This window comes from Pristiophorus japonicus, chromosome 13 (assembly GCF_044704955.1).
Source record: "Pristiophorus japonicus isolate sPriJap1 chromosome 13, sPriJap1.hap1, whole genome shotgun sequence".
Classification (NCBI taxonomy): Eukaryota; Metazoa; Chordata; class Chondrichthyes; family Pristiophoridae; genus Pristiophorus; species Pristiophorus japonicus.
In genome coordinates, this window is record NC_091989.1 from 120,378,054 (window position 1) to 120,450,142 (window position 72,089).

General features: G+C 45.2%; 1 long non-coding RNA gene across 1 annotated transcript; it reads right to left on the reverse strand.

The window, feature by feature from the left end:
* Positions 1-11,489: 11,489 nt before the first annotated feature.
* LOC139278270 (uncharacterized) lies at positions 11,490-57,277 on the reverse strand. Its single transcript, XR_011596227.1, has 2 exons — positions 57,077-57,277; positions 11,490-11,748 (listed from the first exon to the last, which is right to left on the reverse strand). It is a non-coding gene; the product is annotated as an uncharacterized lncRNA (long non-coding RNA).
* Positions 57,278-72,089: the final 14,812 nt, after the last annotated feature.

Sequence of the window (72,089 nt, forward strand, 5' to 3'; positions counted from 1 at the left end):
TACAGAGTTCACCTGTATGCTGATTAAGCAAAGGAACTCGAATAGTTTCTTTGTGTGCACTCTACCTAGTAACAATTTCAACTACCAATAGGCATTTGGAAATCTGAGCAACTGATTGGATTTTCAAATCAAAAACGGAGGCAGGTTAAATTGCTACTGGGATAGTTGAGGGGGTTGACTTATGAGGAAAGGTTGTGTAGGTTGGACCTCTACTCACTGGAATTCAGAAGAATGAGAGGTGATCTTATCGAAACATCTAAGATTGTGAAGGGGCTTGACCAGGTGGATGCAGTGAGGATGTTTTCACTGATAGGGGAGACTAGAACTAGAGGGCATCATCTTAGAATAAGGGGCCGCCCATTTAAAACAGAAATTTCTTCTGAGGGTTGTGGATCTGTGGAATTCGCTGCCTCTCAGAACTGTGGAAGCTGGGACATTGAATAAATTTAAGACAGAAATAGACAGTTTCTTAAACGATAAGGGAGTAAGGAGTTATGGAGAGCAGGCAGGGAAGTGGACCTGAGCCCATGATCGGATCAGCCATGATCGTATTAAATGGCGGAGCAGGCTCGAGGGGCTGTATGACGTACTCCTGCTCCTATTTCTTATGTTCGTATCCTTTTTTAAAGCGGTTCTGCCTACTGTGAGCCTTTTTTTTTAAGTCTTTGCAAATGATGGCGTTATCAAGATATCAAGTGCTGTCCATCCAGACACAGTAGTTTGTCATGTCAATAATATAAGACTGCTTCATCCGACTTTGTTTTTCTAGTACTTTTCTTCTTTTTGGAAACTGCCGCTGGAAACAGCAGCCCCACATTTGCTCAGGTCATGATCCCAGTGGTGTTGTCCAGCATTGACCCAGCCAAATTGGGACAGCAGCTCATTAGCTTGGAGCGTTAAGCCCCAGCATGTGTAACCATTCAGAAATACTGCCTTCCCATTTCAGTGTCTGAAATGCACTAGATTTCATTCAGCTGTGTTGCCGCTTTTATGTGGTATTTTTTTTATCATTAATTTGGTTTAGGTAGTATCGTAAACCTAAGTTTGACAATCTCTGTTGCATTTGCAGGCTTGAGCTGATAAGTGTCAAGTAATATTCGAGGCATGCAAATGCCAAGCAATGATCATCTCCAACAGAGAGTGCCTAACCACCTCCCCATGACCTTCAATGGTATTACCATTGTTGAATTCCCCCATCAATGACATTACCATTGTCAAATCCCCCACCACCAACATCCTGGGCAATAAATGCTGGCCTTGCCAGTGATGCCCACATCCCATGAATGAATAAATTTTTAAAAAATATGTAAAGATGGGAAGTATAGCACATCAACGGCAGCAAGTACTCCACCTAAACAATTTACAATACAGAGGCTGCAATTTCAGGGTCATTAAGATATATATGATATTTGTAATCCTTGAAGTTTGCTAATACCACTATAAAAGACCACTACTTGGCAAGAATCCAATTTATATTTATTAATTTATCTTTGCAGCAATGAACAATGGACATAAATATACATCAGTGATTATATGCTCTAAGGTTGACTAAAAATTTACTTTGGGCTTATGTCCATTGTTCATTGCTGCAAAGATAAATTAATATCTTTTGACAAATCGCACGCATCCCTGGGAGAAGGGCCTTTGAGGGCAGAGATTTGGGCTATTTGCCTAACTTTTGCCCAGTGAATATCCTTCAAATTCTTAAACCTGGTGAAAGCAGGCGTAAGACCTGCTTTTACCAGCGTAAGAGTTTTAATAGATAGAAGAAATAAATATTACTTATTTTTATCTTAAAAACCCTGTCTATGAAGGCAAGTTTATTTGTAACACTATTAAAACATTTAATAAAAATCTTAAAAAAATAAATTTTTCTCAAACATTTAATTTAATGCCGTTTCTATTATTTTTTTTGAAGTGTTTTATTTATTTTTGTTTGAGTTTTATTTCATTTTAAGGGTATTCTCAGGAGCTTGGAGCTCCCATTACTATGAATGAGAATACCACATTGTGATTAGTGGTCCAGGATGCCCATACGTTCCTGGAATACATGGGTCTCTGCGCTGGGCTGCGCATTTAGGCCTCGGAGCACAGGTGTTCGTTCCTCCGGGACCACCAGGTACTTTAGTTAATAAAAATTTCGACCAGAGGCATCCGCCAGCAGGAAGCCTCCGACTGCAATTCTTGGCCCATTATGTTTAAAGAGGTCTATCTCCCAATAAACTGCCACGCTCCTGCTTAGTTAATGAGATTGTGCCAACATTCCACAAATTTACAATGGGAATATTGTTATGAAAATATCTAATTTTGCTCTCATTATAAACCTGTAACATTATCTTTGGGAAAATGTTGAGCCATTGAGCTTGGGGGTGGTGTCCACTCGGAGTGATTCCCTTTTAGGGAATATATTTATTTGCTGTAATATAAAGTTGAATTCAGTTAAAGTTGAATACTGAATCTCAGTTTGAGATGATTTTGGATCAGAATTGGAACCAAGAAGGAAGAAAATGGGAGAAGTAATACTACAACTTTCACAAATCAAATGCAAATATTAAGCGTGCCTGCCATTTTAAATATATACTCCATTGTAGGTTTTTTCTAAATATTTAAAATTTTTTGCAAGGAAAGGATACTTGAAACTTGAACAATAATTGGACAATTGATACAGCCATTTATTGGGCTCAATTTTCCCCAAAGCTTTTTTTGGGTGTACTTGAAGAGTATCTTTGGCACCCAAGTACGCCAAAAAAAAAAGTTCTAAGTTTCCCCGTTTGATTTCTTTATTTTGGCGCAACCTAACCTGTCCTTTAGTTTTGGGGGTAGAGCCTTGATCTGCGCCAAAAAGATCGGATTGTCACAGTAACCAGGGACACAATGCAGGCTGAGGATGGAAAGTGACACTTACAGCTCAGTTCGCATAGCAACTTCACAAACACATTAAAGTACATTGCAGCAACTTACCTCCATTAAATTATTAAAGCCGCCCCCCCCCCCCCAGATGCCGGTGCCGATCCCCGCCACTATTCCATGCTCCATAGCAGCCCTGGTCGAGTGATATATCGGTCCGCTCCCCTGGCCGAGTGGCCTCGCCGCCCACTCTCCCGCCCCTGGCTGAGTGGCCTCCTGGTCCGCTCCCTAGCCCTGGCCGAGTGGCCTGCCGGTCCGTTTCCCTGGCCAAGTGGCCTCCCGGTCAGCTCTCCAGCCCCTGGCCGAGTGGCCTCCCGGTCCGCTCCCCTAGCCCTGGCCGAGTGACCTGCCGGTCGGCTCCCCCGCCCTTAGCCCAGGTCAAACGGCCTCCTGGTCTGCTCCCTAGCCCAGGCCAAAAGGTCTCCCTGTCCGCTCCCCTGCACCAAGCTCAGGCCGAATGGCCTCCTCCCTCCCGGTCCCCGCACCTAACTACACAAAATAATCACAAAAGACTCCCCACCCCACCCCCCCAACCTCTCTCTCCCCCCCTCTTACACCTCCTGCGGCTGCTGTCCGGGCATCTGCTGCACTTACCTAAACTGATTTCCTTAACTCTCCAGAAGGTTTTTCTAGAGACCACATAAGCTGGCCTAAGAAGAACTGGAGTACTCTCAGCTGGCCAAACTTGCCTAAATGGGCAGAATTAGCGCGGGTGGCAGGTTACGTCCCCTTTGGCTGGAAAAAAAAAAGTTCCTAAAAATAATCGTAACTAACTGAGTTACGCTGGTGCAAATTGATCGGGGAAACTGTGGTTTTTTGACTTAGGCCAAAAAAAAGCGGCCTGTGCCCAAAAAACAGCGCAAATCACTGGGGAAAATTGAGTCCAATATTGGAGCCGAAATTGGTCGACATACCGCCACACACCGCCCGCGGACTGCCGACGTACCACCCAAAATAGCGAAATTCATCGAAAAATACCAACATACTGCCCAGCGGAAAATTCATCAGCGACATACCGTCGGGCGGTATGCATACTGTCCGCCCCTGCACACCGCCGATAAACTACCCAAAATTGCTAAATTGATGACTTACTACCGACATACCACCGACTCTGCAGACCACCCTGATAAGGGTCTTCAGTCGGCGGTTGTTGTCTGTGCAATAGCTCAATAGGCTTAGTACCGTGAACTCAATCAGGTGCGACATGACTACTTTATTCGCTCACAAAGTTAAACATGGAGGCTTTCTTTATATACAAGGGCTGCATGTGAGTGTCTGTGGCCCAATGACCTCCGATGGTCGCTCTCCCTGGTGGCAGGTAAACCCAGGCATACATACATTACAGCGGTATGCATCTTCACCTGCAAAATTTTTTTTATCCATCACCCCCCCCCCCCCCACCACCAGTCTCTTCCCCCTCCCCCCTACAGCGATCTGTTCTCTCTCTTCTCCACCCTCCCCCCCCCCCCCCCACCATAGTGATCTCGCCCCAAGAAGCTATTCCCCCCCCAGCCAAGTAGTGATCTCCCCTAAGAAGCAATCTCCCCTCAAGCGACCCCCCTCCCCCCCCCACAACATACCTGCACATCGCTCTCAGGCCGGCAATCTCTGTCGATTCTGGTCTGTGTCTCTCGGGGGGCGAAGCTTTGCAGCAGTAGGCGCGAGTGCAGAACTCGGGACCCAAAGATACCCGAGTGAAAAGGACTCACCGCCCGCACACCGCCGGTTGCACTTCACTCGGCATACTGCCGACAAAAAAACTGATGAAAATCGTGCACACTCCGCCCCAGAGATACCCGGCAGTATGAAACGACATACTGCCGAGAAATGGGCGGACGACCAATTTCAGCCCCATTGTGTTTTAATTTAAATGGTTATTTTGTGACTGATCCCCAAAATGTACAGTCATGCTTGAATAGTTGTCACATTGAAGCCAAAATAAGTTTTACTTTTGTTTCCACAATTTATCAGTAAAGTAGTTTTATTCACACACAATGATCCAACCTGGATGAAGTATTGCTGCTAATGCACCATATGTGCACAGAGATTATAAAAGGCTTAACTTGTGCCCAAAACGATTTAATTTAGGGTAGAACCATCATCTATCCAAATATTTCTCTTTCAGATATAATTTGAAGAGTACCAATTTCACCAAATTGTACAGGAGGTAAGATCAAATAGATTTTCTCATAATTACAAGTAATTTTTCCACCCTTGTCCTGGTTCCAGGTCTTACCAATAACTGAATGCCCTTCCCAGATTTTGTTCCTGATTATACTAAAGCAGCCAAAACAAATATTTGAGCCACTGAATAAGCTGTGTAAATGGGTTGGACTTACACTGGAGTTCTCCCAATCAACAACCATAATTTTGGTGGAAGATCAGTGGAAACCCTGGAGGAATTACACTTTCTCTGGGGTTTCCATTGGATCTTTTGCTGAGGTTACAGCGGTCGATCAGGAAAACAGAAGCACTGTTTTCTTTGTGGGGTCCCTGTGCAACAGTTCGGTTTGGGGCCCCTACATTTTACCATACCATAAATACTAAATACTACACACTTCTGCACATGTATGATTGTAAAAAGGCATGTTTGCAATAGATATAAAATAAATCAATTTACCACAATCCTTAAACTTGTCACTTGATCTGCTTGAGGCCTCAGACTGACTCAGGACCCAATACAATGCCACCCCAGAGAGAACCCCCATAGAAATTCATGGTGAAAATGTTGTCAAGCAATTATCTGTTGTCCAACAGTGAAGAAGCTATCTTTTTTTTAGTTAAACTGTTTCAGCTGCCAGAACCAGTGGAACTCCATCTTATCCCAAATCTCTCAGTTGCTGAAATTATATGATTTATTTTCCCCCTTTGGAATTGATGTTGAGCATTGGATCGGTGAGTAATTCCACTATGAAATGCCAAGTGGCTGAGGAACTGAGATGATTAGAATTGACTCATTTGATGACAAACTGAAGGAAGGACTTCTGTCAGTTATATTTAGATGGGCCCATGAAATAGAAATGCATTAGTTAAGTAACCCAAAGTGAAAACTCCCCTCTGTTTTCCTCTTCATGAGGCAGTATCACCCCTTTAAAGGAGCACTTTTTTTTACAATTCATTTCATTGATGTCTATCTTTGAAACTGTTTTTATTAGATAAGGGTTATCAAAGAATATGGATCTAAGACAGGTAATTGGAATTGAGGCACAGATCAGCCATGAATGGCGGAACAGGGTCGAGGGGCTGAATGGTCTACTTCTGTTCCAATGAAACCACATCTTTTGCTTTGGCTTTGCTGAATAATATATCACTGTTAAAAATAATAAATAAATCTTGTGCAACAAGTCATATTCTGTTAACATGAACATGCACTTTCCTATACTTATCGCACTTTACTGATTGTGCTTTGAAGCTTTTATGCCGACATTTTCACAAATAAGTTTTTTTCGAGGAATGCATACCTCTCTAATCTTATGCCTGCTATTGCTGCCCAGGGTTTTAGTTTTTAAAATCCAGATCCATTGTATAATTAATTGCCAACGTGGTGTTACATACTGAAAGATAGTTTGAGATGACACTTGTAGCACTTTAATTTTTTTCTCAAATTAACATTTTGGCTGTGGAGATAGTGGAGGTACCAAAGGAGCTGCACAAATACTAAGCATCTTGTTTATATCCAGAGAGACTTGTGCTGACTTGTTAGGTTCAGATTTTTCTGGTGTACCTAAAGACAAACTTGGTGAAGTTCGCAAAAGGGAATCTTCCTTATTTTCATTACCTGTATATATAAAATGTAATATATTATTATACAAATTAATGTTTGTTATCCAATGAACTCTTATTCTTTGATGACTAATAGACTAGTTGTATGTATAAAAAAACAAATTGCACATACTTGTTCTGGTTGGTTTTACTGAATACATAGGTGTGAATGAGTGAAGTTACCCTGATTATACTGTGTTCTATTTAGTGAGGCAGTTCCACACTATAAATCACTTAAGTACTCAAACTCCTGATATTTGAATGCACAAAACTACACAACTCTAATATACAACACCAAAATAAGATGCATCAGAATGAATAAGGAATCTGGTAGTGCAGTTTTGAGCCTGATGTCAGGTTAAATTAGAAAGTGTCCAAACAGCTAAGAGCCATACTAATTTACATCATAGAACAGCAAATATACTTTAATAGTATTTCAATTAATTCAAGACAATATGCTGCTTAAAATTAGTTGTCAATTTTATTTCTTTTTAAAATTAACCACTATTTCCAAAGGCAAACCATCTACCAGGAATCAGCAGTTCCAGGATTCGAAAAAGCTTTGCACCTAACACTTGCAAATATTTCACATTTCTTTGCTCTTTCTCCCCAAAAAAGCAGAGACAACCCCAGTAAATTTTGTCTAGTTTGTCTCCTGTTTTTCATGCATGATCTTTACATGGTCTACAATGCTTAAAACCAAACACAGGACGGACGGGTTAGAGTGCTAACCCAATATTCTTTTATAATCTGAAAAAAATACTTGCTTCCAATTGTTATAAACACTGATGAGCAGCTCAGCCAATAAATAAAATTAAAATGTTAAGAGTTTACATGCATGCAGCATCATACTGGAAATCAGCCACCTACTTGGAGCTGGGACATCCTGAAGCAATCTAGGGGTGCAATCACCTTTTATAACTGTGGTGTCCGGCAAAGAGGGTTTCCAGCAAAGTTTAGCAAAACTACCTGAAGTCAGCCCAGGCCTTCATACCCGATTCAGACTTTGAAGTTTGGCATGTATAAAGCTGTTTTGGCTTTGCAACAATGCCATACCTGTGGCGTATGAATGCACCACGAGAATAATGAAACTATGTTTAGAAATTGATTGGATCAAGACTTTACAGGCTATGAAAAAGCCCAGTCCTCTGAGAAAGCTGAAGACATGCTGACTGCACATGATCAAGTGAAGCTCTGATAAGTAAATCATGGAAAAAGCTATTCATATGGACAGGAACATTGTGCCAATATGAAGTAAAATTGCGGAAATCTGTATTAGTAAGAGTTGACTTACTCTTGGAAGAAAATGTTCCATTGCTGGAAATCTGAAAATCCCCTCTGAGACTTGAGCGACTAACAGAAAGATTTAATGCAATGTGAAGGAACATGTCTGCGAGGTCTAAGCTGCCAGCCAAGACCCTAATACATTACCTAAAGTATTGAACTTATCTGTGGGCCCAGAATGAGTTGAAGGCCTTCTGTTCTGTTGGGGACCACAGGATAGCAGCAGAAAGTTTTTCTGACACCCCCCTCACCCCTGCCAAAGTGCTAATGGGCCAGCAATTTCAGGTGGTGCCAGAAATAAATTGCTACTATCAGAGGTGTGAATGAAACAACTTTCACCGATTGAAGGAAAGTGTTTTTTTTTAAGCAGCTTTGAAGAGTGGGTTCTTGGACAGAAGCATTGGGAGTATTCACCAACTGGAGCCAACACAGGCTGTCTAAATCGAAATGGCATAGAACAAGAGCAGCTAAGCTTTTTGGTTTTGTGAGCCATGTTGGTACATTCTATGGAGCCTCAGGAACCATATATAATGCTGTAGAAGTGTATAACATTTAAATCAATGTTCCTATTAATTAGTTTATATCTTGAGTTATTTATACTAACATCTTGGTGTTTTATTTTCAGATTTCTTACCAGTGAGAACATTAGCACTAAAATCAGCCCTTTCCTAATCTTCAGGCCAACAAAATTGCAACAGGACAAACTGAGAGAAATGAAATAAGTGCCAGGACTTGGGGACCATATATGGTCCATGGAAAAATCAACTGCATTGTGCGTCAGGATCCTCTAAGGTGAATATATAGAGTTACAGTTCAATGTTTCATCTGAAATATATTTATACTTATTGTTGTCTTGCCCCACTAATGTTGGCAAACTTCTTTTTACACTCCTACTCTCTCATCTCTGGTTCCTTCGATGACATCCACTCCCTCCCAGGGTGAAGCAGACCACCTGCTCCTGTGTGCCTGCTAATGTCACTCTCCATCTGACACAAATGACTTGCCAGCTGATTCTTCTCTTCATCCAAGACCTGGAACACTTGGCTTCTGCCAAGTACTCCCTCCCAGACCAAGCAGTTACATTATTGACATCTGTGCCTTTGTCTCTCAGTTCAACTACCCCATCCTCCCAACTGATTAGATAGCCTGGATGTGAATGGCAGAGAAAGCAAGGTTTTTTTTTTAAAGTGAGGAAACTTTTTAAATCATCAAATGAAGTGAACTATGCATTTGCAAGGTGTGGATTACCTGCTGTTTGAGCTGCTTGATGGCTCGGGACAGGTACTTTTGTTTTATTTTCACTAATATTTTCTTGTATAGTCTGTTCTTTCTTATCATTCTCAGCAGCAGTAAGTATGTTAAATTCTGGGTTATCAAAATTGATGTACTGGTACAACATTCTCCGTTGTTTCCCTGCAGACACTACAAAACAAAGAATAATGCACAAGAAGCAAACCAAAAAGCACAAAGTAGAGTTTGAAATGAGCAAAAGTTAAATATGATCTTAAGGGCTATCATCTTATATTAAGAATCTTGGAACCACTTGGGCTAATAGAAACTTTGTTGAATAACAGCAGATAATGTGTCGATAGCTAAACCTTTATCGTGCAAGCTCTGAAAGAAATGCTCTCAGATTAATCATTAGCAAAACCCACTTTCTGTAAAATTAAACCTCTGATCAGAATTATTTTGTTAATTCCACAGAGTTTGTAATGTTGAGATTATACAGGTACTGTATAAAGTCGTACTACATAAAGTACAAAAAAAGACTTGCATTTATATAGCACCTTTCACAACTTCAGGATGTCTCAAAGCACTTTACATCCAATAAAGAACTTTTGAAATGTAGTCATTGTTGTAATGTAGGAAACACAGCAGCCAATATGCGCACAGCAAGGTCCCACAAACAGCAACGAGATAATGACCAGATAATTTTTTTTGTGATGTTGGTTGAGGGGTAAATATTGGCCAGGACACCAGGGGGAAAGGATAATATGTAGATTTTTGTTTTAATAAGGAAGCATAAATATTTAGTACTGCTTATCTAACATCCAGGCTTGGATTAACTGCAATTTCCTCCAGTTAAATATCAGGTAGACTGAAGCTATCGTCTAGGGCCCTTGCTACAAGCTCCTTATCCTTGCCACCAATTCCATCTCCCTCTCCGGCCCTGATCTCTGGCTGAACTAAATTGTTCACAACCTTGGTATCCTTTCAACCCCAAGCTGAGCTTCTAACCCAATAACCACTCCATCCTCAAGACCGCCTACTTCCGCCAGCGTAACCATGCCCACCTCCACCTTACTTCAGTCATCTGCTGCTGAAACCCTCATCCATGCCTTTGTCAGTTCCAGACTCGACTATTCCAATGCTCTCTGGCCATCCTCCCATCTTCCATAAACTTCAACTCATCCAAAATTGTGTTGCACATATCCTAACAAACATCAAGTCCATGTTTGCCTATCACTCATGCTGCCCTCACTGACCTACATTGTCTCTTGGTTCCCTTCCGCCTCTAATTTACAATTCTCATCCTCATGTTTAAATCCATTCATGGTCTTTATCCCTATGTCTGTAACCTCCTCCAGCCCTATAAACCACCCACCCCCCCACCTCTCTAAATCTCTGCTCCCCCAACTCTGGCCTTTCGTGCATTCTTCCATCCGCCCCCAGCTCCCTCCCCTCCACTTCTTTGCTTTCCTCTCTTCTTGTGACCCTCCTTAAAACCTAACTCTCTCACCAATATTGGGTCACCTTTACTAATATCTCCTTCTTTGGCTCTGAACCATTTTTGTCTGATTACCACTCAGAAATGCCTGGGAACATGTTTCTGTGTTAAAGGTGCTATATAAATGTGTTGTTGTAAAGCCTGTCTCCCCTTCTTAATGGAAACATTTCTAGATTCACTAAATCTTGAGCAATATTTTGCAACTTGTGCAATTAAAAATAATAAATATTTATTTCAATCCTTCACACTGAGATTTCACATCTTTAATTTTTACTCTTCTGTAAAATTTAAATAATTCAAAAATGTTCTCTCTTCTGTCAGCCTATTATTGACACAACTAATCACGGTAAATCTGACAGTGACATCACACTTGGGGATCCCTAGGTCAGGTACAGTATGACCAGAGACACAATAAATATGCCACCAATGTACCATAAACCAACTTCTGAAGATGTGTCCACTTCTGACATCAGCTATCTTTATAGCCCTCAAGTGAAATTGCTAATTTATTGTTAATTTGTGCTGAACTGTGGAGAGTCTTGTGTTGTTGACTTGAGTTCAGTAAGGATTGGGAGCAGTTCCCAAGCTCATTTAACTTGGGATGCTTACACTGGCAGAAAAAAAAATGTTCATCCCATCATTCTGAATTGATTCTAACCAGAAATTAAGTGACAGTGTTAATTGCATTGCCCTGTCTCCCAAATACCTAGTTTGCTTATAGATCCATGTTGGTAAATTACTGCTGCTTTTGTAAATCAAAAAAAGCTTGTTTAGAGATTTTAAAAAGCTCAGTACAATAAGTCTGATATTCATGAATGCATAATGTTTGTTTATTTGTCTTACATATTTTGCTGTTGTTTTCTAGAGTTATGGTAGAGATTTTTGGAGAGACTGTTGTATTATTTAGCACTACCATCCCATCATTGCGTCGCTTTTTCTTAAGGGCTTTCTTCTGCTGTAAAGCAACTGCTGAAAGATCTGTTTTACTGCTATCACTCTCAATGTCTTTATATGAGTGTTCTTTTGTGAAGTCTGGATGTTGAAAAATATGCATTTCCACGCTGGCCCTAGAGATACAGAAAAAAAAGTTTATCAACCGAGTTATTATTAAATTGAAGATATCTGATGGCAAATCATTAAATACAGAATCCATGCCATGAATGAGGGTAACAAGTAACTCAACTGCTATGAGCAAGTGAGTTGTGCAAGTCCAACGTACACATGCAATAAGTTCCACATTCCATGAGTATTGTTTATAACAAACAAGTGGTATAAAATCAGAACATATTGTTACTATATTAATCTAGGTTGTTAATGCAGAATGGGTTATTACACCATTTTATGTCTAGTCCATTTAATCTCTTTCCAGAAATGTTATTACACATCTGGGAAATCCAATTGGGTGGAAATAAAGTAACAATTCATGCATCGTAACAACTCCAACAGTCGTACTTTAATAAACTCTTATGGAAGGTGTTCAAATTCACAGCTCTCTGATTTTTTTTTGGTGCTCCAAATATTATTCAAAATATTGAAAAATGTTAGTGATGGTGGCATACAAACTTATTGGTAACCATTGGGTCAGAATGCACACTGCACGATTATTTTGTGAGTTAAACATTTACAGTGAATCACAAAGTTAGAAACCTAGGCAAATTGTATAGTCTGGGATCTTGGGAAATTAGTCCTAAATCATGTACTGGAATACATAATGCAAATGAAGCTTCTGAATATCAAAAATACATTAAATGATCCATAGACCCACCTGATTGATAGAAAAAGGTTACTTCCCTTTCTCTTTTGGTGATGCATACCAAATCATCAGTAATAGTTGCAGTTGTGAGATTCAAATCTCATTAACATTTTTGATATTTGAGATGAAACAAATAATTTAGAGCTAAAACTGACCATCGGAAAATAAATGATTTTGGAAAAAGCATATAGCAGAAAAAGTAACAGTATAGTTACTAAATTACAGTATAAAGGTATGCAGAAATTATGTTCCTATAGCTATTGATAGCATAGCTGATGTGACTGCCTGTGAAATCTGTGGACTGCATATACCAGCAAAAGGTGGGATTTTGATCAATGTTAAATATCCTTAGTTACTAGGTAACTTAGGATTAATTTCAGCTAAGAAACCAGGATGGTTCAGGACCAATTCTTACAATTGGTAACAACTCTCCTCTCAGCAAGAGGCATGATTCTAGCGGTAGTATAAACCACCACCTAGTGGCCTGGCTGAGAATTTCATCACAACTGAGGCCTAGGCATTCACTGTATGGAGGGGAACCCAGATTACCACAGTGCTGCAATTCTCCAGTGTAAACAATTTATTTTCTTTTTTTCTTGAGGTTAGAAAATGCCCTTTGTTTCTATAAAAGCAAAATACTGCAGATGCTAGAAATCTGGAATAAAAACAGAAAATGCTGGAAACATTCAGCACGTCAGACATCATCGGTGGAAAGAGAAACGGGGCTAGAAATTGGCCAAATGGCGCTATTGCCGTTTTTTGGTGCTAATCGCGTATAGTGTCATTTTTTTAGTGCTCAAATAGTGTCAAAAAATAAACGTGCAAAATTGGCTAAACGTTTTTTGGCGACCGCTATAGTTTTTTTGTGCGCTGAAACTCAATTTCCCGGCAGTAAAAGAAACACCTGTTGTGCGCAAACCCCCGTTTTTTTTCTCCCGATCTTTCTGGCACATTCCAGGTCACGTGCAGGGTGCGCTCACGCATGCGCAGTACACCCAGGGCTGAATCAGCCATTTTTGAGAGGGGATTTAAAGATCTGCAAACTTCAGCACAGGTCAGAAACAGTTAATCAAAAATCCAAAATGCCGGGTGTTTCAGCAAGGAAGAGGGCCAGGAACTTCACTCAAGATGCAAATGAGGCCCTGATCACTGCCGTAGAAGGCAGATGGGGGGGAGATCTCGAGGAAGGGTCGTGGAAAACTAAACCCATCTGGAAAAGTGTGGCTGAGCAGGTTTCCTCAGTGAAAAACAGGAAGCGGTCCAGCAAAACTTGTTCCACTCGCCCACCTTGAAAGTCGCGTGGCAGGTCTAAAGGGTGCCTCGCAGAGATCGACTACCCATGGGGGTGCTGACCCCACGTTGGAGAGCGAGGGTAAGTCCTGCAAAATCCACGGTCTGGGTTGGCCCACGCAGACACTAACCACTTCAGTTGCAGCCACCAGTTCATCAGATGAAGACACCACATTCTGTAGTTATCCAGCATCCGAGGCCCCGGGTCCCAGTGAGTTGCAGCAAAGCCGGATGCCGCCTGGGAGGAGGCTGTGTCACCAAAGCCGCTCTGCCGAAAGGCAGGCAGACAAGCAACTGGATTTGGTGAGACTGCCTGGGGAGAGCATCCAGCTCAGCCAACAGCTCCTTGGGGTCATGGGTGCGATCTCCGCAAACATTGTATCACTATCTACGGACATAAGGGAGGGTTTTTCGCAGCTTGTAGTTGCAACAAGGCAGACCACCAAGGCTGTCAATGCCCAGCGGCAGTTGATGGTCTCGACTCATGGCACTCCAGTCCCCAGTGTCATGCCACCCAGACTGACAGCACCGGTGAGCAACAGCAACAGCCTCGCCTCTCAGAAGCTGGGCCTTCCACAGCCCCAGCTTCTCCAGGGGGTCCAATGGCGTCTCCTACATCTCTTCCCCCAACAACAGCAGCACCCTGTGCGTGTTGCTGCAAAACATCTTGGACCCAATGTGGGTAGGGGCAAGGGCAACAATTGAAGGGGGTGGGGGGGGGGGGGGTTAAAACGAGGGGGTACAGGTGGCTGCAGCTAAAGGATGTTGGGTGCAGGGTTAAAAACAGAAAATGCTGGAAATCTCAGGGTCAGGCAGCATCGGTGGAGAGAAAGCAGAGTTAATGTTTCGGGTCGATGATCCTTCGGCAGACTGGAGAGTGTTCGGAAAGAACGGATTCTTAACAAGCACTGAAAGGGGATGGGGAAGAAAGAACAAAAGGGAAGGTTTGTGATAGGTTGGAAATCAGGAGAGATTGGAGAGACAAAAAGGGATGATGGCCAAAGATTGGCAGTGGCTACACAATGAAATTGCTGAATTCAATATTGAGTCCAAAGGGCTGCAAGTGTCTAAACGAAAGATGAGATGCTGTTCCTCGAGCTTGCGTTGAGCTTCGTTGGAACAGTGTAGGAGACCGAAGACGGAGAGGTTAGAGTGGGAATGGAGTGGAGAATTAAAGCAACAGGCGACCGGAAGCTCAGGATCACACTTGCGGACTGAACGGAGGTGCTCTGCAAAGCGGTCACCCAATCTACGCTTGGTCTCCCCATTATTGAGGAGACCACATCGTGAGCAGCGAATACAGTATACTAAATTGAAAGAAGTACAAGTAAATCGGCTGTTTCACTTGGAAGGAGTATTTGGGGCCCTGGATAGTGGGAAGGGAGGAGGTAAAAGGGCAGGTGTTGCATCTCCTGTGCTTGCATGGAAAGGTGCCGTGGGAAGGGGAGGGGGTGATGGGGGTGACTGCGGAATGGACCAGGGTGTCGCGGAGGGAGTGGTCCCTTCGGAATGTTGAGAGGGGAGGGGAGGGGAAGGTGGGATCATGCTGGAGGTGGCAGAAATGGTGGAGGATGATCTGTTGAACGTTGAGTCTGGTGGGGTGAATGGTGAGGACAAGGGTAACCCTGTCATGGTTCTGAGAGGGAGGGGAAGGGGTGAGAGCAGAGGTGCGGAAAATAGAAGGGACACGGTCGAGGGCCATGTTAACCATGGCGGAGGGGAATCCTTTGTTGAAAAAGGAAAACATATCAGAGGTACTAGTGTAAAAGGTGGCATCGTCAGAGCAGATGCGACAGGGACTGAGAAATTGGGAGAATGGAATGGAGTCCTTACAGGATGCGGGGTGGGAGGAAGTGTAGTCCAGGTAGCTGTGGGAGTCAGTGGGCTTATAGTGGATTCTGGTCGAAAGCCTATCCCCAGAGATTGAGACAGAGAAGTCGAGGCAGGGAAGGGAAGGGAAGAATCGGAGATGAACCATGTGAAGATGAGTAAAGGGTGCTAATTGGATGCAAAGTTAATGAAATTTTCAAGTTCAGGGCGAGAGCAGGAAACGGCACTTATACAGTCATCAATGTACTGGAGAAAGAGGTGAGAGAGGGGACCTGGAACAAAGAATGTTCCACATAGCCCAGCAAAAGGCAGGCATAGCTAGGACCCATGTGGGTTCCCATAGCAACACCTTTAATTTGGAGGAAGTGAGTGGAGTTAAAAGGGGTTGAAGTTGTTCAATGTGAGAACAAGTTCAGCCAGGCAAAGGAGGGTGATGGTGGATGGGGACAGGTTGGGCCTCTGCTTGAGGAAGAAGCGGAGCCCCCTCAGGCCATCCTAGTGGAAGATGGAAGTGTAGGGGGATTGGATGTCCATAGTGAAAAGGAGATGGTTGGGGCCGGGAAACTGTTAGTGACGGAGGGTGTCAGAGGAGTCGTGGATGTAGGTGGGAAGAGAGGGGAGAAAAAATAGAGTCGAGATGGGAAGAAATACGTTCTGTGGGGCAAGAACAGGCTGAAACAATGGGTCCTGCTTGTGGATCTTGGGAAGGAGGTAGAAGCAGGCTGTGCGGGGTTGGGGAACTATGAGGTTGATGGCTGTAGAGGGAAGATCTCTAGAGGAGATGACATCAGTGACGGTCTGGGAAATTATGGCTTAAAGTTCAGTAGCGGGGTCATGGTCCAGGGGGAGGTGGGAGGAGATGTCAGTTGGCGATCAGCCTCTGCAAGGTAGAGTCGGTTCGCCAAACGACAACAGCACCACCCTTGTCAGCAGATTTGATGACAAGGTTAGGGTTGGATCTGAGTGAGTGGAGTGCTGCAAGTTCAAAGGGAGGTAGGTTTGAGTGAGTGAGGGGAGCAGAGAAATTGAGATGGCCGACGTTCCGTCGGCAGTTTGCAATGAGGAAGTCTTAAGAGGGTAAGAGGCCAGAGGGAGGGATCTAGGTAGAGCGAGAATTCAGCAAACGGGTCAGCTGTGCAGGGGGAAGACTCCTGGTTGAAGGTGGGCACGGAGACGAAGGCGGCAGAAAGAGAGCTCAGCATCATGCCGAGCTCGAAATTCATTGAGGTGGGGGCGTAAGGGGATGAAGCTCAGACCTTTGCTGAGGACTGATCGTTCAGGGTCAGAGAGGGAAAGGTCAGAGGGGATAGTGAAAACACGGCAGGGGGTGAGATTGGAAGAAGAGATGGGATCAGAGGGAAGTGTGAGGGAAGAAGGTTCCAGTGGGGCGTTGGTGTCCAAGAGTTGTTGAAGTTTACGATCCTTGACACCTGAAAGGAAGGAAACATTTTTTTGGTTAAAGCACCGGATGAGGCGAAGGATGAAATGGAACTGCAGACCAGGACAGCTTAGAGATAGTGAGTTGGTGCTGCTGAAGAGAGGTAGAGAGTATGGCGGCACATTCAACAATTTCAGGCCAATCTTTGGCTTCCCCCCCCCCCCCCCTCCCCCCCCACCGAGTCTGTTTCTTTTTCTCTCCTTATCTCTAATGGCAGCTGGTCATTATCCCACCATTCACACCCTATCTTGACTAACGTTTTTCTAACTCTTGGCATTATCATTTGAATTTGGTCCATCATCCCTTTTTGTCTCTCCAATCTCTCTTGATTTTCAACCTATCACAGACCTTCCCTTTTGTCCTTTCTTGCCCTCCCCCTTTCAGTGCTTGTTAAGAATCCGTTCTTTCCGAACACTTTCCAGTCTGACGAAGGATCATCGACCCGAAATGTTAACTCTGCTTTCATAGAAACATAGAAACATGGAAAATAGGTGCAGGAGTAGGCCATTCGGCCCTTCTAGCCTGCACCACCATTCAATGAGTTCATGGCTGAACATGCAACTTCAGTATCCCATTCCTGCTTTCTCACCATACCCCTTGATCCCCCTAGTAGTAAGGACTTCATCTAACTCCTTTTTGAATATATTTAGTGAATTGGCCTCAACAACTTTCTGTGGTAGAGAATTCCACAGGTTCACCACTCTCTGGGTGAAGAAGTTCCTCCTCATCTCGGTCCTAAATGGCTTACCCCTTATCCTTAGACTGTGTCCCCTGGTTCTGGACTTCCCCAACATTGGGAACATTCTTCCTGCATCTAACCTGTCTAACCCTGTCAGAATTTTAAACATTTCTATGAGGTCCCCTCTCATTCTTCTGAACTCCAGTGAATACAAGCCCAGTTGATCCAGTCTTTCTTGATAGGTCAGTCCCGCCATCCCGGGAATCAGTCTAGTGAACCTTCGCTGCACTCCCTCAATAGCAAGAATGTCCTTCCTCATGTTAGGAGACCAAAACTGCACAATACTCCATGTGTGGCCTCACCAAGGCCCTGTACAACTGTAGCAACACCTCCCTGCCCCTGTACTCAAATCCCCTCGCTATGAAGGCCAACATGCCATTTGCTTTCTTAACCGCCTGCTGTACCTGCATGCCAACCTTCAATGACTGATGTACCATGACACCCAGGTCTCTTTGCACCTCCCCTTTTCCTAATCTGTCACCATTCAGATAATAGTCTGTCTCTCTGTTTTTACCACCAAAGTGGATAACCTCACATTTATCCACATTATACTTCATCTGCCATGCATTTGCCCACTCACCTAACCTATCCAAGTCGCTCTGCAGCCTCATAGCATCCTCCTCGGAGCTCACACTGCCACCCAACTTAGTGTCATCCGCAAATTTGGAGATACTACATTTAATCCCCTCATCTAAATCATTAATGTACAGTGTAAACAGCTGGGGCCCCAGCACAGAACCTTGCGGTACCTCACTAGTCACTGCCTGCCATTCTGAAAAGTACCCATTTACTCCTACTCTTTGCTTCCTGTCTGACAACCAGTTCTCAATCCATGTCAGCACACTACCCCCAATCCCATGTGCTTTAACTTTGCACATTAATCTCTTATGTGGGACCTTGTCGAAAGTCTTCTGAAAGTCCAAATATATCACATCAACTGGTTCTCCCTTGTCCACTCTACTGGAAACATCCTCAAAAAATTCCAGAAGATTTATCAAGCATAATTTCCCTTTCACAAATCCATGTTGACTTGGACCTATCATATCACCTCTTTCCAAATGCACTGCTATGACATCCTTAATAATTGATTCCATCATTTTACCCACTACCGATGTCAGGCTGACCGGTCTATAATTCCCTGTTATCGCTCTCCCTCCTTTTTTAAAGAGTGGGGTTACATTGGCTACCCCCCACTTCATAGGAACTGATCCCGAGTCAATGGAATGTTTGAAAATGACTGTCAATGCATCCACTATTTCCAAGGCCACCTCCTTAAGTACTCTGGGATGCAGTCCATCAGGCCCTGGGGATTTATCGGCCTTCAATCCCATCAAATTCCCCAACACAATTTCCCGACTAATAAGGATTTCCCTCAGTTCCTCCTCCTTACTAGACCCTCCGACCCCTTTTATATCCGGAAGGTTGTTTGTGTCCTCCTTAGTGAATACCGAACCAAAGTACTTGTTCAATTGGTCCGCCATTTCTTTGTTCCCCGTTATGACTTCCCCTGATTCTGACTGCAGGGGACCTACGTTTGTCTTTACTAACCTTTTTCTCTTTACATATCTATAGAAACTTTTGCAATCCGTCTTAATGTTCCCTGCAAGCTTCTTCTCGTAGTCCATTTTCCCTGCCCTAATCAAACCCTTTGTCCTCCTTTGCTGAGTTCTAAATTTCTCCCAGTCCCCGGGTTCGCTGCTATTTCTGGCCAATTTGTATGCCACTTCCTTGGCTTTAATACTGTCCCTGATTTCCCTTGATAGCCATGGTTGAGCCACCTTCCCTTTTTTATTTTTATGCCAGACAGGAATGTACAATTGTTGTAGTTCATCCATACGGTCTCTAAATGTCTGCCATTGCCCATCCACTGTCAACCCCTTAAGTATCATTCGCCAATCTATCCTAGCCAATTCACGCCTCATACCTTCAAAGTTACCCTTCTTTAAGTTCTGGACCATGGTCTCTGAATTAACTGTTTCATTCTCCATCCTAATGCAGAATTCTACCATATTATGGTCACTCTTCCCCAAGGGGCCTCGCACAATGAGATTGCTAATTAATCCTCTCTCATTACACAACACCCAGTCTAAGATGTCCTCCCCCCTAGTTGATTCCTCGACATATTGGTCTAAAAAACCATCCCTTATGCACTCCAGGAAATCCTCCTCCACCGTATTGCTTCCAGTTTGGTTAGCCCAATCTATGTGCATATTAAAGTCACCCATTATAACTGCTGCACCTTTATTGCGTGCACCCCTAATTTCCTGTTTGATGCCCTCCCCCACATCACTACTACTGTTTGGAGGTCTGTACACAACTCCCACTAACGTTTTTTGCCCTTTGGTGTTCTGCAGCTCTACCCATATAGATTCCACATCATCCAAGCTAATGTCCTTCCGAACTATTGCCTTAATTTCCTCCTTAACCAGCAATGCTACCCCACCTCCTTTTCCTTTTATTCTATCTTTCCTGAATGTTGAATACCCCTGGATGTTGAGTTCCCAGCCCTGATCATCCTGGAGCCACGTCGCCGTAATCCCAATCACATCATATTTGTTAACATCTATTTGCACAGTTAATTCATCCACCTTATTGCGGATACTCCTTGCATTAAGACACAAAGCCTTCAGGCTTGTTTTTTTAACACCCTTTGTCCTTTTAGAATTGTGCTGTACAGTGGCCCTTTTTGTTCTTTGCCTTGGGTTTCTCTGCCCTCCACTTTTCCTCATCTCCTTTCTGTCTTTTGCTTTTGTCTCATTTTTGTTTCCCTCTGTCTCCCTGCATTGGTTCTCATCCCTCTGCCATATTAGTTTAACTCCTCCCCAACAGATGCTGCTTGACCCACTGAGATTTCCAGCATTTTCTGTTTTTATTCCAGATTCCAGCATCCGCAGTATTTTGCTTTTGTATTAGCTGCAGGGTGGTTGTTTTGTTGTTGTTTTGCTGTTATTTAAGTAAAGTTTACATTTCAAAAGTTTTAACATTCAAAAATGTTATTGAAGTTACTAAATTAATGTTTACAAAGTTTCATTAATATACAACTGTAAAATGTTTAATAAATTTAAATTAATTTTTTCACCTCAACCAAACTTGTGCAGTGTCTCATTTGAAGGGTAACAGGAGGAAATAGTCAACAGGAGGAAATAGTCAACAGCCTTCAAGCAAAGCGTTGCATTATCAGCTGCTAACGTAAGTTGCACGAGGCCTCCTCCTGTTGTCGGTGTGGTGGTGACATGGCTTCCTCGTCCTACTACTCCTTCTCCTTCCACCTACCCCCCCCCCCCCTGTTCTCTCCTGAGGTGGTTCTGCAATCCCCAGTGGCAAATCCTGTCCCCTCATGATGTAGCATGCAGCACACCACAATGAACTCAGCGACCTGCTCAGGATAGTATTGCAGGGAGCCTCCAGAGTGGTCCAAGCATCGGAAGCGCTGCTTCAGCACTCCAATTGTCTTCTTGACAATGCTGCGTGTGGCTATATGGCTGTTATTGTAGTGATGCTCGGCTTCTGTTTGAGGGTTGCGGAGGAGGGTCATGAGCCAGGTGGCGAGCCCGTAAACTTTGTCCCCCAGCATCCAGCTCTGGCCTTCTGGCTGATGCTCAAACAGCTGAGAGACAGTGCTCTCACGCAAGATGAAAGCATCATGGATGCTCCCTGGAAATTGTGCATTTACTGCCATGATACACTGAGTGTGGTCGCAGACTATCTGTACGTTCAGCGAGTGGAATCTCTTTGAGTTTCGGTGAACCTCTAGATCCTCAAAAGGTGCTCGCAGGGCAATGTGCATACATACAGTCAATGGCAGCCTGTACCTTGGAGAATACAGCAATTCGTGCACAGCCTAGACCTCTCTCATTCTGTGCCTCCAGTCATTGGTAAATTTATGAAGTCCTTGTGCGTGCATACAGTGCAATAGTTACCTGGCAAATGCAGCGATATGTAGCGAACTGTGAGATGGAACATATGTCCCCTGCTGATCCCTGAAAGGAGCCGTAGGCATAGAAGGCAAGTGCCGCAGTCACCTTCACCTCGACAGGCAGTGCAGTCCTCCTCACGCTTGTAGGCTGTATGTCTGCCTTTATGAGTTGGCATATCTCTGTGACCACCTCTTTTCAAAAGCGCAGCCTTCTAGTGCACTGTGCCTCAGACAGGTGCAGGTATGAGCGCTGTTCCCTGAAAACTTGTGGGGGAGGGGGGGGGCGGTAAGGCCTCCTCCCCATAAGTCTGCGAGCTCTTTGATTATGTTGATAATGCTGTTCAATAAGCCTTCTTCCAGAAGTCTGCTCCATAGAAAAAGCAGCCAAAAATAATGGCAGAGATAGCATAGGCCCCATTCTTTTTAATGTCCTTAAAAATGAAGTATAAACTCAAAAAAACGCTGACGCTTTCATTCACTGAACTGTAGCTCCGATTTTCAAGATGGCGCCATTAGCACCGGTTTCATTGTGAATCCGACCTGGTAAGACTTGCATTTTTTGGGCATTTTTTTTTTCACGGTATTTAAAAATGGCGGTATCTGAGCTTTTGACACCCAGTGACATCACAAAAATGGTCCAAAAAAAGGGCGAACGGTATTTTTTACCGTTGGCAGGAAACCGCTGGCCAATTTTGAAAAATGATCGTAAATTATTTTAATGCCAAAAAACACTTTTACCGCGAAAAAATGGCGGTAAAACAGGCGCAAACCTGGCCAATTTCCAGCCCACACAGCAACATTCTTATCGACAAATAGAATTGTGGTCCATAATGCAGCAGACAGCACTACCAACATTGGTGTAATGCCACTGCTGACTTCCTGGTCCTACATTGGAGTGGGAATCAGCAAACAGAGGGAAAGCACTTCCCGACAGCGGGGGAAAATCAAGATAGAGTTATCATTGGGCTGTTCTCACATAACTCCTAATCAGAATAGCAAGAGCAGAACCCTGGCAACAATTTACCTCCTATCTTCTTTACCACAGAAGTTGTATGGCTGAAAGATAAGAAGAAATAACAGGGTCGTGGAGAGAAAGTAACATTGAAATGAAAAGTTCCTTTGAAAGGTCATCGACCTGAAACATTAACTCTGTAAAGTGTACATTTAGTTTTGTAGATGAATTCCTTGTAATTATTAGATGCTTTTAATATAAATATATGTACAGATATATATATTGCTGTTCTTATTTTAACTATTTTTGTAGCAAGTTTAATGTGGAATTAAAATATTTTTGGTGCTTCAATCCAAATAAGTTTGACACTGTTGTCTAACAGAAATTACATTTTATTTGGTAATGGGAATTCCTGGTTGGAGTTTGTTTATCTTGCTCTACTTTTAGATCTATCTAAACTGCACACTATTGTATTGCTGAGAGTGCAGAAAATCAGGCACACTTTTTCCAATGTCACTATGGCTAGCTACCAGTAGATACAGAAGAACAGAAAGTGATTCCCCTTTACTCTTTGTAGGAAAGTGTAAAATTATTGGTCAATGTCTCCTGATATTTTATTTTCCCCAAATCTCTCCTCTTATTGCCTGAGGGTGGATTCTTGGCCGGTAGGTTCCATGAGTACCAGCAATCGTCTGGAACCTGGGCAGTCATTCTCCATGTGAGTCAAGGCAGTTGTTTTGGCTGGCTTTTCAACCATAGTAGATATCCAGTGGAGCCTGATCTTACCTTCACATGATATTCACACACACTTACTTTCCAGCAGGGGTTGCTGGATAATAATCTGGAGCAGACATACTAGTTGATTTTTCCTTGAATCTGGAAATTTTTGGTTTTATGACCAATTATGATTTTGAGGCCATGACTATCAACTTGCCGTAATAGAAGCATTGGCACAACATTGTCTGCAATTAAGCTGTTGCATGACCCATATATTCATCAACAAGCTGCACCAGCATACCACTTGCACTGCTGAAACTTTCTGTCATGTATGAATTTTAAAAATGCATTTTTATAATAAGCTTTACTATATGGCTTAAAGCGGAAACATTTTGTTAGCAGATATTATAGTAACACTATTTTATGAACGTGTATTGCAGTTTACTGGATCTTATATCCATTCCAGGAAAATGGTCTAGGTCTGGAAACTAATAGAAATTGTATACTGTAAAGTAATTTTTCTAATACAATTATTTTTTAACATTTTAAATGTGAGCATTTTCTTCAGGTTTAACTGATAAATTATGAGAATTATGACAGCAGAAGGCAAGCCTAAATCATGCTGCATCTGATCAATTGTGTGCAGAAATTGAGTATAAAACAAATAATGTAGATAATATATATTGCAATTTATGTGCTTTGTGTGCATACTGTGCTCTTTTTCTACTTAAAAGTGTAACCATAATGCAGTTAGGAACAAATAGCTCACTGGGTGATAGCCAGGAAAATGTGCTGCAGCAAAGACTTCAGCTGAGAAAATGTCAAAGTTAATTAAATTTAAATATATGTATATTGTATATATTTATAATATGCTAGCACATTTGTAGCTCTTGCTTCAAATGCCACACAGTTCTACACTGTGCAAGAGGCTCTGGAGAATACACCATAATAACCTCCAAAAGCACAATAGTTTTATAATGTAATTATTATGCTTTTCTCAGAAGACATTTCTGATGGTGGTTGTATGATCTGTTTTTAATATATCTTTCCTTTTGAGATTTATTTATATTATCTTGAAAATTAATATTACTATATTAATACAGCAATTTTGAGAAATATTTTAATAACAATACTGTTGTGTATGGAGAAAGAGTCAGACTGAACACTGTGAGCTCAAAGTGTGACCTTAGTCTTTTATTGCAAGTCTCCAGAGTGCCTCTCCAACCTGTGAAGCCTTCTTAAATACCTGTGGTCCCAAGGGATTATGGGATCCCTTGGGACTCCAGGGAATGAGCCTTCTGGTGGCTGTACAGAGTAAATACAAGTACACATATATAACAACATTCCCCCCCAAAGTCAATAGTGTAACTATTTACAATTTGAGTCAATCTGGGGCCCTTCTTGCCCTGGTTGATCGTCTCGGTGTGAAAGCTGGTATTGTTGAATCATTTGTTGGGCCCTTGCTGGGCTGCTGTGCAGCTGGCCTTGCTGGGCTGCCTGGTGTGTTGGGCCCTGCAGGGCTGCTGTGGATGATGGGTTCTGCTTCGTGGTCAACCGTGGTGTCGGTTGCCACTGGTGTGTGTGTTGGGGGATCAAAAAAGGTAGGGTCCAAGATGGGTTGCTCAGGGTAGTCCGTGAATCTGAATTTGATTTAGTCCAAGTGTTTCCGGTGAATGAGTCCATTTGAAAGTTTGACCCATAACACCCTGCTCCCCTCTTTGGCCACGACATGCCGGGAAGCCACTTGGGACTTTGTCCACAATTTAATACAAATACAGGATCATTGACTTCAATCTCGCGTGACACATTTGCGCTATCATGGTATGCACTTTGTTGAAGCCGCCTGCTCTCTTCCTGTTCATGTAGATCAGGGTGAACTAACGAGAGCCTTGTGTTAAGTGCTCTTTTCATGAGCAGTTCAGCAGATGGAATCCCAGTGAGTGAGTGTGGTCTCGTGCGGTAGCTAAGCAGGACTTGGGATAGGCGAGTCTGCAGTGAGCCTTCAGTTACTCTCTTCAAGCCTTGCTTAATGGTTTGTACTGCTCTCTCTGCCTGACCATTAGACGCTGTTTAAAATGGGGCAGATGTGACATGTTTGATCCCGTTACGGGTCATGAATTCTTTAAACTCAGCACTGGTAAAACATGGCCTGTTGTCGCTCACCAGGACATCGGGTAAGCCATGAGTGGCAAACATGGCCCGCAGGCTTTCAGTGGTGGCAGCGGACGAGCTAGCCGACATTATCTCACATTCAATCCACTTGGAGTACGCGTCTACAACCACAAGGAACATTTTACCCAAAAACGGGCCTGCATAGTCGACGTGTACCCTAGACCACGGTTTGGAGGGCCAAGACCATAAACTTAGCAGCGCCTCCCTGGGTACATTGCTTAACTGTGAGCATGTATTACATCTGTGAACGCAGGACTCTAAGTCCGCATCGATACCGGGCTATCACACGTGGGATCTAGCTATCGCTTTCATTATTACGATGCCTGGGTGGGTACTGTGGAAGTCATTGATGAAGGTGTCTCTGCCCTTCTTGGGGACCACTACTCGATTTCCCCACAGAAGGCAGTCTGCCTGTATAGACATTTCATCTTTGCACCACTGGAACGGCTTTATCTCTTCCTGCATTTCCGCTGGGACACTGGACCAACTCCCATGAAGCACACGGCTTTTGACTCGAGATAATATGGGGTCCTGGCTTGTCCAGGTTTTGATCTGCCGGGCAGTGACGGGTGATTGCTCACTCTCAAATGCTTCCATAACCATGGCTAGATTTGTGGGCTGTGCCATTTCCACCCCCGTGGTGGGCAATGGCAGCCTACTGAGAGCATCGGCGCAGTTTTCTGTGCCTGGCCTGTGGCGGATGGCATAGTTGTATGCGGACAACGTGAGCTCCCATCTCTGGATGCGGGCCGATGTGTTGGTATTTATCCCTTTATTCTCGGAAAACAGGGATATAAGTGGCTTATGGTCAGTTTCCAATTCTAATTTAAGCCCAAACAGGTATTGATGCATTTTCTCTACCCCATAGACACGCTTCTTTTTCAGTCATGCTGTAGGCTCACTCGGCCTTAGACAGACTCCTGGATGCATAAGCAACCGGTTGCAGTTTCCCGAAATCATTAGCTTATTGCAATACACACCCGACGCCATATGATGACGCATCACATGCTAGTACCCAACGCTTACATGGATCATACAACACAAGCAATTTGTTTGAGCATAACAATTTTCTCGCTTTTACAAAGGCATTTCCTTGGCTTTTACCCCAAATCCATTCGCCCCCTTTCCGTAGTAAAACATGCAGTGGTTCTAGCAGGGTGCTGAGACCCCATAAGAAGTTACCAAAGTAGTTCAAGAGTCCCAGAAACGACCGCAGCTCCATCACGTTCTGTGGCCTCGGTACGTTCTCGATTGCCTCCGTCTTCGCGTTGGTGGGCCTGATGCCGTCCGTCGCAATCCTCCTTCCCAGGAACTCCACTTCAGGCGCCAGGAAAATGCATTTTGAGCATTTTAACCTGAGCCCCACACGGTTGAGTCGACTAAGAACCTCCTCCAGGTTCTGCAGGTGCTTGACTGTGTTCCGACCTGTGACCAAGATGTCGTCCTGGAAGACCACGGTCTGCAGGACCAACTTCAGTAAACTTTCCATGTTTCCCTGGAATATCACCGCCGCTGATCGGATTCCAAACGGGCATCTGTTATAAACGTGTTAATGCAGGTGAGGGCTTTCGATGATTCCTCCAGTTCCTGCGTCATGTAGGCTGAAGTCAGATCCAGCTTCATGAACGTCTTTCCTCCTGCCAGCATTGCAAAGAGGTCGTCGGCTTTTGGTAGTGGGTATTGGTCCTGCAGGGAGAAATGATTGATAGTTACTTTGTAATCGCCACCGATTCTGACGGTGCGTCTCCCTTGAGGACTGGGACAACAGGACTGGCCCACTCGTTGAACTCGATCGGTGAAATGCCCTCTCGTGGCAGCCGGTCTAGCTTGATCTCTACCTTTTCTCTCATCATGTACGGTACTGCTCTCACCTTGTGATGGATGGGTCGCGCCCCCGGAATTAGGTGGATCTGCACTTTTGCTCCTTGGAATTTCCCGATGCTTGGTTCGAACAGCGAAGGGAACTTGTTTAAGACCTGGGCGCACGAAGTGTCGTCAGTGGGCGATAGCGCTCGGACATCGTCCCAGTTCCAGCATCTCTTTCCCAGCCAGCTCCTGCCGAGCAGCGTGGGTCCATCGCCCGGTACCACCCAGAGTGGTAGCTTATGCACCGCCCCATCATAGGAGACCTTTACGGTAGCACCGCCGATTACAGGAATCAGTTCTTTAGTGTAAGTTCTTAGTCTCATGCGAATTGGAGTTAAGACTGGCCTTGAGACCTTGTTATACCACAACCTGTCGAAAGCTTTTTTGCCCATGGTGAACTGGTTCGCGCCCATGTCCAGCTCCATTGACAGCGGGAGATCATTTAGTTCACCATTCAGCATTATCGGGGAACAATTCGTGGTGAATGTGTATACCTCATGTACCTCTGCCTCCTCTATCTGAGGCTTTGGTTCGTAGTGATCCTCCGTGGATCTGTCCTCCTCTGCAACGTGGTGGTTTGCAGGTTTAACAGGCTTAGCAGCTCGTCTGCACACTCGTTGGAGGTGTCCCATTGTTCCACAGCACTTGCAAACGTATCCTTTGAATCGGCATGAATGGAAGCGATGATCGCCTCCGCAGCGCCAATGAGGTGTTAATGGCCTTGCATTCATCACCTTTGACGGTGGACTCTGAGACATCTGCGGACGTGTAGCTGCAGGTATGTGTGACCTGCCCTGTATGTTATGATTCGAAAACAACATCACTTTGTTCACAGTACTTTCAGCAGCACTTGTGTGCCGAGAGATTTGCTTAGTATTGTCACTGGTGGCAATGATTGCCTGGGCTATCGCTATGGCCTTGCTCAAGGTTGGGGTCTCTACAGTCAAAAGCTTGCGAAGAATGGTTTTGTGGCCAATGCCAAGTACAAATAAGTCTCTGAGCATGTGCTCCAAATGTCCTTCAAATTCGCAATGTCCTGCAAGGCGTCTCAGCTCGGCGACATAACTCGCCAATTCCTGGCCTTCAAACCTTTTGTAGGTGTAGAACCGGTACCTCGCCATCAGAACGCTTTCCTTCGGGTTCAAATGCTCTCGGACCAGTGTGCAGAAATCGTCGTACGATTGCTCCGTGGGTTTCGCTGGAGTGAGCAGATTCTTCATGGGGCCATACATTGGTGCCCCACACACGGTGAGGAGGATCGCCCTTCGTTTGACAGTGCTCTCTTCCCCATCTAGCTCATTGGCCATGAGGTATTGGTCGAGTTGCTCCACAAAAGGTTCCCAATCATCTCCCTCCGAAAATTTCTCCAGGATGCCCACTGTTCTCTGCATCTTTGGGTTCGCTGTCTGTATCTCGTCGCCAGTTGTGAATGGAGAATGAGTCAGACTGAACACTGTGAGCTCAAAGTAAAGTGTGACCTTAGTTTTTTATTGCAAGTCTCCAGAGTGCCTCTCCAACCTGTGAAGACTTCTTAAATACCTGCGCTCCCAAGGGATTATGGGATCCCTTGGGACTGCGGGGAATGAGCCCTCTGGTGGCTGTACAGAGTAAATACAAGTTCACATATATAACAAATACCATTTCCTTGACAAAACCTAATCTCTTTAGCTTTTTCCTCTCCCTATCTCTGTAACCTCCTCCAGCTTCACAAACCCCTCCATCTCAGTCTCCATTCCTCTGACTTCAGCCTCTTGTGCATCCCCTCTCCCACCATTTACCTCACCATTGGTAGCCATGCCTTCAGCTGCCATGGTCCCACTCTCTGGAATTCCATCCTTAAAAGCCTTTTGATGTCCTTTTCTTCTTTAAGACCCTTCTTAAGACTCCTCGCTTGACCAAGCTTTTGGCTAACTGTCCTAATCTTCCCCTTTGGTTTGCATCTGTATTACTCACATCTCTGTGAAGCTCTTGGGACTTTTTCTGTTAAAGGTGCTAAAATGCAAGTTACTGTTTAAAGCTATAGTCTGTAAATTACTGTTAATTTAAACACTTATTGCATTCATATGACTTATTTTGCTATTTTAGTGGAGCTATTAACTCTTTTAGAATGAATGGGCTATTGCCTGTACTAAAATAGTGGACAGAGGAAAATTACATGTGCATGTTAAATATTCCTCTGCTAATATCGATGATCATAATTTTCAGGTTTAAATATTAGTTCTACATTTGATTAAGAATAGAATCCAATATTTTGTTTATTAAGATCACTCTGTGCATGGAGATATTTTCTGCACTGCTGAAAGTGTTTTTAATAGCATATTCTTATTTCAAATCAGTAGATACAAAGAGTCCCAAAGAACTGTGAAAAGCCCTGTACAGCTGTTGCTATGGGAAAATCATATTCAAAGGACAGGTTACAACTGAGCATGTTCAATTGAGCTGATTAATTAGATTGAGTAATTTAATTTAATTTTATAAAATTCAACATTACAGCAAATTTTGCTGTTGCAAATGATGTATGGTAGAAAATTTGTATATTTGCCATAAAGATGCTGTGAAAAGGCAGTGTCTCTACTTGTACAATATTTGCATTGATTACTCAGTCCTTGCTATGCAAACATTACTTTTATTATTTTTGACAATGTTTGTCCCCATCAATGACATACTTTGCCATCTTCTTTTTAAATCCATAGGTGCACAGTAAGCTGTGAAGCATGGACATACTCTGATAGTTCTTTAGCTCAGGCAGCAGCTCCCCATACAGTTTAATTTCTTCTTCATAAACTTTTGCATTCACAAGGACTGCTTTTCCTTTCTCATCCCACTGAAACAGAATGATAATAGCATACATTTTGTGGTGTTAAAACAAGGTCACTGCAATGTCACTACAAAAACAAATTCAAAATACAAAGCAATATATTGCATTACTTATCTTAAAACAAGTGTATACTCAATAATTGAAATATATCCTTTGATACTTTAATATACAAAAATAATTCTTGTCTGTTTTTACAAAACTTTCATTTTTAAAATATCTACAGGGAATTGATTGCCTGAGTCTATGATGCTCCTACCAACTTAAAACTGACCCCACAAAGAGAGCTGTGACATATTTCCACCCCCTTGTTCCCTGATAATACATTGTAAAGGACAGGGCAGTCACAATAAGTCTACTATGGCACTTTTATACTGATTTCATTTCAATTCAGATTCTGGGAGACCAGCAATCGTGAGCTTGGCTCCTGCATTCACACCACTAAATCTGGTTCTCCAATTCTGGCAGCAGGATCATAGTCCAAATTCCTATTTGTTCCTGTAGAATACTAGTCTTTCATCTCTAGAGTATAGGTCTGAATCCAGCCCAGATTTTTGAGACAAAATTCTTCCTCTTTGTTAGCTGGAGGAGCCATCTCCCCACCCCCACCCAAAGTAAAATGAATCTGATGGTCCCAATCTAGTTCGTAACTGGTAGAACTCTGTAGGGTGACCTTTCAGACAGTGGAGGACATACATTATGCATGTCTAACCTAGTCATCTTGTTCCCCATGGCAACGGGCCCTTCGCTGTGCCACAGTCCAGGACACAAGTGGCGGGCATCTATGTTTAAGTATGCCAATGTCTTTCTGCATTCATCATAGGCGGTCCCTCGAACGAGGATGACTTGCTTCCACAGGAGTTCACAGATGTTTCAATGAAGGACCCGATGTTCCAGTCCTGAACTCCAATTGAGGGGATGGAAGATGCCTGTGCATGGATTTTTTTAACTTGTGGTGACCGTTGCACACCAGCCACCACACGGGCTTGACAAAGCTAGGCCTTTATCCAGTGGCAAGGGTTAACCAGGATGACTGGAGACCTGCTCTGTTACATGGACCTAGTGCGCACACATTTCGCAGTGTGGGCAGGTCCGTGCTGCCCCTGGGCCCTTGGCTCTTCTGTGCCCCGTCCCTTCATTCACTGCACCTCCGCCACGATCTCTCGCCACTCCTCCGCCACAAACATTTGTCGTACCTCCGCCACGATCCCTCGCCGCTCCTCTGCCACAAAAACACTGGCCGCACCTCCACCACGATCTCCCGCCGCATCTCTGCACCAAACATTCACTGAAACTCTGTCACGATCACCCACCAAATCTCAGCCATGATCCATCATCACTCCTCCGCCCCGATCACTCGTCAGCTCGTGCTGGAAGCTGCAGTGGCATGCTCCAGCTCTTTTTAAAGCCTCGACCTGCGGAGATGTTCTCTCACAGGTTAGGGTGGCCCACGATGTCCCAGGGCCCAGCACTCCAGCTCTTTTTATAGCCCCGACCTACGGAGATGTTCTCCCGTAGGTCGGGGTGACCCACGATGTCCCAGGGCCTGGCGCTCCAGCTCTTTTTATAGCCCCGACCTGCGGAGATGTTCTCCCGTAGGTTAAGGTGACCCACGATGTCCCAGGGCCTGGCGCTCCAGCTCTTTTTATAGCCCCATATGCTTTAAATTTGCCGTTTTAATGATGACCATTTTGGTTTCCATTCACAAACTGTTCCAGATTGTCTGCTCTCATGGTAAGTGGGGAAATCAACTGTGTACCATTATAACCAGGTAGTTTTCGCAATGAAACAACAAAAAAGAACAGATTGCACCGAGAGCTACCTGAACATCAAAAGGCAAAACTATCAACCATTCTGAGACCGGGAGACAACTACAACTTTTGCACAGGCTGTGACTTGATGAACCGCCTCTGAATTGAGTACTAATTGGCAATCTCCCTTAGAAAAGCTTATGTGGAAAGTGGATAAAGAGGATGAAATGTCACACTGATCCAATAGTGGATATGCTTCTAGAGATAGGAGTTAAAGGACACTTGTTGCAGGGCACAGGTTTTGCACCTAGTTTGCACTATACTTGATGTACCACTTGATAGTGACCTTAGGTGCCAAATGTCAGCAGCACAGACATCGTCTACCTTGGAGGGAATAAAAACAAAGATCTAAATTTAAATCTAGGGGTAAGCCTGAATTGTGAAGAATATTTACAATAATAAATCTTATTTGTATTATAGAAGGTACTGGCAAACACACTATTTTCATTTGGTTTATTTCAACATGGGAATCAAAACATAAACTATAATGTGAAGAAATGTTACATAAGTTTAAAAAATATTTATCTAATTTGGAAACAATGTATTCATGTTTTTATACAATGCCAAATCAAGACTAGTGTCACGTGTACACATCTCCTGTAATGTCACATGTGTCATACACAAAGTTTCACCAAGACAGTGGCTTTTAGGGTGCATGAGGTTGCTCCAAGATTATCCTGGAGTCTCCAGAAATGAAAGATGAATTTCCCAGGCACTGCTGCAAGCAACCAGGAAGAAAATTCATGAGAAATTCTCAAAATGAATATTGAGTGATGAATCAGATTTATTTTATAATTTTGTAAGTTTCATATATTCTTGGAGAATATATAGTCCAGCCAGTGTTTGAAATGTCAAGGTGACCAGGCGCTTGCTCTCGACCATCTTATTGGTGTGTTGGTGCTGCGACTAAAGTCAGTGTTGTGTGATATATTCTTGAGACATCACTAACAAACACACTCTACAAGATGGTTCTTAACTGTCATCATGTGACTTTTCCACATGACCCTTTTATTGTATTTACATCAGTAGTTGCATTACATTGGTTGTCCACTAGGTGGAGCAGTGGCCCACTAGGGGGACCTCTATTACACTTCTCCCTTCTTATTACATAGAAACATAGAAAATAGGTGCAGGAGTAGGCCATTCGGCCCTTCGAGCCTGCACCACCATTCAATATGATCATGGCTGCTCCTGCAAATTCAGTATCCCATTTCTGCTTTCTCTTCTTACCCCTTGATCCCTTTAGCCATAAGGGCCACATCCAACTCCCTTTTGAATATATCTAATGAACTGGCCTCAACAACTTTCTGTGGTAAAGAATTCCACAAATTGACAATTCTCTGAGTGAAGAAGTTTCTCTTCATCTCGATCCTAAAAGGCTTACCCCTTATCCTTAGACTGTAACCTCTGGTTCTGGACTTCCCCAACATCGGGAACATTCTTCCTGCATCTAACCTGTCCAATCCCATCAGAATTTTATATGTTTCTATGAGATCCCCTCTCATTCTTCTAAATTCCAGTGAATATAATCCTAGTCGGTCCAGTCTTTCTTCATATGTAAGTCCTGCCATCCCAGGAATCAGTCTGGTGAACCTTCGCTGCACTCCCTCAATAGCAAGAATGTCCTTCCTCAGATTAGGAGACCAAAACTATACACAATATTCAAGGTGTGGCCTCACCAAGGCCCTGTGCATCTCTCTCATCTGGAGGGAGGAGAGCATGCCGGGAGATCTGAGAGATGCAGTGATCGTGACCATCTTTAATAAGGGGGACAAGTCCGACTGCGGTAACTACAGAGGAATCTCCCTGCTATCAACCACTGGGACAGTCATCGCTAGAGTCCTCCTCAACTGTCTTCTCCCCATGGCCGAGGAGCTCCTCCCGGATGCGCAGTGCGGATTTAGTCCCCTCCGGGGCACAACGGACATGATTTTTGCAGCGCAACAGCTGCAGGAAAAATGCAGGGATCAGCGCCAGCCCTTATACATGGCCTTTTTTGACCTTACAAAGGCCTTTGACACTGTCAACTGTGAGGGTCTATAGAGCGTCCTCCTCCGTTTCGGATGCCCCCAAAAATACGTCCCCATCCTCCGCTTGCTCCATGATGACATGCAAGCCGTGATCCTTACCAACGGATCCTTCACAGACCCAATTCACGTCTGGACCGGGGTCAAGCAGGGCTGCGTCAACGCCCCAACCCTCTTCTCAATCTTCCTCGCTGCCATGCTCTACCTCACAGTTGATAAGTTCCCCGCTGGAGTGGAACTAAATTACAGGACCAGTGGGAATCTGTTCAACCTTCGCCATCTCCAGGCCGGGTCCAAGACCACTCCAACCTCTGTCGTCGAGCAACAGTACACGGACGATGCCTGCGTCTGTATGCACATAGAGGCTGAACTCCAGGACATAGTTGACTTGACTTATTTACCGAGGCGTATGAAAGCATGGGCCTTACGCTAAACATTAGTAAGACAAAGGTCCTCCACCAGCCTGTCCTCGCTGCACAGCACTGCCCCCCAGACATCAAGATCCACGCGTGGCCCTGGACAATGTGGACTACTTCCCCTATCTCGGGAGCTTCCTGCCAACATGAGCAGGCATTGATGACGAGATCCAACACTGCCTTCAGTGCACCAGTGCAGCCTTCGGCCGCCTGAGCAAAAGTGTTTGAAGACCAGTCCCTCAAAACTGTCACCAAGCTCATGGTCTACAGGGCCATAGTAATAGCCACCCTCCTGTATGGCTCAGAGACGTGGACCATGTACAGTAGACACCTCAAGTCACTGGAGAAATACCACCAGCGATGTCTCCGCAAGATCCTGCAAATCCCCTGGGAGGACAGACGCACAAACATTAGCGTTCTTGTCCAGGCCAACATCCCCAGCATTGAAGCACTGACCACACTTGATCAGCTCCTCTGGGCAGGTCACATAGTTCGGATGCCAGACTCGAGACTCCCAAAGCAAGCGCTCAACTCAGAACTCGTCCACGGCAAAGAAGCCAAAGGCGGGGAGAGGAAACGTTACAAGGACACCCTCAAAGTCTCCGTGATAAAGTGCGACATCCATACTGACACCTGGGAGTCCCTGGCCATAGACCGCCCTAAGTGGAGGACGTGAATTCGGGAGGGCATTGAGCTCCTCGAGTAGCGTCGCCGAGAGCATGTGGAAATCAAGCGCAGGCAGCGGAAGGAGCGTGCGGCAAACCAGGTTTCCTGCCCACCCTTTCCCTCAACAACTATCTGTCTGACCTGTGACAGAGACTATGGTTCTCGTATTGGACTGTACAGCCACCTAAGAACTCATGCTCAGAGTGGAAGCAAATCTTCCTCGATTCCGAGGGACTGCCTATGATGATGATGATGACGCAGTAAGCCCTTCCTGCTCCTATACTCAAATCCTCTCACTATGAAGGCTAACATGCCATTTGCTGCCTTCACCGCCTGCTGTACCTGCATGCCATCTTTCAATGACTGATGTACCATGACACCCAGGTCTCATTGCACCTCCCTTTTTTCTAATCTGTCACCATTCAGATAATATTCTGCCTTCCTGTTTTTGCCACCAAAGTGGATAACCTCACATTTATCTACATTATACTGCATCTTCCATGCATTTGCCCACTCACCGAACCTGTCCAAGTCACCCTGCAGCCTCTTAGCATCCTCCTCACAGCTCACACTGCCACTCAGCTTAGTGTCATCTGCAAACTTGGAGATATTACATTTAATTCCTTCTTCTAAATTATTAATGTACATTGTAAATAGCTGGGGTCCCAGCACTGAACCTTGCGGTACCCCACTAGTCACTGCCTGCCATTCTGAAAAGGACCCGTTTATACTACACTTTGTTTCCTGTCTGCCAACCAGTTCTCTATCCACGTCAACCCAATAACACGTGCTTTAATTTTGCACACCAATCTCTAGTGTGGGACCATGTCAAAAGCTTTTTGAAACTCCAAATACACCACATCCACTGGTTCTCCCTTGTCCACTCTACTAGTTACATCCTCAAAAAATTCTAGAAGATTTGTCGAGCATGATTTTCTTTTCATAAATCCATGCTGAGTTGGACCGATCCTGTCACTGCTTTCCAAATGCTCTGCTATTACATCTTTAATAATTGATTCCAAGATTTTCCCCACTACCGATGTCAGGCTAACCGGTCTATAATTCCCTGTTTTCTCTCTCCCTCCTTTTTTTTAAAAGTGCGGTTACATTAGCTACCCTCCAATCCATAGGAACTGATCCAGAGTCTATAGAATGTTGGAAAATGACCATCAATGAAATGAAATAATCAAAACAAAATAATCATTATACATAACTTGCATGATTATACATATCAAAAGATATGGGGCTCAATTTTCTCCAGTGATTTATGTCGTTTTTTTTGGAGCAGGCTGCTTTTTTTGGCCTAAGTTTAAAAATCCACAGTTTCCCCAATCAATTTGCACCAGCGTAACTACGTTATGATTTTTTTTAGGTACTTTTTTTTCAGCCAAAGGGGGCATAACCTGCCACCTGCGTCAATTTTGGCCATTGGGCAAGTTTGTCCAGCTGAGTGTTACTCCAGTTTTGCTTAGACCAGTGTATGTGGCCTTTGCAGAAAAACCTTAGGAGAGTTAAAGAAATTGGTACAAGTAAGGAAATCGGCGCAGGTAAGTGCAGCAGATGCCAAGACAGCAGAAACAGGAAAGGTAAGAGAGGGGGAAAGAGAGGTGGGGGCTGTAGGGAGCCTTTCGGGTGTAGTTAGGGACTGTGAAGGAGGAGGGCATTCGGCCTGGGATAGGGGCGGGATAGTGGACCAGCAAGCCCTTCGGCCTGGGCTAGGAGCGGGACCGGGAGGACACTTGGGGCCAGCGTCGGGCGGGGGAACGGACCAGGAGGACATTCGGGGCCAGGGTCAGACGGGGTAGCGGACCAGGATGGCACTTGGGACTAGGGTCGGGTGGGGCAGCGGACCGGGAGGACACTCGGGGCCAGGGTCGGGCGGGGGAGCGGATCGGCAAGCCCTTCGGCCTGGGCTAGGGGCGGGGGAGCAGATCGAGAGGACACTCGGGGCGGGGGAGCGGACCAGCAAGCCCTTCGGCCTGGGCTAGGAGCGGGACCGGGAGGACACTCGGGGCCAGGGTCGGGCGGGGGAGCGGATCGGCAAGCCCTTCGGCCTGGGCTAGGGGCAGGGAGCGGGACTGGCTTTAATAATTTGAGGTAAGTTGCTGCAATATATTTTAATGTGTTTTTAAGTTGATGCAATATGTTTTAATGTGTTGGGAGCTGGCTGTATGTTTCACTTTGCAGTCTCAGCTCAAATTGTGTCCCTGGTTACCGTGGCAACCCGATCTTTTTGGCGCAGATCAAGGCTCCACCCCCCGAGGAGACTGGACACGCTGCACGGTGCCAAATTCGAATTATACATCAGTAAAAGTTTGGCAAAATATTTCTGGTGCAGTTCTGGCCTGGAAAACCCGCGTAACTCTGGCAATATGCCAAAAAACGGGCTTGGGGAAAATTGAGTTCATGGACTTATTTTCCATATTTACAAATCAAACTTAACCACTGGTTTTCTGTTTCGAAGAGGATACCGTCTTCCTTGAACAAAACTTTTCGAACTTAGACTTATTGTAGGCTGAGCCTGAGGAGAATTTGTCTCCAAGGGCAACCCCTGATCTAAATTTGGACTCTACAACTTCAGGATTGTCTGCCTGACTGAGATTTAAATTCTGACTTTCTCTTGGACATGTTTCTAATACATCTGATGTAGGATTTTCTACTGGTACTCTACTTATAACAAGACTATCTGACTCATTAGAAATAATCGAATCATCCCAACTTTCAACTCCTTCCACATCTGTAGGTAAAATATGATCACTGTGAACAAACCTAACCTTTCCATGATCAAACATCTTGACCAAATATGTGCGAGGGCCACATATCTTCACTACTCTTCCTGGTAACCACTTTAACCATTTATGGCGACGGTTCTTCACTCCAACCTTCTGATTCAATTTCACAATTCTCTCTCTTACTCTACCTCTATCATGATTCTCTTTCTGTCTTGATTGTGCCAAGTTTGGCTTTAACAACGAGAACCTGGTTCGTGGCTGTTGTTTGAGAAACAACTCTGCTGGTGTTCTACCAGTAGTTGTATGAGGAGTATTTCAATAAGTAATTAGAAAATTTGCTAGTTTGTGGTCCAACGATAACTGCCGTTTCCTTGGATTTGGATCTAACATTTGCTTGATGAGGGCATGTTTCACAATTTATACTGTGCACTCTGCTGCACCATTTGCAGCAGGGTGGTACGGTGGTGTGGTATATTTCACATTGTTTCTGCTCATGAACTGTGCAAATTCTTCTGAACAAAATTACGGCCCATTCTCAGACACAATTCATTATTTCTGGGAGGCCATATGTAGAAAACAATCTTTGCAATTTGTCTTGTGTTTTAATTGTTATTTTCCACATCGGAAACACCCCTACCCACTTCGAATGGCTATCAATCATAATGAATAATTTCTGTCCTTAATCATAATGAATACCGTATATACTCGCATATCATGCGACTTTTGAAGACCTAAATTGTAACCTAAATTTGGGGGGTCGCATGATACGCGAGATACAAAATTTGCGGGTGTGAAGTGCTGGCCAAGATTAGGCTATTAGGCTGTTAAGCAGACCGTATCCACGCTGAATCTCGGCAGGTATCTCCTGGGCTGGATTGCAGCCTCTATTGTCGCTTGTACTGTATCGGGGGGGATGAGAGAGAGTTGCGGAGGTCGGGGGGGGGAGAGAGAGTCGCGGAGGTCGGGGGGGGGGGAGGAGACCGAACCGGATCCGACCTGACCCCCGCTCTCCCTACCCTGGCGACCCGACCTCCGCTCCCCCAACTCCTCCCCCCCCCACCCGGCAACCCGACCTCCGCTTCCCCCCGGTGACCCAACCCGACCTCCTCTTCACCCCCCCCCACCCCCCCGGCGACCCGACCTCCGCCACCCACAACTCCCTCTGAAGTTTGCTGCATTATTAGAGGCTCCATCTATCTCAGCCCATGCTTCTTTTACCCGCAAACACAGTAGAGGCTGTGGCTGAACGACGCTAGTCAAGCCAGCTGGAACGATTGCTGTATCGGTGTTCGATTCGCGAACAGCTTTCACAGCAGAATCCACTCGATGTTTCATGTTAAGGTTTGTATTCGATCTCAAAAAAGTGACTCGCATGATACATGAGATATATGGTAAAATCATGTTTTGGGGACGAAAATTTAGGGGTCGCATGATACGTGAGATCGCAGGATACGCGAGTATATACGGTAATTGCTGTCCTTCTAGCTCAGCAAAATCGATATATAACCTTTGCCACACCCTGGGAGGCCATTTCTATTATGTATTGAATAAAGAGTCTGACCAGATGCTGTGAGCTCAAAGTAAAGTGTGACCGTAGTCCTTTATTATAGGTCTCCAGAGTGCCTCTCCAGCCTGTGAGGCCTCCTTATTACTCCCAAGGGATTGTGCGATTCTTTGGGACTCCAGGGGATGAGCCCTCTGGTGGTTAAACAAGGTATTTATAGGTTTACGTATAGAACAACACTCTTCCCCCCACCCCACAAAGTCAATAGTGTAACTGTTTACAATGTGAGTTGATCTGGGGCCTTTCTTTCTCTGGTCAATTGTCTCGGTGCAAATGCTGGTTTTGGTGAGTCGTTTGTTGGGCCCTCGCTGGGCTGCTGTGCAGTTGGCCTTGCTGGGCTGCCTGGTGTGGTGAGTCCTGCTGGGCTGCTGTGGGTGATGGGTTCTGCTTCGTGGTCAACCGCTGGGTCGGTTGCCACTGGTGTGTGTGTTGGAGGGTCAAAAAAGGTAAAGTCTATTGTGGGTTGTTCTGGATAGTCTGTGAATCTGAGTTTGGTTTGGTCCAAGTGTTTTCTGTAGGTGAGTCCTTTTGAAAGTTTGACCAGAAACACCCTACTCCCCTCTTTGGCCATGACAGTGCCGGGAAGCCACATGGGACCTTGTCCATAGTTCAACACAAATACAGGATCATTAATCTCAATTTCGTGTGACACATTTGCGCGATCATGATATGTACTTTGTTGAAGCTGCCTGCTCTCTACCTGTTCGTGTAGATCAGGGTGGACTAACAAGAGCCTTGTCTTAAATGCTCTTTTCATGAGCAGTTCAGCGGAGGGGAGCCCAGTAAGCGAGTGTATCTTGTACGTTAACTAACCAGGACTCGGGATAGGCGAGTCTGCAGTGAGCCTTCAGTTACCCCCTTCAAGCTCTGCTTGATTGTTTGCACTGCTCTCTCTGCCTGACCATTGGACGCTGGTTTAAATGGGGCAGATGTGACATGTTTGATCCCATTATGGTCATGAGCTCTTTGAACTCAGCACTGGTGAAGCACAGCCCATTGTCACTCACAAGGACATCAGGCAGGCCGTGCGTGGCAAACATGGCCCGCAGGCTTTCAGTGGTGGCAGCAGACGTGCTTGCCGACATTATCTCACATTCAATCCATTTGGAGTACGCATCTACAATCACTAGGAACATTTTTCCCAAGAATGGGCCTGCATAGTCGACATGGACCCTAGACCACGGTTTGGAGGACCAAGACCATAAACTTAGTGGCACCTCCCTGGGTGCATTGCTTAACTGTGAACATGTATTACATTTGTGCACGCAGGACTCTAAGTCTGCATCGATACCGGGCCACCACACGTGGGATCTGGCTATCGCTTTCATCATTACAATGCCTGGGTGGGTACTGTGGAGATCACTAATGAAAGTGTCCCTGCCGTTTTTGGGTACCACTACCCAATTACCCCACAGAAGGCAGTCTGCCTGTATAGACATTTCATCTTTGCGCCGCTGGTACGGCTTTATTTCTTCCTGCATTTCTAATGGGACACTGGACCAACTCCCGTGGAGCACACAGTTTTTTTACTAAGGACAGTAAGGGGTCCTGGCTCGTCCAGGTTCTAATCTGTCGGGCGGTAACAGGTGATTGCTCACTCTCGAATGCTTTCATTACCATGACTAAATCTGCGGGCTGTGCCATCTCCATCCCCGTGGTGAGCAAAGGCAGCCTACTGAGAGCATCGGCACAGTTTTCTATGCTTGGCCTGTGGCGGATGGCGTCACTGTATGCGGACAACGTGAGCGCCCATCTCTGGATGCGGGCCAATGCATTCGTATTTATCCCCTTACTTTCAGAAAAAAGGAGTATCAGTGGCTTATAGTCGGTTTCCAATTCAAATTTGAGCCCAGATATTGATGCATTTTCTTTACCCTATAAACACATGCTATTGCTTCTTTTTTGATCATGTTAGATGCATTAGCAACCAGTTGCAATTTCCCAGATTCATTAGCTTGTTGCAATACACACCCGATGCCATATGACGACGCATCACATGCTGGTACCAAACGCTTACATGGATCATACAACACAAGCAATTTGTTTGAGCATAACAGTTTTCTAGCTTTTACAAAGGCATTTTCTTGGCTTTTACCCCATACCCATTCATCTCCCTTATGCACTAAAGCATGTAGTGGTTCTAATAGTGTGCTAAGACCGGATAAGAAGTTACCAAAGTAGTTCAGGAGTCCCAGAAACGATCGCAGCTCCGTCACGTTCTGTGGTCTCTGTGCATTCTCGATTGCCTCCATCTTCGAATCGGTGGGCCTGATGCCGTCCGCCGCGATTCTTCTCCCAGGAACTCCACTTCAGATGCAAGGAAAACGCACTTCGAGCGTTTTAACCTGAGCCCCATGCGATTAAGCCGACTAAGAACCTCCTCCGGGTTTTGCAGATGCTCGACGGTGTCCCGACCTGTAACTAAGATGGCATCCTGGAAGACCACGGAGCATGGGACCGACTTCAGTAAGCTTTCTATGTTTCTCTGGAATATCGCCGCAGCTGATCGAATCCCAAACGGGCATCTGTTGTAAATGAAGAGACTTTTGTGCGTGTTGATGCAGGTGAGGCCCTTCGATGATTCCTCCAACTCATGCGTCATGTAGGCCGAGGTCAAGTCCAGCTTTGTGAACGTTTTTCCTCCCGCCAGCGTCGCAAATAGGTCGTCTGCCTTTGGTAGTGGGCATTGATCCTGCAGGGAGAAACGATTGATAGTTACTTTGTAATCACCACAGATTCTGATGGTGCCGTCTCCCTTGAGGACTAGAACAATCGGACTGGCCCATCGTTGAATTCGAGCGGCGAAATGATGCCCTCTCGTTGCAGTCGGTCCAGCTCGATCTCCACCCTCTCTCTCATGTATGGTACCGCTCTCGCCTTGTGATGGATGGGTCGCGCCCCTGGAGTCAGGTGAATCTGCACTTTTGCTCCTTGGAACTTCTCGATGCCTGGTTTGAACAGCAAGGGTAACTTGTTTAGGACCTGGGCACATGAAGTGTCGTTGACGGACGAGAGCGCTCGGACATCGTCCCAATTCCAGCGTATCTTGCATAGCCAGCTCCTGCCGAGCATCGTGGGGCCATCGCCCGGTACCACCCAGAGTGGTAACTTGTGCACCACTCCATTGTAGGAGACCTTTACAGTAGCACTGCTGATTACGGGAATCAGTTCCTTTGTGTACGTTCTCAGTTTAGTGCGAATGGGAGTCAGGACTGGCCCTGAGGCCTTGCTGCACCACAATTTATCGAAAGTCTTCTTGCTCATAATGGACTGGCTCGTGCGCATGTCCAGCTCCATTGACACCGGGAGTGCATTTAATTCAACCTTCAGCATTATCGGGGGACACTTTGTGGTAAATGTATGCACCTCATATACCACTGCCTCCTCAGTCTGAGGCTCTGGTTCATCATGATCCATCGTGGATCTGTCCTCCTCTGCAACATGGTGGTTTGCAGGATTAGCAGGGTTTGCAGCTCACCTGCACATATGTTGGAGGTGTCCCATTGTTCCACAGCCCTTGCAAACGTATCCTTTGAAGCGGCATGAATGGAAACGATGATCACCTCCGCAGCGCCAACAAGGTGTTAATGGCCTTGCATTCACCACCCTTGATGGTGGACTCTTAGAGACATTTGCGAACATGCAGCTGCAGGCATATGAGGCTTGCCCTATACATTATGATTCGAAAACAACATTACTTTGTTCATGGTACTTGTAGCAGCATTCGTGTGCTGAGAGATTTGTTTGGTATTGTCACTGTTGGCGATGAACGCCTGGGCTATCGCTATGGCTTTACTCAAGGTTGGGGTCTCTACAGTCAAAAGTTTGCGAAGTATTACTTCATGGTCAATGCCAAGTACAAAGAAGTCCCTGAGCATGAGCTCCAAGTGTCCTTCAAATTCGCATTGTCCTGCAAGGCGTCTCAGCTCGGCGATGTAGCTCGACACTTCCTGGCCTTCAGACCCTTTGTATGTGTCGAACCGGTACCTCGCCATCAGAACACCTTCCTTCAAGTTTAGATGCTCCTGGACCAGTGTGCACAAATCATCATAGGACTTCTCTGTGGGTTTCGCTGGAGCAAGCAGATTTTTCATGAGGCCATACGTTGGTGCTCCGCAAACAGTGAGGAAAATTGTCCTTCATTTGCCAGTGTTCGCATCTTCTTCCAGCTCATTGGCCACAAAGTATTGGTCGAGTCGCCCCACGAAGGTTTCCCAATCATCTCCCTCCGAAAATTTCTCCAGGATGCCCACTGTTCTCTGCATCTTTGCGGTGGGGTTCGTCATCTGTATCTCGTCGCCAGTTGTTATGTATTGAATAAAGACTCTGACCAGCTACTGTGAGCTCAAAGTAAAGTGTGACCGCAGTCCTTTATTACAGGTCTCCAGAGTGCCTCTCCAGCGTGTGAGGCCTCCTTGTATACCAGGTGCTCCCAAGGGATTGTGGGATCCCTTGGGACTCCAGGGGAGGAGCCCTCTGGTGGTTAAAGAAGGTATTTTCAGGTTTACATATATAACAATTTCTATGGCTGTAATGGTACTGATGGTAGTTTCTTGCTTACTGATTGACATGTTGTAAACTGACTAACAATGTACTTTATATCTTTATCTAAAACTGGCCACCATAAGTAACTGCATGCAAAACTCTTGGTCAAACACATTCCCAGGTGCTGGTCATGAAGATGATCTAACAATTTGGACCTGAACTTATTTGGGATAACTACTTTTGCACCCCACATGATACAATCTTTATACACTGTTAATTCATTTCTATGAACAAAGTATGGATGAATATATTCCTCTGATACCTGGTTTGGCCATCCACTTGCTATGTAATCATACACCTTTGACATAACTGGGTCACGTTTCGTTGCTCTACCAATCTCTTCAGCTGTGACTCAGCTCATCAATGTATGGAAAATAGAACACTTCTTCTACCTTACAGGTAATGTCCACAGTTTCTAGTCTTTTGAGTTCTTGCTCAACTTTCTCCTTATGTGCGTATGGTACGGGACATGTCTTGCAGTAAACTGGTCTTGCAACCTTCTGCACTCTGATACTCGCCTTGAAGCCTTCAATCGGACTGCCTGTTTTGCGGAACACCTTCGAATACTGCTTGATGCAACTTTCGTTTCCACTTGAAAAATCTCATTCCAATCCAGCTTCAGTGATCCTAACCAATTTCTGCCTATCAAGGCAGGCTTGTCTCCTGCCACTACTATGAGAGCCAAGTTCTGAAACTGATCCTTGTATTTCACTGGTACGGTGATACATCCTACAACAGGGATTTGCTCTCCTGAGTAGCCTCGCAGTTCTATGTTCAATTTCGCCAGTCGAAAATCACACAACTTGTCGAGATGTTGCGATTCCGGTACTACGCTCATGGATGCACAAGTGTCGATTTCCATGGGTATCCTGGTTCCTGCAATGTCTACTTGGATGACATAGAAACATGGAAAATAGGTGCAGGAGTAGGCCGTTCGGCCCTTTGAGCCTGCACCACCATTCAATAAGATCATGGCTGATTATTAACCTTTCTGCTTTCTCCCTATACCCCTTGATCCCTTTAGCCGTAAGGGCCACATCTAACTCCCTCTTGAATATATGCAATGAACAGGATCAACAACTCTCTGCGGTAGAGAATGCCACAGGTTAACAACTCTGAGTGAAGAAGATTCTCCTCATCTCAGTCCTAAATGGCTTACCCCTTATCCATAGACTATGTCCCCTGGTTCTGGACTTCCCCAACATCGGGAACATTCTTCCTGCATCTAACCTGTCCAGTCCCGTCAGAATTTTATATGTTTCTGTTGTATATCTGTAAAACATACACTCCCCTGTTCCGCCACCAGGGAGTGCATCCCCTGAAGTCCCAAGGGATCCCAGCATCCCTTGGGAGCACTGCATATAAGCCGGCCCCTAAGGCCTGTTCCTCACTCTGGAGTGTCTTAATAAAGACTGAGAATCTCCCTGTGTGCAGTCTCAGCTGTGTTAGGAACACAATAACTGGCGACGAGTATACGAATCCAACGCAAAGATGCAGCAAACTGTGGGCAGCCTGGAGAAGTTCTCGGAGGGTGAGGACTGGGAAGCCTATGTCGAACGGCTAGACCAATACTTTGTAGCCAACGAGCTGGATGGAGAAGGAAGCGCTGCAAAAAGGAGAGCGGTCCTCCTCAGTCTGTGAAGCACCAACCTACAGCCTCATGAATAATCTTCTGGCTCTGGTGAAACCCACAGATAAGTCGTATGAGGAGCTCTGTACACTGGTTCGAGAGCATCTTAACTCGAGGGAGAGCGTGCTGATGGCAAGGTATTGATTCTACACGTGCCAGCAATCTGAAGGTCAGGAAGTGGCAAGCTACATCACTGAGCTAAGGCGACTTGCAGGACTATGTGAGTTTGATGGCTACCTGGAGCAAATGCTCAGAGACATTTATGTACTGGGCATTGGCCACGAGACCATCCTACGAAAACCTTTGACTGTAGAGATGCCGACCCTCAGTAAGGCCATTGCGATAGCACAGGTGTTTATGTCCACCAGTGATAACACCAAACAAGTCTCTCAGCACACAAGTGCTAGCAATGTTCATAAATTAACTGGAACTGTGTTTGCGAGCAGAAATGTACAGGGCAGAAACCACGAGTCTGCAACTGCCAGCAGGCCTCAGGTGACCCAGATGACTCAGAGTCCACAACAAAGGATGAATGCAAGGCAATTCACACCTTGATGGCGTTGTGGAGGCTTCCATTCAGCCTATTCATGCCGCTTCAAAGGGTATGTTTGCAGGAGCTGTGGAACAATGGGGCACCTCCAATGAGCTTGCAGACGAGTTGCAAGCTCTGCAAAACCTGCTAACCACCACGTGGCAGAGGAAGATCGGTCCATGGTGGATCAAAGCAATTTTGAGCCTCAGAGAGAGGAGGCAAATTCTGAAGTACATGGGGTGCACACATTTTCGATGAAATGTCCACCTATAATGCTAAATGTAAAATTGAATGGCTTACCCGTAGCCATGGAACTGGACACTGGCGCTAGCCAATCCATCATGAATAAAAAGATGTTTGAGAGATTGTGGTGCAACAAGGCACTCAGACCAGCCCTGAGCCCCATCCACACGAAACTGAGAACGTACAACAAAGAGCTCATCACTGTCCTGGGCAGCGCCATGGTCAAGGTCACCTACGAGGGCACAGTGCACGAACTGCCACTCTGGATTGTCCCGGCGATGGCTCCACACTGCTTGGAAGGAGCTGGTTGGGCAAAATCCGCTGGAATTGGGATGACATCCGAGTGCTATCACATGTCGATGAGGCCTCATGTACCCAGGTTCTTAGCAAATTTCCTTCCCTTTTTGAGCCAGGCATTGGAAACTTTTCCGGAACGAAGGTGCGGATCCACTTGGTCCCAGAGGCACGATCCATTCACCACAAGACGCGAGCAGTACCTCACATGATGAAGGAGTGGAAATCGAGCTGGACAGGATGCAACGCAAGAGCATCATCTCCCCAGTGGAATTCAGCGAGTGGGCCATCCCGATTGTTCCAGTACTCAAAAGTGATGGCACAGTCAGGATTTGCGGCGATTATAAAGTAACTATTAATCGTTTCTCTCGACAGGACCAATACCCGCTACCTAAGGCAGACGACCTATTTGCGACGCTGGCAGGAGGCAAGACGTTCACCAAGCTCGACCTGACTTCGGCCTACAGGACGCAGGAGCTGGAGGAGTCTTCGAAAGGCCTCACCTGCATCAACACGCACAAGGGACTGTTCATCTACAACAGATGCCCGTTTGGAATTCGGTCGGCTGTAGCGATCGTCCAGAGAAACATGGAGAGCCTACTCAAGTCGGTACCACGCACGGTGGTTTTTCAGGACGACATATTGGTCATGGGTCGGGACACCGTCGAGCACCTACAAAAACCTGGAGGAGGTTCTCCAGCGACTGGATCGCGTAGGGCTGCGGCTGAAGAAGTCGAAATGCATCTTCATGGCAACAGAAGTGGAGTTTTTAGGGAGAAAGATCGCGGCATTCGGCCCACAGACGACAAGACAGAGGCTATCAGGAACGCGCCCAGGCCACAGAACGTCATGGAGCTACGGTCGTTTCTGGGACTCCTCAACTATTTTGGTAACTTCCTACCGGGGTTAAGCACCCTCTTAGAGCCCCTACATGTGTTATTGCGTAAAGGTGAGAACTAGGTATGGGGAAAAAAAACAAGTAATTTCTTTTGAGAAAGCCAGAAATATTTTATGCTCCAACAAGCTGCTTGTATTATATAACCCATATAAAAGACTTGTGCTAGCATGTGATGCATCGTCGTACGGAGTTGGGTGTGTATTACAACAAGCTAACGTTGCGGGGAAGTGGCAACCTGTCACCTATGCCTCCAGGAGCTTGTCTAAGGCCGAAAGGGCCAACAGCATGATTGAGAAAGAGGCACGCATTAGAGTGTGTGTTCGGGGTAAAGAAAATGCATCAGTACCTGTTTGGCCTCAAATTTGAGCTGGAAACTGATCACAAGCCCCTCATATCTCTGCTCGCTGAAAACAATGGGATAAATACTAATGCCTCAGCCGGCATACAAAGGTGGGCACTCGCGCTATCAGCGTATAACTATACCATCCGCCACAGACCAGGCACCGAGAACTGTGCAGAAGCTCTCAGTCGGCTACCATTGCCCACCATGGGGGTGGAAATGGCGCAACCTGCAAACTTGTTGATGGTGGCGCAGCCCGCAGACTTGTTGATGGTCATGGAAGCGTTTGAAAATGATAAATCACCTGTCACGGCCCGCCACATTAGGATATGGATCAGCCAAGATCCTCTGTTGTCCCTAGTAAAAAAACTGTGTACTGCATGGGAGCTGGGCCAGCATCCCCGCTGAAATGCAATAGCTAATCAAGCCGTTCCAGCGGCAAAAGGGCAAGCTGTCCATTCAGGCAGACTACCTGTTGTGGGGTAACTGCGTAGTGCTACCCAAAAAGGGCAGGGAGACGTTCATCTCGGATCTCCACAGCACACACCCGGGTATAGTAATGATGAAAGCGATAGCCAGATCCCACGTGTGGTGGCCTGGTATCGATTCTGACTTAGAGTCCTGTGTACGGCAATAGAAACATAGAAAATAGGTGCAGGAGTAGGCCATTCGGCCCTTCGAGCCTGCACCGCCATTCAATAAGATCATGGCTAATCATTCCCTCAGTACCGCTTTCCTGCTTTCTCTCCATACCCCTTGATCCCCTTAGCCGTAAGGGCCATATCTAACTCCCTCTTGAATATATCCAATGAACTGGCATCAACAACTCTCTGCGGCAGGGAATTCCACAGGTTAACAACTCTCTGATTGAAGAAGTTTCTCCTCTTCTCAGTCCTAAATGGCCTACCCCTTATCCTAAGACTATGTCCCCTGGTTCTGGACTTCCCCAACATCGGGAACATTCTTCCCGCATCTAACCTGTCCAGTCCCGTCAGAATCTTATACGTTTCTACGAGATCCCCTCTCATCCTTCTAAACTCCAGTGAATAAAGACCCAGTTGATCCAGTCTCTCCTCATGACAGTCCAGCCATCCCTCGAATTAGTCTGATGAACCTTCGCTGCACTCCCTCAATAGCAAGAACATTCTTCCTCAGTTTAGAAAACCAAAACTGAACACAATATTCCAGGTGAGGCCTGACTGAGGCCCTGTACAACTGCAGTAAGACCTCCCTGCTTCTATATTCAAATCCCCTACCTATGAAGGCCAACATACCATTTGGCTTCTTCACCACCTGCTGTACCTGCATGCCAACCTTCAATGACTGATGAACCATGACACCCAGGTCTCGTTGCACCTTCCCTTTTCCTAATCTGCCGCCATTCAGATAATATTCTGCCTTCGTGTTTTTGCCCCCAAAATGGATAACCTCACATTTATCCACATTATACTGCATCTGCCATGCATTTGCCCACTCACCTAACCTGTCTAAGTCAACCTGCAACTTCTTAGCATCCCCCTCACAGCTCACACGCCACCCAGTTTAGTGTCATCTGCAAACTTGGAGCTATTACATTTAATTCCTTCATCCAAATCGTTAATGTATATTGTAAAGAGCTGGGTTCCCAGCACTGAGCCCTGCGGCACTCCACTAGTCACTGCCTGCCATTCTGAAAAGGACCCGTTTATCCCGACTGTCTGCTTCCTGTCTGCCAACTAGTTCTCTATCCACGTCAGTACATTACCCCCAATACCATGCGCTTTGATTTTGCACACCAATCTCTTGTGCGGGACCTTGTCAAAAGCCTTTTGAAAGTCCAAATACACCACATCCACTGGTTCTCTCTTGTCCACTCTGCTAGTTACATCCTCAAAAAATTCCAGAAGATTCGTCAAGCATGATTTCCCTTTCATAAATCCATACTGACTTAGACCAATCCCGTCACTGCTTTCTAAATGCGTGCTATTTCATCCTTAATGATTGATTCCAACATTTTCCCCACTACTGATGTCAGGCTAACCGGTCGATAATAACCCATTTTCTCTCTCCCTCCTTTTTTAAAAAGTGGTGTTACATTAGCTACCCTCCAGTCCATAGGAACTGATCCAGAGTCAATAGACTGTTGGAAAATGATCACCAATGCATCCACTATTTCTAGGCCCACTTCCTTAAGTACTCTGGGATGCAGACTATCAGGCCCCGGGGATTTATCGGCCTTCAATCTCATCAATTTCCCTAACACAATTTCCCACCTAATAAGGATATCCTTCAGTTCTTCCTTCTCACTAGACCCACTGTCCCCTAGTTCATTTGGAAGGTTATTTGTGTCTTCCTTCGTGAAGACAGAACCAAAGTATTTGTTCAATTGGTCTACCATTTTTGTTCCCCATTATAAATTCACCTGAATCCGACTGCAAGGGACCTACATTTGTCTTCATTAATCTTTTTCTCTTCACATATTTATAGAAGCTTTTGCAGTCAGTTTTTATGTTCCCTGCAAGCTTCCTCTCGTATTTTATTTTCCCCCTCTTAATTAAACCCTTCGTCCTCCTCTATTGAATTCTAAATTTCTTGCAGTGCTCAGGTTTGTTACTTTTTCTCGCCAATTTATATGCCTCTTCCTTGGTTTTAACACTATCCTTAATTTCCCTTGTTAGCCATGGTTAAGTCACTTTCCCCGTTTTATTTTTACTCCAGGGATGTATAATTGCTGAAGTTCATTCACGTGATCTTTAAATGTTTGCCATTGCTTATCCACCGTCAACCCTTTAAGTATCCTTTGCCAGTCTATTCTAGCCAATTCACGCCTCATACCATCAAAGTTACCTTTCCTTAAGTTCAGGACCATAGTTTCCGAATTAACTGTGTCACTCTCCATCTTAATAAAGAATTCTACCACATTATGGTCACGCTTCCCCAAGGGGCCTCGCACAACAAGATTGCTAATTAGTCCCTTCTCATTACACATCACCCAGTCTCGGATGGCCAGCTTTCTAGTTGGTTCCTCGACATATTGGTCTAGAAAACCATCCCTAATACACTCCAGGAAATCCTCCTCCACCGCATTGCTACCAGTTTGGTTAGTCCAATCAATATGTAGATTAAAGTCACCCATGATAACTGCTGTATCTTTATTTCTTGTTTGATGCTGTCCCCAACCTCACTACTACTGTTTGGTGGTCTGTACACAACTCCCACTAGCGTTTTCAGCCCTTTGGTATTCCGCAGCTCCAGCCATACCGATTCCACATCATCCAGGCTAATGTCCCTCCTTACTATTGCATTAATTTCCTCTTTAACCAGCAATGGCACCCCGCTTCCTTTTTCTCTCTGCCTATCCTTCCTAAATGTTGAATACCCCTGGATGTTGAGTTCCCAGCCTTGGTCACCCTGGAGCCATGTCTCCGTGATGCCAATTACATCATATCCGTTAACTGCTGTCTGCGCAGTTAATTTGTCCACCTTATTCCGAATACTCCTCGCATTGAGGCACAGAGCCTTCAGGCTTGTCTGTTTTACACACTTTGCACCTTTAGAATTTTGCTGTAATGTGGCCCTTTTTGTTTCTTGCCTTGGGTTTCTCTGCCCTCCACTTTTACTATTCTCCTTTCTAGCTTTTGCTTCTGCCTCCATTTTATTTCCCTCTGTCTCCCTGCATAGGTTCCCATCCCCTTGCTATGTTAGTTTTACTCCTCCCCAACAGCACTAGCAAACACTCCCCCTAAGACATTGGTTCCGGTCCTGCCCAGTACTGTTTGTACTGGTCCCACCTCCCCCAGAACCGGTTCCAATGTCCCAGGAATTTGAATCCCTCCCTTTTTCACCACTCTTCAAGCTATTCTGCGATTCCTAATCTGACTTGCACGTGGCACTGGTAGCAATCCTGAGATTCCAACTTTTGAGGTCCTACTTTTTAATTTAGCTCCTAGCTCCCTAAATTTGTCTCGTAGGACCTCATCCTGTTTTTTATCTATATCGTTGGTACCTATGTGCACCACGACATCTGGCTGTTCACCCTCCCTTTTTAGAATGTCCTGCACCCGCTCCGAGACATCCTTGACCCTTGCACCAGGAAGGCAACATACCATCCTGGAGTCTCGGTTGCGGCCGCAGAAACGCCAATCTATTCCCCTTACAATCGAATCCCCTATCACTATAGCTCCCCCACTCTTTTTCTTGTCCTCCTGTGCAGCAGAGCCACCCACGGTGCCATGAACTTGGCTGCTGCTGCCCTCCCCTGATGAGTCATCCCCCTCAACAGGACCCAAAGTGGTGTATCTGTTTTGCAGGGGGATGAGCGCAGGGGACCCCTGCACTACCTTCCTTCCACTGCTCTTCCTGTTGGTCACCCATTTACTATCTGGCTGTGTACCCTTTACCTGCGATGAGACCAACTCGCTAAATGTGCTATTCACGTCATTCTCAGCATCGTACATGCTCCAGAGTGAATCCAGCCGCAGCTCCAGTGCCGCAATGCCGTCCGTCAGGAGCTGGAGGTGGGTGCATTTCACGCACACATAGTCGTCAGGGATACCGGAAGCGTCCCTGACTTCCCACATAGTACAGGAGGAGCATAACACGTGTCCGAGCTGTCCTGCCATGACTTAACCCTTAGATTAACTTAAGTTGGCAACAACAATGCTACATGTTACTTACTGATATAGAAACGAAAAAGAAAAACTACTTAACAATTACCAGCCAATCACTTACCCCCTTGGCTGTGACGTCACCTTTCGACTTCTTTCTACTTCGTTTTGCCTTCTCTTCCCGCTGCAGCTGCACAAGCTGGCCTTTATAGGCCTCACCTCGAACTCCCGCCTCTCCTCTGCCGCCGCCTCCCGCTGCCACTGGGCCTTTACAGGCCTCACCTCGAACTCCCACCTCTCCTCTTGTGCTCAGTTGAGCAACGTGCCCAGAGAGGCACCACTAAGTTTGTGGTCCTGGCCCTCCAGACCATGGTCAAGGATCCATGTCAACTATGCGGGCCCGTTTCTCGGTAAAATGTTCCTGGTGGTGGTGGATGCTTTTTCAAAATGGATTGAATGTGAAATAATGTCGGGAAGCACTGCCACTGCCCCATTGAAAGCCTGAGGGCCATGTTTGCCACCCACGGCCTGCCTGACATACTGGTCAGTGACAACGGACCATGTTTCACCAGTGTCGAATTTAAAGAATTCATGACCCGCAATGTGATCAAACATGTCAACTCGGCCCCATTTAAACCAGCCTCCAATGGGCAGGCAGAGCGGGCAGTACAAACAATCAAACAGAGCCTTAAACAAGTCACAGAAGGCTCACTCCAAACCCGCCTGTCCCAAGTACTGCTCAGCTACCGCACGAGACCCCACTCGCTCACAGGGGTGCCCCTGGCTGAGCTACTCATGAAAAGGACACTTAAAACCAGATTCTCGCTGGTTCACCCCAACCTGCATGATCAGGTAGAGAGCAGGCAGCAGCAACAAAATGTCGGTCGCGCCACTGTGTCACGGGAAATTGATCTGAATGACCCTGTGTATGTGCTAAACAATGGACATGGTCCCAAGTGGATCGCGGGCATGGTGATAGCTAAAGAAGGGAGTAGGGTGTTTGTAGTCAAACTAGACAATGGACAAATTTGCAGAAAGCATCTGGACCAAACGAGGCTGCGGTTCACAGACTGCCCTGAACAACCCACAGCAGACACCACCTTTTTCAAGCCCACAACACAGACCCAAAGGATCAACGACACCACCCCGGACCAGGAAATCGAACCCATGACGCCCAGCAAGGCCAGGCTCACCCAGTAGCCCTGCAGGGCCAACAACATGCCAGCCCAGTGAGGGCACAGCCAACATACCAGTACAGACATTTGTACCGAGGCGGTCCACCAGGGAAAGAAAGGCTCCCGACCGCCTCACCTTGTAAATAGTTTTCACTGAGACTTTGGGGAGGAGTGATGTTGTGTATCTGTAAAGCATGTACTCCCATGTTCCGCCACCAGGGAGTGCATCCCCTGAAGTCCCAAGGGATCCCAGCATCCCTTGGGAGCAATGTATATAAGCCGGCCCCTAAGGCCTGTTCCTCACTCTGGAGTGTCTTAATAAAGACTGAGGTCACTGTTACTTTAACCTCCCTGTGTGCAGTCTCATCTGTGTTTGGAACACAATAGTTTCTATGAGATCCCCTCTCATCCTTCTAAACTCCAGTGAATACAGGCCCAGTCGATCCAATCTCTCCTCATATGTCAGTCCTGCCATCCCAGGAATCAGTCTGGTGAACGTTCGCTGCACTCCCTCAATAGCAAGAACGTCCTTCCTCAGGTTAGGACACCAAAACTGAACACAATATTCCAGGTGAGGCCTCACCAAGGCCCTGTATAACTGCAGCAAGACCTCCCTGCTTCTATACTCAAATCCTCTAGCTATGAAGGCCAACATACCATTTATCTTCTTCACCGCCTGCTGTACCTGCATGCCAACTTTCAATGACTGATATACCATGACACCCAGGTCTCGTTGCACTCCCCTTTTCCTAATCTGCCGTCATTCAGATAATATTCTGCCTTCCTGTTTTTGCCACCAAAGTGGATAACCTCACATTTATCCACATCATACTGCATCTGCCATGCGTTTGCCCACTCACCTAACCTGTCGAAGTCACCCTGTGGCCTCTTGGCATCTTCTTCACAGCTCACACCGCCACCCAGTTAAGTGTCATCTGCAATCTTGGAGAAATTACACTCAATTCCTTCATCTAAATCATTACTGTATATCGTAAATAGCTGGGGTCCCAGCACTGAGCCCTGCGGCACCCCACTAGTCACTGCCTGCCATTCTGAAAAAGACCCATTTATCCCGACTCTCTGCTTTCTGTCTGCCAACCAGTTCTCTATCCATGTCAGTACATTACCCCCAATACCATGAGCTTTAATTTTGCACACCAATCTCTTGTGTGGGACGTTGTCAAAAGCCTTTTGAAAGTCCAAATACACCACATCCACTGGTTCTCCCTTGTCTACTCTACCAGTTATATCCTCAAAAAATTCTAGAAGATTTGTCAAGCATGATTTTCCTTTCATAAATCCATGCTGACTTGGAATGATCCTGTCACTGCTTTCCAAATGCGCTGCTATTTCATCTTTAATAATTGATTCCTACATTTTCTCCACTACTGATGTTAGGCTAACTAGTCTATAATTGCCCGTTTTCTCTCTCCCTGCTTTCTTAAAAAGTGGTGTTACATTAGCTACCCTCCAGTCCATAGGAATTGATCCAGAGTCGATAGACTGTTGATAGTTGGATAGACTGACGATACATCACGAATCGTTGTTCGATACCCTCGCGCTCCTGATGACGTGTATCTCCACAATCTCTTTGACCTGTTGCTTCTCTTCAATGCTGTGTAGTTTCTGGCGATTTCTACTTGCAGCATTGAACATCAGTTTACTCTTTAGTCGGCATGCCTTCGCAAGATGCCCAGTTTTCTTGCAGTAGAAATACTCTGCCTTCACATATGGACAGCTTTGCATGAGGTGTTGTCCCAGACACAAATAGCATGACTTCAATTTACTGTTACGTAAATTGCTGAGGTCTTGGGGCCCAACTGCCTTTTACTTCTAACCTGCAGGCAATTCACCTCAGTTGTTTGATGACTGGAAATGGTGTGAAATTCTCAGGAGTATCGGTCGGCCATATCCATCGACATAGCCATCTGACAAGCTAAATCAAAAGTTAAGTTGGGGTTGTCAACAATTTTTTTCTGATTGCTTCATTTATCATCCCACAAACAATGCGGTCATGCAATGCTCTGTCCTCAAAGTTTCCGAATTGACAGTGAATGGATAGCTTTTTTAAAGCTAAAATGTACTCACTGATACCCTCATCATTCAATTGATCTCGTATTCCAAAATGATAACTTTCAGCAATTTCCAGGGGCTCAGGACTGTAGTGCTGAATATCTGGCAGTGGCGTGTCCTTTGGCTTGACGTGAACAAGCACATTTTTTCGGGTTTCATACACTTCGGGGCCTGCTTCAGTTAAGAAAATATCCCGTTTTCTTTCTAAAACAACCCGGTTACGGTTTTCATTATTGGGACTTCGACGATATTATTCAGTGAAAAACATTTCTAGCCGCTCCACATATGCTCTGAAAATCTCTCAGTCACGATGGAATTCACCCATGCGCCCTATTATTCCCATATGCGTGGCCATCTGGAATCTGGCAATGTCCAACAGTTCAGTCAAGTGTGCTTGAAATTCACTTTGGATTTTTAGCTGTTCTGCAAAACAAAGAACCTCTCAAAGCCGCTCTGACTGTTGGCTGGATCATGCACCCCAAAAAAATTTCAGCTCGGGCATCCTTACGATATATTCTTACAACATCACTAACAAACAATCTCGACAAAATGGCTCTTAACTCGTCATGTGACTTTTCCACGTGACCCTTTTATTGTATTTACATCAGTAGTTACATTACATCGTTGTCCACTAGGAGGAGTTCTATTACAAGTGATGAAACCTCTCAAACACACGCAACCAGAGTTGGCAAGCCTGGATACACATCAGGGCAAAACTAGCAGTATAACTCATGAGAATATTGGCTTACTAAAGCCCTGAGATATAATTAACTATGGAGGAAGCTGCCTCACATCAGCATCATTTCAAGCTGTAAATTTAGCATTGGTGTGAAACGATTGCATCAATGTTAAACTGAGTGTAAATCCAGAGTCCGGATCCAACTTGACTCTGGAGCAAAGTCGAGTGAAACTCCCAGGAGGGAATAGTCTGTCACCACTTTGGTTTGAGAACGTGTGCAGTGTAAAGCCAATGTGGTTTCAAACGTGCTTTACAAAATGTTTGGGGCAGGGTATCTATGCATTGAACCTCACTGGATATTTAGTAAACACACCTAAACTCAATTTAAATGTTTAGAGAGCAGGGATGATCTCTACACTTTCTAAAGGTTAAAATTACTAACTTTTCGGAGAGACCTGTGCCCAGTGCCTGCATTGGGGAATGTGCACGACCCTGCTCTGGGCAAAAAAAACCCAAGCCGCGGTGGAATAAACATCAGCAAGGGTTTGCGGGTCGGACACGAAATGTCCTCTGTGTAAATGAATGACAGAGGGGCAATGATCGCTGCCTCTAACGCGCGGTGCTTGGGTTTGTGCCGTTTCTGAGGCTTGTGGTGCGCAGTGGTTGCTATGGCGATGCGCGGGGCTGATTACTCACATTAAAAGCTCGCACCTCCGGCTTCTCCATCAGCGCCCACAACTTGGCGAAGAACCGCGGCACCGGCAATTTGCGCGGGCTAGACTCTGATTTACTTTCAGTGGATGACATTTTTTCTATAATAGTTAATAATAATAGCGGGAGGGCAGTGAGGTGTCGCCGTTTGGTGGCAGCTCCGCTCCGGAAACGAGCGCCCCGAAGGTTCTGGAGTGCAGGGCGCGAGCTGTCACTGACTCCAGGGAATAATATTAATACGGGTAAGTACTGCACAGCCACTGCTTTTCATCTTAATTTTCAACCAAAGGTTGTTTTCAATTTAAGTCATATATTCAAGTTTATTTTCAGTGTTGCTGACTTAACGAGAACGGGAGCAGCGTGGTTATGTTATTAGTAATCCAGATGCCTGAACTAATGATCCAGAGACGTGAGTTCTAAATCCCACCATGGGACCTGAGGAATTTAAATTCAGGTCAAATATATCTGGAATAAAAATACTATTATTCGTAACGATGACCATGAAACTACCAGATTGTCATTGTTGGAGCGGATTTTTGGACATATATTTGATTGTATACGGGACCAAACATTTGTTTTATTTTCCCCTTTAATGAATTTTGTAAGGGACAATTTAATGCATTATATAAAAAAAACAGTTAGACTTTAAGGTATGCTGACCTTGAGTTAATGATGAAGATAGGAAAGTGAGATAATGAACACTGGAGAGTTAAGTGCTGTGTATGTTTGTTTATACCGGTGTCAAAAGCCTGCATTTGTTTATACTGCCCTGTCACAATGCAGGATGGGTTATATCAAAAGCTTAGCCTTCGATAGTAAAAGCTTTATAGTGCTAAAGCATGTGTTGTAAAGTGACGTAATTTGTAAGATAAAAGGACTTCACTGCAGATACCAATTTGAGAAGATGGTTCAAAGACAGGGGTCTTTAACACTTCTCCCAAAGCTTTGTCTCCGATTTAATAAACCTCTCTTTATATATATTATACAGTCTCGGAAATATTTTTCCACAACAGTCATAAAAGCCCATCTGGTTCTCTAATGTCCTTTCGGGAAGGAAATCTGCTGTCAGTGCCTGGCCTGGCCTATACTTGACGGCAACGTGGTTGACTCTTAATGGCCTAGCAAACCATTCAGTTGTCAAGAAGGCTGTTCTGGAGGGATGGGCAGTGACGCCCACATTCCCAGAATGAATTTTTTTAAAGTGCTCCACATTTTACCTTACATACACTGTCAATTCCAAAGGGCAGAAAACGTTAGTGGGAGTTAGAAACATAGAAAATAGGTGCAGGAGTAGGCCATTCGGCCCTTCTAGCCTGCACCGCCATTCAGTGAGTTCATGGCTGAACATGCAACTTCAGTACCCCATTCCTGCTTTCTCGCCATACCCCTTGATCCCCTTAGTAGTAAGGACTACATCTAACTCCTTTTTGAATATATTTAGTGAATTGGCCTCAACAACTTTCTGTGGTAGAGAATTCCACAGGTTCACCACACTCTGGGTGAAGAAGTTCCTCCTCATCTCGGTCTTAACTGGCTTACCCCTTATCCTTAGACTGTGACCCCTGGTTCTGGACTTCCCCAACATTGGGAACATTCTTCCTGCATTTAACCTGTCTAAACCCATTAGAATTTTAAACGTTTCTATGAGATCCCCTCTCATTCTTCTGAACTCCAGTGAATACAAGCCCAGTTGATCCAGTCTTTCTTGATAGGTCAGTCCCGCCATCCCGGGAATCAGTCTGGTGAACCTTCGCTGCACTCCCTCAATAGCAAGAATGTCCTTCCTCAGGTTAGGAGACCAAAACTGTACACAATACTCCAGGTGTGGCCTCACCAATGCCCTGTACAACTGTAGCAACACCTCCCTGCCCCTGTACTCAAACCCCCTCGCTATGAAGGCCAACATGCCATTTGCTTTCTTAACCGCCTGCTGTACTTGCATGCCAACCTTCAATGACTGATGTACCATGACACCCAGGTCTCGTTGCACCTCCCCTTTTCCTAATCTGTCACCATTCAGATAATAGTCTGTCTCTCTGTTTTTACCACCAAAGTGGATAACCTCACATTTATCCACATTATACTTCATCTGCCATGCATTTGCCCACTCACCTAACCTATCCAAGTCGCTCTGCAGCCTCATAGCATCCTCCTCGCAGCTCACACTGCCACCTAACTTAGTGTCATCCGCAAATTTGGAGATACTACATTTAATCCCCTCATCTAAATCATTAATGTACAGTGTAAACAGCTGGGGCCCCAGGACAGAACCTAGCGGTACCCCACTAGTCACCGCCTGCCATTCTGAAAAGTACCCATTTTGCTTCCTGTCTGACAACCAGTTCTCAATCCATGTCAGCACACTACCCCCAATCCCATGTGCTTTAACTTTGCACATTAACTCTTGTGTGGGACCTTGTCGAAAGCCTTCTGAAAGTCCAAATATAGCACATCAACTGGTTCTCCCTTGTCCACTCTACTGGAAACATCCTCAAAAAATTCCAGAAGATTTGTCAAGCATGATTTCCCTTTCACAAATCCATGCTGACTTGAACCTATCATGTCACCTCTTTCCAAATGCACTGCTATGACATCCTTAATAATTGATTCCATCATCTTACCCACTACCGATGTCAGGCTGACCGGTCTATAATTCCCTGTTTTCTCTCCCTCCTTTTTTAAAAAGTGGGGTTACATTGGCTACACTCCACTCGATAGGAACTGATCCAGAGTCAATGGAATGTTGGAAAATGACTGTCAATGCATCCGTTATTTCCAAGGCCACCTCCTTAAGTACTCTGGGATGCAGTCCATCAGGCCCTGGGGATTTATCGGCCTTCAATCCCATTAATTTCCCCAACACAATTTCCCGACTAATAAGGATTTCCCTCAGTTCCTCCTCCTTACTAGACCCTCTGACCCCTCTTATATACGGAAGGTTGTTAGTGTCCTCCTTAGTGAATACCGAACCAAAGTACTTGTTCAATTGGTCCGCCATTTCTTTGTTCCCCGTTATCACTTCCCCTGATTCTGACTGCAGGGGACCTACGTTTGTCTTTACTAACCTTTTTCTCTTTACATATCTATAGAAACTTTTGCATTCCGTCTTAATGTTCCCTGCAAGCTTCTTCTCGTACTTCATTTTCCCTGCCCTAATCAAACCATTTGTCCTCCTTTGCTGAGTTCTAAATTTCTCCCAGTCTCCGGGTTCACTGCTATTTCTGGCCAATTTGTATGTCACTTCCTTGGCTCTAATACTATCCCTGATTGCCCTTGATAGTCACGGTTGAGCCACCTTCCCTTTTTTATTTTTACGACAGACAGGAATGTACAATTGTTGTCGTTCATCCATGCGGTCTCTAAATGTCTGCCATTGCCCATCCACAGTCAACCCCTTAAGTATCATTCGCCAATCAATCCTAGCCAATTCACGCCTCATACCTTCAAAGTTACCCTTCTTTAAGTTCTGGACCATGGTCTCTGAATTAACTGTTTCATTCTCCATCCTAATGCAGAATTCCACCATATTATGGTCACTCTTCCCCAAGGGGCCTCGCACAACGGGATTGCTAATTAATCCTCTCTCATTACACAACACCCAGTCTAAGATGGCCTCCCCCCTGGTTGGTTCCTCGACATATTGGTCTAGAAAACCATCCTTTATGCACTCCAGGAAATCCTCCTCCACTGTATTGCTTCCTGTTTGGTTAGCCCAATCTATATGCATAATAAAGTCACCCATTATAACTGCTGCACCCTTATTGCATGCACCCCTAATTTCCTGTTTGATGCCCTCCTCAACATCCCTATTACTGTTTGGAGGTCTGTACACAACTCCCACTAATGTTTTTTGCCCTTTTGTGTTCTGCAGCTCTACCCATATAGATTCCACATCATCCAAGCTAATGTCCATTCTAACCATTGCATTAATCTCCTCTTTAACCAGCAATGCTACCCCACCTCCTTTTCCTTTTATTCTATCCTTCCTGAATGTTGAATACCCCTGGATGTTGAGTTCCCAGCCCTGATCATCCTGGAGCCACGTCTCCGTAATCCCAATCACATCATATTTGTTAACATCTATTTGCACAGTTAATTCACCCACCTTATTACGGATACTCCTTGCATTAAGACACAAAGCCTTCAGGCATGTTTTTTTAACACCCTTTGTCCTTTTAGAATTTTGCTGTACAGTGGCCCTTTTTGTTTTTTGTCTTGGGTTTCTCTGCCCTCCACTTTAACTCATCTCCTTTCTGTCTTTTACTTTTTTCTCCTTTTTGTTTCCTCTGTCTCCCTGCATTGGTTCCCATCCACCTGCCATATTAGTTTAACTCCTCCCCAACAGCACTAGCAAACACTCCCCCTAGGACATTGGTTCCGGTCCTGCCCAGGTGCAGACCGTCCGCTTTGTACTGGTCCCACCTCCCCCAGAACCGGTTCCAATGCCCCAGGAATTTGAATTCCTCCCTGCTGCACCACTGCTCAAGCCACGTATTCATCTGCGCTATCCTGCGATTCCTACTCTGACTAGCACGTGGCACTGGTAGCAATCCCGAGATTACTACTTTTGAGGTCCTACTTTTTAATTTAGCTCCTAGCTCCTTAAATTCGTTTCGTAGGACCTCATCCCTTTTTTTTACCTATGTCGTTGGTACCAGTGTGCACCACGACAACTGGCTGTTCTCCCTCCCTTTTTAGAATGTACTGCACCCGCTCAGAGACATCCTTGACCCTTGCACCAGGGAGGCAACATACCATCCTGGAGTCTCGGTTGCGGCCGCAGAAACGCCCATCTATTCCCCTTACAATTGAATCCCCTATCACTATCACTCTCCCACTCTTTTTCCTGCCCTCCTGTGCAACAGAGTCAGCCACGGTGCCATGAACTTGGCTGATGCTGCCCTCCCCTGATGAGTCATCCCCTTCAACAGCACTCAAAGCAGTGTATCTGTTTTGCAGGGGGATGACCACAGGGGACCCCTGCACTACCTTCCTTGCACTGCTCTTTCTGATGGTCTTCCATTCCCTATCTGGCTGTGGACCCTTCACCTGCGGTAAGACCAACTCGTTACACATGATATTCAGTTCATTCTCAGCATCGTGGATGCTCCAGAGTGAATCCACCCTCAGCTCCAACTCCACAACGCGGTCCATCAGGAGCTGGAGGCAGATACACTTCCCGCACACGTAGTCGTCAGGGACACTGGAGTCGTCCCTGAGTTCCCACATGGTACAGGAGGAGCATAACACCCGACCGAGCTCTTCTGCCATGACTTAACCCTTAGTTAGGCAACAACAATGCTAAAGTTTATTCACTGTTATAGAAGAGAAGAAAGAAAAACTACTCACCAATCACCAGCCAATCACTTACCCCTTTGGCTGTGACGTCACCTTTCTGTTTCTTTCTACTTCTTTTTTGCCTTCTCCCTGTAGCTGCACAAGTACGCCTCTCGCTGCCGCTGGGCCTTTTATAGGCCTCCGACCCCAGACTCGCGCCTCACCAACTGCCGCCGCCTCTCGCTGCCGCTGGGCCTTTTATAGTTGTGTACAGACCACCAAACAGTAGTAGTAGGGAAGTTGGGGACGGCATCAAACAGGAAATTAGGGACGTGTGCAATAAAGGTACAGCAGTTATCATGGGTGACTTTAATCTACATATTGATTGGGCTAACCAAACTGGTAGCAGTACTGTGGAGGAGGATTTCCTGGAGTTCAAGCGGGGAGTTCGAGAGACGGCCTATAAAAGGCCCGACATTGAGGAGGCAGCGGAACTTAGAGCGGGGAGTTCGAGCGGCGGCCTATAAAAGGCCCAGCGGGAGACCAGGGATTGGCGGCAGTCAGGAGTTCGGGCAGTCAGCTGGTGCAGCTGCAGGGGCAGAAGGTAAACAAAGAAGTAGAAAGAAATCGAAAGGTGACGTCACAGCCAAGGGGGTAAGTGATTGGCTGGTGATTGGTGAGTAGTTTTTCTTTTTCTTTTCCTTTATCAGTAGGTAACCTTTGTCATTGTTGTTGCCAATTAAGTTAATTTAAGGGTTAAATCATGACAGGAGAGCTCGGACACGTGTTATGCTCCTGTACTATGTGGAAAGTCAGGGACCCTTCGAGTGTCCCTGACGACTATATGTGCGGGAAGTGTATCCGGCTGCAGCTCCTGACAGACCGTGTTGCGGCACTGGAGCTGTGGGTGGATTCACTCTGAAGCATTCACGATACTGAGAATGCCGTGAATAGCACATTTAGTGAGTTGGCCACACCGCAAGGAAAGGTTACACAGGCAGATAGCAAATGGGTGACCAACAAGAAGAGCAGTGGAATGAAGGCAGTGCAGGGGTTCCCTGTGGTCATCCCCCTGCAAAACAGATACACCACCTTGGGTACTGTTGAGGAGGATGACTCATCAGGGGAGAGCAGCAGCAGCCAAGTTCATGGCACTGTGTTTGGCTCTGCTGCACAGGAGGGCAGGAAAAAGAATGGGAGAGCTATAGTGGTAGGGGATTCTATTGTAAGAGGAATAGATAGGCGTTTCTGCGGCCACAATCGAGACTCCAGGATGGTATGTTGCCTCGCTGGTGCAAATGTTTGAGCGGCTGCAGGACATTTTGAAGGGGGTGGGTGAACAGCCAGTTGTCGTGGTGCATATAGATACCAACGATATAGGTAAAAAATGGGATGAGGTCCTACAAGCAGAATTTAGGGAGCTAGGAGTTAAATTAAAAAGTAGGACCTCAAAGGTAGTAACCTCAGGATTACTACCAGTGCCACGTGTTAGTCAGAGTAGGAATCGCAGAATAGCTCAGATGAATACGTGGCTTGAGGAGTGGTGCAGAAGGGAGGGATTCAAATTCCTGGGACATTAGAACCGGTTCTGGGGGAGGTGGGACCAGTACAAAACGGACGGTCTACACCTGGGCAGGACCGGAACCAATGTCGTAAGGGCAGTGTTTGCTAGTGCTGTTGGGGAGGGGTTAAACTAATGTGGCAGGGGGATGGGAACCAATGCAGGAAGACAGAGGGAAGTAGAATGGGGGCAGAAGCAAAAGATAGAAAGAAGAAAAGTAAAAGCGGAGGGCAGAGAAATCCAAGGCAAAAATCAAAAAGGGCCACATTACAGCAAAATTCCAAAAGAGCAAAGTGTGTTAAAAATACAAGCTTGAAGGCTCTGTGCCTCAATGCGAGGAGTATTCATAATAAGGTGGACGAATTAACTGCACAGGCAGCTATTAACGAATATAATATAATTCGGATTACGGAGACATGGCTCCAGGGTGACCAAGGCTGGGAACTCAACATCCAGGGGTATTCAACAGTCAGGAAGGATAGACAGAAAGGAAAAGGAGGTGGGGTAGCATTGCTGGTTAAAAAGGAAATTAACACAATAGTAAGGAAGGACATTAGCTTGGATGATGTGGAATCTGTATGGGTGGAGCTGCGGAATACCAAAGGGCAGAAAACGCTAGTGGGAGTTATGTACAGACCATCAAACAGTAGTAGTGAGGTTGGGGACAGTATCAAACAAGAAGTTAGGGATGCGTGCAATAAAGGTACAGCAGTCATCATGGGTGACTTTAATTTACATATAGATTGGACTAACCAAACTGGTAGTAATACAGTGGAGGAGGATTTCCTGGAGTGTATTAGGGATGGTTTTCTAGACCAATATGTCGAGGAACCAACTAGAGGGCTGGCCATCCTAGACTGGGTGATGTGTAATGAGAAAGGACTCATTAGCAACCTTGTTGTGCGAGGCCCCTTGGGGAAGAGTGACCATAATATGGTAGAATTCTTTATTAAGATGGAGAGTGATACAGTTAATTCAGAGACTAGGGTCCTGAACTTAAGGAAAGGTAACTTCGATGGAATGAGGCGTGAATTGGCTAGAATAGACTGGCAAATGATACTTAAAGGGTTGATGGTGGATAGGCAATGGCAAACATTTAAAGATCACATGGATGAACTTCAACAATTGTACATCCCTGTCTGGAGTAAAAATAAAACGGGGAAGGTGGCTCAAACGTGGCTAACAAGGGAAATTAAGGATAGTGTTAAATCCAAGGAAGAGGCATATAAATTGGCCAGAAAAAGCAGCAAACCTGAGGACTGGGAGAAATTTAGAATTCAGCAGAGACTAAGTGTTTAATTAGGAGGGGAAAAATAGAGTATGAGAGGAAGCTTGCAGGGAACATAAAAACTGACTGCAAAAGCTTCTATAGATATGTGACGAGAAAAAGATTAGTGAAGACAAACGTAGGTCCCTTGCAGTCGGAGTCAGGTGAATTTATAATGGGGAACAAAGAAATGGCAGACCAGTTGAACAAATACTTTGGTTCTGTCTTCATGAAGGAAGACACAAATAACCTTCCAGGGTTACTAGGGGACCGAGGGTCTAGTGAGAAGGAGGAACTAAAGGATATCCTTATTAGGCGGGAAATTGTGTTAGGGAAATTGATGGGATTGAATGGCGATAAATCCCTGGGGCCTGATAGTCTGCATTCCAGAGTACTTAAGGAAGTGGCCCTGGAAATAGTGGATGCATTGGTGCTCATTTTCCAACAGTCTATCGACTCTATGGACTGGAGCGTAGCTAATGTAACACCACTTTTTAAAAAAGAAGGGAGAGAGAAAACGGATAATTATAGACCGGTTAGCCTGACATCAGTAGTGGAGAAAATGTTGGAATCAATTATTAAAGATGAAATAGCAGAGCCTTTGGAAAGCAATGACAGAATCATTCCAAGTCAGCATGGATTTATGAAAGGGAAATCATGCTTGACAAATCTTCTGGAATTTTTTGAGGATGTAACTTGTAGAGTGGACAAGGGAGAACCAGTGGATGTGGTGTATTTGGACTTTCAAAAGGTTTTTGACAAGGTCCCACATAGGAGATTGGTGTGCAAAATCAAAGCACATGGTATTGGTGGTAATGTACTGACGTGGATAGAGAACTGGTTGGCAGACAGGAAGCAGAGAGTCTGGATAAACGGTTCCTTTTCAGAATGGCAGGCAGTGACTAGTGGGGTGCCGCAGGGCTCAGTGCTGGGACCCCAGCTCTTTACAATATACATCAATGATTTGGATGAAGGAATGAATGTAATATCTCCAAGTTTGCAGATGACACTAAACTGGGTGGCGGTGTGAGCTGTGAGGAGGACGCCAAGAGGTTGCAAGGTGACTTGGACAGGTTAGGTGAGTGGGCAAATGCATGGCAGATGCAGTATAATGTGGATAAATGTGAGGTTATCCATTTTGGGGGAAAAAACACGAAGGCAGAATATTATCTGAATGGCAGCAGATTAGGAAAAGGGGAGGTGCAACGAGACCTGGGTGTCATGGTTCATCAGTCATTGAAAGTTGGCATACAGTTACAGCAGGCAGTGAAGAAGGCAAATGGTATGTTGGCCTTCATAGCTAGGGATTTGAATATAGGAGTAGGGAGGTCTTACTGCAGCTGTACAAGGCTTTGGTGAGGCCTCACCTGGAATATTGTGTTCAGTTTTGGTCTCCTAATCTGAGGAAGGACGTTCTTGTTATTGAGGGAGTGCAGTGAAGGTTCACCAGACTGATTCCCAGGATGGCTGGGCTGACATATGAGGAGAAATTGGATCGACTGGGCCTTTGTACACTGGAGTTTAGAAGGATGAGAAGGGATCTTATAGAAACGTATAAGATTCTGACGGGACTGGACAGGTTAGATGCGAAAAGAATGTTCCCAATGTTGGGAAAGTCCAGAACCAGGGAACACAGTTTAAAGATAAGGGGTAGGCCATTTAGGACTGAGATGAGGAGAAAGTTCTTCACTTAGAGAGATGTTAGCCTGTGGAATTCCGCAGAGAGTTGTTGATGCCAGTTCATTGGATATATTCAAGAGGGAGTTAGATATGGCCCTTACGGCTAAAGGAATCAAGGTGTATGGAGAGAAAGCAGGAAAGGGGTACTGAAGGAATGATCAGCCATGATCTTATTGAATTGTGGTGCAGACTCGAAGGGCCAAATAGCCTACTCCTGCACCTATTTTCTATGTTTCTATGATTCTATGTCTGAGGAATGGTTTTCTAGACCAATATGTCAAGGAACCAACTAGTGAGCACGCCATCCTAGGCTAGGTCTTATGTAACGAGAGAGGATTAATTAGCAATCTGGTCATGCGAGGCCCCTTGCAGACGAGTGACCATAATATGGTAGAATTCTTCATTAAGTTGGAGAGTGACACAGTTAATTCAGAGACTAGGGTCCTGAACTTAAAGAAAGGAAACTTCGACGGTATCAGACGTGAATTGTTTAGGATAAACTGGCGAATGATGCTTAAAGGGTTGACGGTGGATAGGCAATGGCAGACATTTAAAGATCAAATGGATGAACCACAACAATTGTACATCTCTGTGCGGCATAAAAATAGAAAAGGGAAGGTGGCTCAACCGTGGCTAGCAAGGGAAATTAGGGAAAGTGTTAAATCCAAAGAAGAGACATATAAATTGGCCAGTAAAAGCAGCAAACCTGAGGATTGGGAGAAATTTAGAATTCAGCAGAGGAAGTCAAAAGGTTTAATTCGGAGGGGAAAAATAGAGTATGAATGTAAGCTTGCAGGGAACATAAAAACTGACTTCTATAGATATGTGACAAGAAAAAGATTAGTGAAGACTAATGTAGGTCCCTTGCAGTCAGAATCAGGTGAATTCATAATTCGGGAACAAGGAAATGGCAGACCAATTGAACAAATACTTTGGTTCTGTCTTCACTAAGGAAGACACAAATAACCTTCCGAAAATACTAGGGGACCGAGGGTCTAGTGAGAAGGGGGAACTGAGGGAAATCCTTATCATTCAGGAAATGGTGTTAGGGAAATTGAACGGACTGAAGGCCGATAAATCCCCAGGGCCTGATAGTCTGCATCCCAGAGTACTTAAGGAAGTGGCCCTAGAAATAGTAGATGCATTGGTGGTCATTTTCCAACGTTCCATGGACTCTCGATCAGTTCCTATGGATTGGGGGGTAGCCAATGTAACCCCATTTTTTAAAAAAGGAGGGAGAGAGAAAACAGGGAATTATAGACCGGTTATCCTGACATCGGTGGTGGGGAAAATGCTGGAGTCGATTATTAAAGATGCAATAGCAGCGCATTTGGAAAGCAGTGACAGGATCGGTCCAAGTCAGCATGGATTTATGAAAGGGAAATCATGCTTGACAAATCTTCTAGAGTTTTTTGAGGATGTAACTAGTAGAGTGGATAAGGGAGAACCAGTAGATGTGGTGTATTTGGACTTTCAAAAAGCTTTTGACAAAGTCCCACACAAGAGATTAGTGTGCAAAATTAAGGCACATAGTATTGGGAGTAATGTATTGACGTGGATAGAGAACTGGTTGGCACTTTTGGGAATAAACTGATCCTTTTCAGAATGACAGGCAGTGACTAGTGGGGTGCTGCAGGGTTCAGTGCTGGGACCCCAGCTATTTACAATATACATTAATGATTTAGACGAAAGAATTGAATGTAATATCTCCAAGTTTGCAGATGACACTAAGCTGGGTGGCAGTGCGAGCTGCAATGAGGATGCTAAGAGGCTGCAGGGTGACTTGGACAGGTTAGGTGAATGGGCAAATGCATGGCAGATGCAGTATAATGTGGATAAATGTGAGGTTACCCACTTTGGTGGCAAAAACAGGAAGGCAGATTATTATCTGAATGGTGACAGATTAGTAAAAGGAGAGGTACAACGAGACCTGGGTGTCATGGTACATCAGTCATTGAAGGCAGCCATGCAGGTACAGCAGGCAGTAAAGAAAGCAAATGGTATGCTGGCCTTCATAGCGAGGGAATTTGAGTATAGGAGCAGGGAAGTCTTGCTGCAGTTGTACAGGGCCTTGGTGAGACCACACCTTCAGTATTGTGTGCACTTTTGGTGTCATAATCTGAGAAAGGACGTGCTTGCTATTGAAGGAGTGCAGCGAAGGTTCACCAGACTGATTCCTGGGATGGCAGGACTGACATATGAGGAAAGATTGGATCGGCTAGGCTTATACTCACTGGAATTTAGAAGAATGAGCGGGGATCTCATAGAAACATATAAGATTCTGATGGGACTGGACAGGTTAGATGCAGGAAGAATGTTCACGATGTTGGGGAAGTCCAGAACCAGGGGACACAGTCTAAGGATAAGGGGTAAGCCATATAGGACTGAGATGAGTAGAAACGTTTTCACCCAGAGAGTTGTGAACCTGTGGAATTCTTTGCCACAGAAAGTTGTTGAGTCCAATTTGTTGGACATATTCAAAAGGGGGTTAGATGTGGCCCTTACGGCTAAAGGGATCAGGGGATATGGAGAGAAGGCTGAGGTGGGGTACTGAGGTTAAATGATCAGCCATGATCATATTGAATGGCGGTGCAGGCTAGAATTGCCGAATGGCCTGCTCTTGCACCTATTTTCTATGTTTAATTCTACTCCTTTCCAACAACAATCAGTTTTTTCTCCCGAATTGATCAAAAGACTTTAAATTTGAAAGGTTTTGCAATTACAGGCAACTCTCGATTATCCGGGTCCCTCGGGATTGGGCTATTCTGGGTAAACGATTTTTCCGCTAGGGTGAGTCTACATTTTAAAGTTAAAACTTTAATGAATCAATACAATCAGCTACAAACAGTAACAAAAGATGGACATTAGCAGCATGCATGTACAGGTTCTATGCCTGGAACCCGGTGCCGGCACTACCCCCGTTCCCAACGTCAGCGGCGACCGCGAGAGACAGTGGCTGCAGCAGCGTACATACACACACACCAGCAAAACAAGGGCAAAGGAGTGTGAATTTTACGGTGAGTGAGAGAGAGAGAGTGTGTATGAGAGAGAGAATGTGAGAGTGTGTGAGAGAGAGAATGAGCAAATACAAATGAGCACAGTGTTTGGAAGGCGATTTTTCCAAATTATTTGAAGTTGTCTTTTCACTTGTTAGCAACAGAATTTTAAATCCCGTTACAACGGTTTCCCGTTGGATCCATGTACAGATAATCGAGAGTTGCCTGCATGTGCCATTTGTTTTTCTATTTTAAACATCCCTCACTTTCACTGATATGAGCTTGTAAAACACTGTGAGGCCTTCCTTACTTGTTAAATAAACACAGGTTCTGGTCTCTATATTACAAAAAGGATATGGAGACACTTGAGAAGGCGCAAAGAAGATTTACAAGGATGATACTATAATTAAGAAGTTATAACTATCAGGAAACTTTGAACAGGCTGGAGCACTTTTCTCTAGAAAAGAGAATGCTGAGGGGTGACCTAATATAGATCTTTAAAATTCTAAAGGGCTTGATTGGGGAGACATAGAGAAAATGTTTCTGCTTGTGGGGAGGCCAAAACTAGGGGTCATAAACACTGTTCCCCCTAATTTTATTTTAGGTGCATGACCCCTTTAAGGGGCTGTGCTAGAGGATGAAAAAGAAGGGTCCTCTCGATACCCAGATTGGCTTTCGTTCATTTTGTATTAAGCTCATACCATTGAAAGTGAGGGATTTTTAAAATCGAATTTTGTTATTCATGGAGACTATAGTCATACAAGAAAAGGTATGCTTACTTCATGCTAATTTATTCAATCAGAGGATTATTATTGGCATGGCCATGTAGGGCCAAAGAGGTCTGATGTGCTTTGATTCTCTGGGACGTGTTCTGGATTGAACGATTTATCATTTATTTGTCGATGGGGAAGTGTGTTGGGGAATAGTGACAAAAGTAGACTGTGTTAAACAAATGAGAACGCTTCATTGATCAGTTGTACTCTGATGTTCCTTTCGGCAGTCACTGAGGGGTTCTGACAGTGACTATCATGTTGATGTTCACTTACAAGTGCACCTGCCTTCAAAGTTGCTAAGGCTACCTCCTCAGGCATGTCCCTATCTAGGCCTTTTTAGATGACAAAATTGTGCAGGGCACAGCAAACCAGGATGCATGAGCTGGACATATTGCTGAGCCCCATGACCTGTCTAGGCAGCGATGACCACTCTGATAGAGGCATGTGTCTTCATTGTAACAGTCTTCTGCTGTTGTTCATGCAACTCTCATAGAGACCACTATCCTTGGCAGTCACAGGATATCCAATTACATTTTCTTCTCAACTCCAGGACATCTGTTGACATGATTCTTTTCCTTGAGGAACTTGGAGGGCCAAATTCTGAAGGATTAATGAACTGTGGAAACTTCCATCAAATCTTGTGTTGAATTGGAGGATTCTTTGCATGTTGTCATAAAAATCTGCACATTAAGTGAGTGGTAGCCCTTCCTGTTGATGGGATTGACCGTGGAAGCTCACAAAGCAATGTGGGTGCCATCCACTGCACCTTGGGAAATCCAGCTTTCCCATAACATTGGATGGCCTAATCTCGCTGATGCCTTCCTGTGATGCCATACTGGATAAATCTCCCAACTCTGCAGAAAAACATGTTAGTAACCTGATGAATATATAGGCCCAGACGACACCTTGGCTGACATTAAACAGATCCACCGTGGTGCCATAAAAGTCAAATGGGGTTGTGACCTTCATAGCCACAGACAGAGTTGTTTAGGCAATTGAGCCTGACTGCAGTAGGCGGCAGACTCCTCTATTGCCTTTTTGCTGAAGTACACTCTCCAAGCCTTCACAGCACATATTCATCTCGGGTATCTCCTTACGCTGTGGAAACAGGCCCTGCGCCATAAAATTTCCGTATGTATTTGCTGGGCAGTTATTGGAAGGCGGGAGCAGATGGCCTGTCAATGGCCTGCTGCAAATTCAGGATTTAGCAAATTCCGGGCCAATATGTACATTAAGGTTCATCTTGCTATCTGTGTAACTGATTAAACCCCAGTTTACTATTACTTTACAACTTTAATTTACATGATGCCTATAAAGTGGAAAGACATCCCGAGGTGCTTCACAGAGGCATGAGGGAAAGGAGCCCTGAGCCAAAGAGAGAAAGATTTGGAGAGGAGACCAGAAGCTTAGCCAGAGAGGAGACTTTAAGGCGGTTCTTAAAGGA